The sequence below is a fragment of the Ammospiza nelsoni genome, chromosome 7, assembly GCF_027579445.1.
Source record: "Ammospiza nelsoni isolate bAmmNel1 chromosome 7, bAmmNel1.pri, whole genome shotgun sequence".
NCBI classification, from domain to species: Eukaryota; Metazoa; Chordata; class Aves; order Passeriformes; family Passerellidae; genus Ammospiza; species Ammospiza nelsoni.
This window is the reverse complement of record NC_080639.1, coordinates 31,692,492-31,764,580: the sequence shown is the minus strand read 5'-3', so window position 1 is coordinate 31,764,580 and position 72,089 is coordinate 31,692,492.

Sequence of the window (72,089 nt, the reverse complement as noted above, 5' to 3'; positions counted from 1 at the left end):
TAGAGTATCCCTATCCCCTTAGCAGTTAGGGGAAATTTTTGCAGTCCACCTTCTGTCTTTGACATAAGGAAACCTCATTTTTTGGGTTTTAACAACCCAAGAATTTTTCCATCTATCCATTTTGAAACTGAAATAACTGAGGCTGATCACAACTCTTCTGTTTCAGGCACCTCCTGAAGAGAAATTTGGTGTAAATGTTCAGATAATGACAGAGTGTGCCAGTGAAAAATCCCTTCCTGCAGCTCCAGTTCTGCCACTTCTCCAAAATGGGCACTTTTTAGAACATTCCAAGCAATACTTTGACTGCTAATGACAACTTTATCTCAGGCTCAATTCTTGCAGTGATGTGCTGAAAAGAAACTTCCCAGTATAGGAATATAAACACAGAGAGAGGAACTGAATTAACCAGGAAATATTGTTTAAAAGGACATCAAATGGTCTAGGCAGGGGAAAGCTTCCACTCCTGCTGTATTAGCAGAACAACATTAATTACATGAGCCCATAAGCTGTGAAAAGCAGAAGACAGTGTGAAGTTCTGTTACAATTAAATGCTGCTGCCAGCTCAGGTATCAGCAGCATGATTTTCACCTCTGGACTGCCCAGGGTTGGTACCTGGGCCCATTTTTCTAAAGAACAGGAACATTTCATGTGTGAGCAAGACAAATAAATATTGAATAAATGCAGCTTTAAAAATCAATATGCACTATGGATACAGGGAGTAGTGATTTTATCCTAATTACTTTACAAACACATACCTAAAAGTGTCTTAAATATGACTGGTGCCCCCTGCTATCATCTTCATCTCAACAGCTGTCTGAAGCTCATAAGTCCTGCCTGAAAATCCATTGCTCTCTGGTCCATATAATAAAATACTATCTCTTGTGCATTTGCAAAACCTGACCTCTTGCAAAATTCTATGTGCAAGTGCTCAAGGCTGCAGTTGTGACAATGGCCCTGGACAAAAGGTCTGCATGACAGAGCATTTGCATGGCATGGCTTCATCTGAGCACTGAGGTCTGTGCAAGCCCAGCTCAGGGCTTGACCTTTCTACATCAATAGTAGAGACTGTAAAACATCATGGCTAAGGGGAGGAAAGCCACCATCACCACAGAGCTGATTTCCTTAGGGATGCACAAGCAGTAGGAGTTTAATTACAAAACAATGCCCTCATTGCCCCAAGAATGTTCAGCTGCGCACCTGGACTGGGCTTTATTTATTATTTATTTTAACTTCCTGAGTTACAATGCTGCTCAATATTTTCTGCTGTGAAGATGGTTTATCATTCCTTCACTTGGTGGCTCTTCATTGACTTTAAACTCCTGTTTCTCTATCCACAGTGGGAAGTACATGCAGACTAATGCAAAGGATGGGGATCACAGGAACTGAATCCTATAAGCAAGGATGTGATGAAGAAATATGTTCAAACATGATTACTTGTTATACTGACACCCTAATTCAAGATCATTTGCAATGAACCATTTCCCAAATTAACAAAAATGACACCTCTAGAAAAGGGAATCTTTCTGAAGGATGCTTATTCAGTGGTGTTTTGTGAGTGCTTGAACAGAGGAGAAATAACACATTGTCAGGCTTTGCAGAGGTTGTACCATCCACAGAGGAACTCTCACTGAAATCTGGCCCACAACATTGTGTTTTCTCATTTCCTTTTTGTGTTTTATGGAATGCTTGTTGTGTTTGTCTAACACCATAGTGTTAATTGTTTAATGTTACAGTGTTAATTAGAGGTTCTCTACCAAGAGCTACTTCACCTTTCTCATATGCAGAGCTGATTAATTCCTAGGTATGCATTATACTAAAAGGTATATTAATTAACATTCTCACATTTCATAATTATATTATACATTAGCAATATTACATTTAATTGCAATAATCACTGTGACATTGCATGTGGGTGGCACTACAATTTAATACATTTTCATTTTTCAGTCATAAGAATCATGATCTAAATTCCAGTAACTCCTCTTCAATAGCTGATCTAATTTTTAAGCTTTTCTTTAAAGAGCACTGCTAGTTATTCTGCAGAAATTCTTTGATTCACAAATGGAGACTGCAAGTTAAAACTAAATTTCTTTTTCAGATGAGATTCCTACCACACACAGAGATGAGACAGAAGGTCACTGAGTACAAACTGTGCAAGCTAAAAGGAAAAAAACACTGCATAGCTAAAAGCATCTTTGCTTTTTTATTGTTAGTCTGCTGCATTTCTTTGATAGATCTTTCATGCAGTAAATGCTATTGATGTCTAGACATCTTATCTTGTTTCTGGTTTATTGCTAAAATGTCTAGTTTGCCTTTAACTTCACTACCACAACATCCTACTAAAGACACACTTGAATGTCTGGCTGACCTACATCAATACTTCTTTCTGCTCCTCCTCCTTCCTCCACAAGTTCTTCCTCTGGTGAATTATTTAGAAACTCACTGATTTTGTGGCCAGCCCCAATCCACCCTGTTCCACCTCTGAATGTGGAACGCCACCCGTGGTATCTCAGCAGCCACTGGGATGGTAAAGTTGGAGCCTTGGGAACATGTGGGATGCCATCAGTACCAAGCACAGCACAGAATTTTTTACAGTTAGTAAAAAGATACTAAAAGTTTCAGGAATCACTATCTTCCGCTAAAAGTTAGATTTGCACTCAAATTTCTCCTTCATGCAACAGGGAGGTGATATAGTGCTGTCCTTTCCTCCCAGTCTGGTACACAACTGGCCCCTAAAGGAGATGCCCTGAACACATAACACAAAACTGAGACAGATATCACATGGGTGAAGCCAGAACCCAAATCCTGCAAAAGCTTTATAATTGAGAAAGGAGACAACTGGAATTCTTTCCCAAGGACTTTTAGAGACTCCACTTTACGACATGCCTAGTCCTGTAGTCCTGCCACTGCTTCATGTCACTTTTTGCTCATTTTTTTCCTCCTTCTCATAAAATTTATGTGCTTCATCATATACAGATCATTAGTAGAATGGAAACAATTATTTCATTATTTTTATGAGGAGGAAAACATAGTTTCAGACTGAGGGAAGCAGCTGACATTGTCTAACATGTCTAAAACAGTTTCCTAAGAAAGTTCTTAAAAGCAAAGTTGATCTCTTTTCTCTTAGAATAGCTAATAGTGCCTGTGGCTATGTTTACATGCACAAATGTTTGTTCTTTATTCCACTGTTCTTTGCCTAAAGGTCACATGCCAACAAAACATGAAGATAATGGTGTGTTATTACTCCTTTCCACTTTCACACTGAAGCAGGGAGAAAGAAATAAGTAACCAGAATATTTTTTCATGGCTATATAAATCCTGGCTGCCTTGAGAAATTCTTGTGTGGGGTTATTTCAGGGACTTCTCAAGGCAAACACAGTTTAATAATGGGTACAGATACCCACACATCCACAGGGAGGGAGGATAAAACTTCTCAGACCTGAGAAACTGTTCAGGAGTGGGAGAAACCATCAATGGTGACGAAATACAGGATCACACAACAATTTTACCCTGTTCAGTAACAGCTAAAAGCACCATGGGTTGGTCCATTGCAGTGCAGATACCCTAAGAACAGCCAGACTGAAAATCAGGAGTGGGGCTATAACCCTTACCTGCACACCACAACCCCTGGGCCAGGGAGAAGACAGAGCCCCCTCTCCCAGGAGCCTGAAGGACTTAATAATATCTGTGATACCAGGATCCCAATGATGTATCTTGCCTTTTCAGGTTCATCACATTCTTATTTAAATTAACAACCCAGCTTTAGAAAAAAAGCAGAAGCTATTTTTCTTTATGCTTGTTCTTTAAAAATTTAAATTTTGTGACTAGCAATGAATATGAGATTAGGTTAAGTATCTGATCTGAGAAAAAAATTTTCCTGATACTTTCCTATTTAACATAAAAATGAATGTGTGGGTGGGTTTTTTTGAAATGAAAAATTACTCAGGTGCCTTAGATATCTACTTCTTTGGAAACATGTGAAATGTCTGTGTTAGTTTCAGAAATTCAATTTAGTTCTTCAAGTCACTTGGGTGCATTTGAAAATATTACCCTTGATCTAACTCTTGTTAGAAAAAAAATTGGTGTCTTCATTAAATAACCCTGCTGAAATCAAACTTCTGTAAAGTTCTCCATTTTGATGAAGTGGGGTTTTTAAAAAAAAAAAAAAGTAAAAAAGCCCCAAACCCCCAAAACCAACATTTTCACTTGCTTGATTAAACATACACTATGGATCATTGCTAAGACAAAAACAGCTTTAACTAAGCATCAGATCTCACTTTTCTCTCACTCTCTATACTATAACTTTAGAGAGTTATACTATAAAGTCTTTCCTATACATACTACTCTCATTTAGTCATAATAATTTTCTTCACCTGCTATGTTGAGTTTGAAGAAGACAGAATTTAAGCTGTTTAAATCTGAGCACAAACAGAATCCTAGAAAAATAATCTCTCTTCATATTAAGAGGTTATTAAGTAATTGGCCATCTCTGTTCAAGTCATTGAAATAATTGTTCCTTATAGTGCTTTCAGTTTACATAGTTTTTCCATTTAACACAAGTAGAAGATAACTCACCAAGTTGGCAAAGAGTGCTCTGATTAGCCAAAAACATTATGAGCTAAGGCAAACTCAATGCAATTATTAGTATAATCTTATTACCAAGATAAATCTTTAGACAAAGTTCAGGCAGGAGCCAGTAGCTTCCATATATAACACTAAATTTAATTATACCTAGTTAAACCATCAAATGAGACAGCCTGGGTTAGGCTGGGAGTTTGTGGGTGTTTAAGAAATGGCCCAAGAGAGCTGACAGGTTTTAATCCTGTCCTCTTCTTCTTCCTGCATAGATTTGGCAAGTGATTAAAAGGAGGTTTTGCAGGAGACAGAGGCATGAAAGGGATCTGTTCCTGCACTGTAATTACAGCTCCCAGCATGTCTAACTCCCTGTGTTTAGTGTGGCTGGGAGATGGGACCAGAGCTCCTCCCCAGGAGGGTGTCACCAGGACAATGATATCTGCTCACTCCTATGTAGAGCCCTGGACCCAAAGCCGCTCCAGGGCCAGCTCAGCTCTGTGGGACGTCACTCAGGACACTGAGCAGAGACTCAAATCAGATTCAAGATAACCCAAAACCAATCTGTAACCTCCTCCACTGAGCAGCTAAAATGCTAAAAACCGCCAGCCAAATGAACATGCATTTTACAGCACTATACTGCCAAGGTAAGCAGTGCTGTGAGAACCTCTGGCAGCCCTTCCTTTTGGCATTTTGCACTCCTAGGGATGCAAATCCAGAAGGACACAGCTCCAAGGTTTGCTCTGCTCTGCTGAAGCCAATGCAATGTGATCACACAGCCCCAGGCTACAGGTCCTGACACCACTGTCCCCATCTCAGACCTGTTCTCCCCACATATGCTGCTGCCTAAGCGAGCACCCACCCTAAAAAAAAAAACATCAGGTGATTCTCTGAGATGTTTATATGGTTATTTTACAAGGCCTTGTGACAAGTGGATTCAGTGGTGACCTACTCTTGGTTTGCAGTCATTGGGCATGGAGTGCAATAGCACTGGCTCACCTCAGTGGAGAATTAGAGAGGCTCTCTTTTTGCTGCTAATTTAGCCCTGCAGAGGAAAAATGAACCAAATCCTGCCAGGCAGCAGAGCTGACTGGGATTTACCACAATCACAGCAGGCAATCAACAAAAATAATGCAGAAGGGATATTGCACATGGAACTCAATTCACATCCCAAGTGGTTCTGTAGTACAGCAGATATGGATACCCACGTGCAAAATTACTGATGGAAGTCAAGGGAAATATTTGCAAGAGCACCTAAGGCTCATAAAAATACAAAAGCAAATCCAACCAACTTTTGAGTTTGCATCTGTGCAGTTCCAAGCTGTATCTATGACAGGTTAGCTATACTGGGAGACTCCAGGATATGCTGACCAAGAATTTCTTTTTGAGCATCTAATGAATTCAGTAGTATTATTCCTTTTCATTCTATTGCATTCTTGATAATGGATGGGTTTTATTTACTAAGACATTGATGGTTTCAAGATAAGTTTTATCCCAAATATTCTAGAATATTGTAACGTTGTGTAACATTCTAGATTTGTGCATAGAAATTGCTTTCCATTAGGGAAAGAGCCATTGGATGCAGCCAGCATTTGCAGAGTTATTGCCATTCTAACTGCTGCAGAGCAAATAAATTGCAATATCATGCTTCATGGAAAATCAGTCATTACTGTAATTAACCACCTTCCTTATCACCTTGCACTTTTGCCTTATCACATCATTGACTATCTGCTTGTAATGAGTAACACTCAGGGGTTATTGTTACATATACAATTTACTGTAATTATTAGGTTACTGACAATGAAATGACTTATAAAACTAATAGTGCATCTTTGTTTCTCCACAATCAATTTAAGGAACTGTGCCATTCTCACTTCATTTAAAAACATCAATAAAGCTGTTTCCACGTTGAAAATTCATTTTCCTTTGTACATAGACTATACATTTCATAGGACAGAAGCCCATTTCCATATTAGTCACAGCAGCAAATGATTTCTCATTCACCCTCAAGTTTATTAAAAACAAAGTGCTTTTAATATTGGGTGCAGCTGGATTAAAAGCATACATTAGCTTCTGACATTAAAATGGAGTAATTTTATTTCTTTGTTCCACCATCTTGGGCACCATTAGGAGCAGACTTTCAACAAAGATTTTGGAATTTCCCTTACTGCATTAAGAGCTAAATCTGGACTCCGAGAAATTAATGCATTAAGAGATGTATGTCAACTATAAAGGTGGATACACATAAGGGTTATAATTATAATTTCTTTTAAAAAATATTACTGCAAAATACTCAGAAGCAGCTTTCCAGACATTATTTATATAGTTTTCCATTTTACAGTCTGCAAGAGAAGAACACTAAAATCCCTGAAGTTAGTATGTGACAATAAGAATCAACGCATTTCATTTGGAAAAGTTGCTTAGCAGAGCTGCAAACCAATAAAAGTGTTCTTTCACTCACAATTCTCAAAACTCTCAACAGAAACACTTCTAGGTCCATTGCTTTTAGCTACTGGCACTCCCCTATAAATACATACAATAAATATACAACATAAAATAAAAAACAATATGTAATAATATATAATACTATAAAATAATACAATAATTAAATAACAATATTAAAATAAAATAAAATTTTTAAAATAAAAATTAAAAAATAAAATAAAAAATAAAAAATAAATTAAAAATAAAAAAATTAAAATTCAATTTCACATCAATATGACATATATATTTCTGACAGTTCCTTCTGCAGAGGTCCCCTGCTCCTCCTTGTTGCCACCTTCCTCCTCCTGTCTATTCCCTCTGCTACCAGCTCCTTCCCAGCTGGGCTGACATGTCCCACAGGAGATAAAGCTGCTTTATTTTTAAATCAATTATTACTTTCACCCTGACTGACTCTCCTCAAAGATAATTTTCATCCCTATGTTATTCATATTTTTGCACACAAAGAAGAATTTGTGAGATCAGGATCATTATTTCATGGTTATTAATTGTTTATACGCATTAAAACACAAGGCAAATCTACCTTTTAAATCATTATCATTGTAGTTAACCAATTGCATGCACCAAGTAAAGCAAAAGGAGCACTGTTTGGTTTTAAAAATGGCAAACAGTTTGCATGTTTCAGCATTGCTCTGGAAGGAGCCAAGATGTTTTTTTTTCTTCTTTTACCACAGCCAAATCACTTCTGAAGCATCAGTAAATCAAGTCAGCTGTTTGTGAGTGGCTTTATTTGTGGTGCATCAAGGACAATGGAAAATGGGGAATGTAATGCAACTGCCTGGAGTGCAAAGAAGAGAAGTGGGTTGGAAAGAAATGCTGATCTCTGGGTGACCTGGGATGCTGGAGCCAGAGCCCCACAGTGGAGCAGGGTGTATAGTGAGTCTTGCTGGACCTCAAGAAATTAGGGTAATAGAATGACCAGCCAGTGAAGGCTGAGGCAAGTTGGGCTCCCTAATAGGGGGCTGGGCAAAGCCAGAGAGGGTTTGGTGCTCTTGCCCTGTGGGACACTAAGGACTGCTGTCCTGGATGCAGCCAAAGTGAGCAGAGCCCAGAATCCTGCTTTTGACAAGGAGCAAACACAAACTGCTCAAGGAAAGAGTCCAAGGCCAGGCTTGAGGGGATCCTGAGCAACCTCAGCTCTAGCAGAAGGTGCCCTCAACCCACGACAGGGGGCTTGGAACAAAACGATCTGTAAGATTCCCTTCTAAACCAAACCATTCCATGAGTCTGTATTAAGCAGGAGAGCACAAATGATACCAGCACCCCCTCATCTCCTCTGCCAAGAACCAGTTAATTGATTTGCTGAATTAGAAATGTAAATAAGACTTGCGATTTTAAATAACCATTAATGGACTTATCCCTCATGCATTTATGCAGACCTCTTCTTAAACATAACTCATTTTGACTTTCAGAAGACTTTGTGGCAAAATAAACTTAACAGTTTAATTATCAGTTTTCCTAGGGAAAAAAAATACTTCCTATTGTTGGTCCTTCATCTGTAACTTAATAATTTCCTTTTGGGTCCTTCCAACTGCAAATCCATGCCTCAAAATTGTTTTCAGATCTGTGTATCTGGCACCTTCAGTTTTTCTGGATCTCTTGTTTGTTAAGGACCAGCAGCAGATACCCCTGAGCAATCTGACAGTGCCCCAGGACAGTAATGCTCCTCCAGCTCCCCAAGACTGCATCAGTTACATTGGTGTAAAATTTGAATTCCATTTCCTAAAAGGTGAATATGAAAGCTACCCTCAGGAATGAATTCGAGTCAAGTCCTAAGGGCACAAAAATTCAGATGGGTACACTGTAACTGCTAAGGCAGGACTTTTGTGAATGGAAAACCAGGGAGTTTTTTGTCATAAACTGACTGATGTCTAAAGAAAGGTAGAGCTTTCTTTCTTTGTAAAGGTTCAGTCACAAATGCAGCAGGAGAAAAAAGCTCTTTAGCAATGAGCCTCATGCCTGTAAAGTGAGCAAGAAGCACATGAACAGCAGCATAAGGTAAAGCTTAAAATTATTATCATCTCACAATGATACAAGGCTGCTCAAAATGCTCACATTCACTAGATCAAAAATCAGTTCTGATTTTATGGAAGAATACTCACCCTCATCACTGCTCATTTTTAAGCACCCAGGATGAAAACAAACAAAACCCAATTATTTTTTCGTTATGGTATCACATAAAATCCCCTACCAGGGCTCTAGTGAGCAAGGCATCCTTCAAACACAAGATGGAATCTCATGCTCATGAAGTTCTTACAAAATCAGTTGCCAAAGAAGCTGACATAAAGAAAGCAAGCAGTAAGTGAGACTGTAGACATGAATTCTTTAATTCCTTTCAGTGCTGGAAGCTGTTTAACTCATGACCATTTTTACATAGTCAGGAAAGTGACTTCTGCTGCTACCTCAAAAAGTAACTATCCAAAAAAAACAAGTAGTTTATTTTTTTTATTTTTTGCACACATATATACATATAAATATATTAGTCAGTTCATGCTTTTCCTCTGCTCTACAATCAATGTGCATGGTAGGTCCATGAAATTTGCACTTATTTAGTTAAGTCAAATTACACAGTCTTTTTAATCAAGTGATCAGAAAGCCCGAGAGGGACTATGAATGACACAAGTAAGTAAAAAGGTCATTCCTAGAGCAGTTCTCTGTCCAGGCAGGCCAAAGTGTGGCCACATCCATCCCTAAATTAAGATTACCATGGGTTTAGAAACAGCATTCCTGACATCACAATGCTTTTTTTAAAAAATAGTATTTTAACTTCTACTCTTTGTATCCAGAGTAAAATAGAACTCAAACACAAAGCAATGAAAAGTGAAGTATAAAACTCAGCCAAGATAGATTGCAGGGAATGTATTTGGTCACCATAAAGAAGGGCAACATCAGTTCCAAGAAGGTGCCATACAATTTCTGATGAAACTGTCCTTTATGAAAGACATTACTAATGTTTCTTCTGAGACAGGTCTTGCAAAGCTAAGTAAAATCACTCAACTAAACTGCAAAAGTACTTTAAAGAGTCAGGCTGATTGATAAAATCAAGGGCTGCCAAGTGACCTGAGCAGACATATAGAAAATACCATCGTAAGGTTTTATTCTGAATTTGGCATATTCAAGGTTGTGATTCCCCATAAATTGACTGTGCTATTAATAGTCACAGAAGCATTACTGACAAAACGGAACAGGAACCACAATTTCAGCAACAACCAAGTCAGCAGTGCAACATTGGAAGCAAGTGGCTGTCAGAGGCTGCTTTCAGAACCTTTTCCAGTCTTTCTGTTCCTTAGTGAAATAGGTGATGCCCCCTGGCAGCCAGAGCACTGTGATGTGCTTCTCATTCACTGTTTATGCTGATTTCACACAATTTACCACCTCCCTGGACATGTACAGAAGAAAATGTTTACATAGAAATAGAAAGTAGCATGGACAAATCCAAACAGAGTCTTTTGAGCTGTGCAGATTCACTACAGCCAACAGAACTGAGCCAAGCTCAGCCCTTATTTTAGGGGTCTTCAGTCAAGGAACTTGCACCAAGAGTAAATTTGTACCAATACTTTTAGGTATGTGAAACAATTCTGCTTCTGTTGAGTGGGATTTGACAGAAAGCACTGAATCAAAGATAATGGAAATTTTAAATGTTGTTATTCAAGAGGCTGAGGGAATGAGGAAACAGAATCTGCTTTATATAATGGCCTTGCATTGCTTCCAGCAAAAGGGATAGAACTGCTTTGTTTCCCATTTTACTACAAAAATTAATTGCTGAAAGTTTCACAAAAAATAAAAAAAAACCAAAAAGACCCCCCACACTGCAGCCAGTATTTTAGTTTCCTTTCTCATATTTTCAATACAATCAATGCAAAGCTGACTGTTTTGTACTGCCATCATGAATTAAATAAATTGAAAGCTATATTGATTCTCAGCTACATTTTCATTTGCATCTTCCTAAGCTACTTTAGGAATCATAAAATGAGGATCCTTTTTCCAAAATGCTCAAGACACACACACACTAATGCTGCTACTTGGTTTTGATGCAATCTGTGATTACAATCAAGACTGGTAGAGTTGAGCCTCTGTGAGAACACACAGTGAAGGCTTCTGTAAACAAAGATTTATTTTTACAACAAACAAGTGTGCTCAAACAAATTCATGGTCTGTACACTGACCTCAGACTCTCAGGTTAATATCAGCATCTTCTTAATGGACTACAGTAGAAAATAAGATTTCATGGACATTACCTGTGAGACATCCAATTTTTACTGGCATCATGAAACAATTACAGCATTATGGAAACTCAGCTGAGGTGAGGAGACACAGAAAAAAAGCACAATTTACTGTAATTAACATTATGTTAATAGTGTGCGTTTCACAGGCTCACTGAAGCAGGAACCATTGCTTTATTCCTGGAATACAATGCAATAACTGGGACATTGTGCACTCAGTGCACATGCAGGGAATAAAGGGCACATTTCCATGGTCAGGGGAGCAGCTCCTTCCTGCTCCTGTTGTACCCATCCCACTGCTCTTCCTGCTACCAGGGAAAAGCAAGAATTCTGTTCATGTTTCCATGGACTGATATTTCTCTCTGTCACTCCCAGACAGCTTCAGCTTTGAGAGAAAGAATTGTGAAGGGTAACACTAAAAAGATGTGGTTGCGACTAAATCATGTTTTTCTGCACATTATCCAGGTTTTGGAGAGAAAATTCTCTAACACAAGGATCTATTTTCTAGTTGGGACTAAGACAAACAGATAATTTCTACTTGCTTTATTTACATACATACCATCGAGTAATTTATTAATCAGTATAGATAAGTTAATTAAAAAGCTTGATAGCGACTGGTAAAGGTACCATTTTGTATTTAGAATTAACTCCCCTTCTCTGCTGTTTCAATAGTATCCTGCCTGTCTCCTTCATTCCTTTTTCCTCTTCCATCCTGTAGAGACACTTCTGGGACATTTAAAATCATGTGTGTTCCTGGCCCATTTCTCTTGAAAACAAGCTCTAATTTATTTTTTTTTCCTCAGCATATTCCAGTTTAAATAATAAACCCAGCTAAAAGTGCAATGCCTTTTTTTTTTCTTTTGATCCTTACAGATCATCAGCACTAAAGTACTAACCTAGAGCTTGTTGACAAGAAAAACTGCATCAAGAACTCTTGGTTGAAAGTCTCTTACAAAAACTAAAATGGAATATGAGTTAATGAGCTAAACAAGAGGGTTAATTATATTACATCTAGTACAGAACAAACTGCTTCCTGGGCAGCAGATCAACATCAGCAAAAAAAAATAAATCTACAGCCCCACATCTGCAACTCTTGCGTCCAAGAGCTGAACCTGACATTACAGGAGATATGTATATACAAGTAGACACACATAAGATAATAGTATTTATTTTTAAAGACACACTAGAAATCCTCCTTGTGTGTGATCAACTGTCTATGCACAAGTTCTCTCTTTAGGTAATTAATAAGGCTCACAGCTATAAATTGCTAAAGTTCATTTGCTACTTTGACTCAGGGCCAAAACTTATCAGACATTTAAATTTTTAAGGTGAATCAAATCACCTTCTAATCTGTTTGCTGATAAGTCAAAACCAGACAAGTTTTGATTTAAATGAGGAGGCTGATCAGAGGTGAAAATTACATTAAATGTTAATTACTGTAAAAAATGGATGCAACAGTTTAAGTCACGCCTAGGAGTGAATATTTGATTCCTTTTGTTCAAGGCTGGGAGACACCCATTAGGCAGCTTGGGAACACAGACTTCCAAATCATTATTATAACCAGCCAACGTAGTGTCTAATGGAAAAACATTATGCCTGAAGTAATTCTAATTACAGAATTATTGTATGCTCATACTTATGCCTTTTTACAGTACACTAACAAAATCCAGTGTGCCACAGACTCAGAGTTTGCCCTGCAAATAATTACACACTCCAGCAGCCTTCCTCTGAGGAAAGGTTCCACTTCAATGGCTTTAATGAGACAGGCCATGTGACCAAAATTCCTGTTACATGTATTAGAAATTTCTCTCCTTAGTATTTAACCTTTGGGATTTTTTTACATTAGCAATGTTGATTTAAATTTGGAGTGTCCCCCAGAAATATTTTTCTCCATTTGCTTATCTCTGCCTGTTTTCTGTAAATTGGCAGAGCAAATCTATTTCAAACAGACTCACCAAGACAAAAAAAATATTTCATTGCTGCTGCATTTTAAAACAATGTCCATTTCACAATAAACAAAAAATCCCAATTGTCTCAGACATCTTTTTCACTAAAAATCCTTTCTTTAGGATTTTCCCTTCTGGGAAGCTGAGATCCTAGAAAAAGAATGTAAACAATGGTTGTCTGGTGTTGTGGAATGCAACAGGTGGATTTTTGATTGGGCCATCTTGAATGTTTATAATTAATGGCCAATCAAGGACCGAGCTATCTTGGACAGAGTCTGAGAGAGCTGCCTTTGTTATCATTCTTTTCTATTCTATTCTTAGCTTAGGTAGCTTCTGAGGAAACCTTTTCCTTCCATTTCTTTTTAGTATAGTTATAATGTAATATATATATAAATCATAAAATAATAAATCAAGCCTTCTGAACATAGAATCAACATTCTCGTCTCTTGCCTCATCCAAAAACCCCTGTGAACACAATCACACCCAATTATTACTTTTGAGGGGGGAAATTTAAAATGGAAGCCTGAAAAAGAAAAATATGAATACTTTGTTTTTACAGCAGTAATAATAAAGATACTATAATTAGTAAAAAACTCAAATTTTAGTGACGAATCTTTTATTATCTTGTATTAGCTTTATGGCATCCACAAATCTGAAAAACACAGTGACTTAAGCACTCAAGACAAGCTGATGTGGTTTCCTTGTTGGCTTGACATGCAGCAGGGAACAAAGATCTGCTACTTTTCCCCGGTTTTACCCCCTTCAGCCTGTTTCCTTTGGCACAACAAGCACATGATGAAAAATCCAGCTGCTAATCTCAGTATACAGCAGTATAAATCTGGAGATTTCCCTGGAAGTGAGTAGACATCATCCTTGAGAGAGGGAAGATTTATCAGGCTATGACTGGGGGTTCCAGCCCTGCTCTGTCCTCCCAACACCTGATTTAAGAGACGTGGCACTCTCACCAGAGGTGGCTGCGAGCTGTGGCCACAGAGCTCAGCCAGAGACGTGTCAGACCTGCCCTGGTGTTTGAGCAAGGCTCATTCTCTATGAAAACTGCTGACTCAAACATTTTTTAAAAAAATAAATGAAATAAAATCTGAGGGCATGGCTCATTAAGCGCATTTTCAATCTGCACTGGAATACACATCTCTTTAATCAGGTCACTCAAAATTTACATGTAGCCACAGCCCATAAATTGTTCACCAGAACTTCCAGAAGGTCCATCCCTGGGTCTGAAATATTTCTGTGCCACTCCCACTGCACTCAGTCAGATTTGAACACTTATGTCTGCAGAGAGTATGACATTTATACTCTAAAGAAACTCAACATTTATAATGTCAGGCTATTTATTTACTGCAACCCATAACTTATATTGATGCTGGTTTTTTATCTTGTATTTCTGATACGCTCTCCATTATTGCTTATTTATGAAAATAACCTGTGCCATCAAGAGTTCTATTTTTCTTTAATAAAAGAGTCAGCAAGTAAAATTACAACTACAGAGATAGACCAGACTTGCAGACCTGTAACAGAGTGCAATCACAGGGAAAATAAATACTAGTTTTGAACCATCATGAGTATGTGCAATGCAGACTCATATTAATCATTACTTTTTACTCAGTCTTTATATTAATTTGTTTAAATGGACTTGAGCAGCATTTGGAGACAGTTCTCATAAATCTCTAAGATAAAACACCTGGGTTATCAATGCCACAGGACCTCAATATTGCACGAGGTGTACAACAGGGTCCACACTGGACATTGTGAAAAAACGTTATTTTCCTTTTTCTCTGTCTCCATTCATATGAAACTTTGAGTTTTCTGACACTAAAAGCTGGAATTTTTGACTGTGGAATATCAGCCCATTTTTCAGAAAAAGAAAAGGATTGATGGGCCTTTAAAAACCAGAAGAGGGGTTAATCTCTGCTGGGGAGTAACTGGAGAATCAAGGGCGATTTTGAACAGTACAAAGGCAAGCTAATAAAGGAAAAAATTAACAGAAAAGTCCAAGATTACATGAGAGTTCAGCTGAACTAGGAAAAAGTCAAGAAACACTTCTGTTATCACTGTATTAATGACAGGAATCTGCAAAAGAAAGGAAAAGAAAGGAAAATCACCAGTGGGGAGAAATTTCATACAATTAGCATTAGTGGAGCCAGATGGGACAGTTTGCAGCATCAATGAAATGCTAAAAATCCTTTTTTATAATCTGCTTCAGGGCAGAATGGGTGATAGAGGTGGAAGTGTATATTAAAGACATCATTTCTTGTTTTATGGTTACTGATTACTGTGGAGTGCCTGGGTTGAATATGCAGCAGTTTCCAGCAGCAGGTTCCCAAAAGAGGCACAGATGCAGCAAATGCAGCTGGGGAGCAGGGTGGGCATCTCCTGCAGCACCTACCTACACTACGCAGGAGAAAACTCCTAACACAGGGCTTTGGTTTTAGAACAACACAAAGGCTACCCATGCATGGTAGTGTAAAATTTGTGTGAGTCAATTCAAGTTACTCTTGAGAACAGACATTGAAATGACCTAACAGAATATTATTTAGGTCTATATACAGCCATCTCCTCAGCTAAAACATAGGTTTAATCCTGGAATCAAAGTCTGAGTTCATTTTGAGACAAGTGACCACAAAATACAATGTTTAATGCAAACAAAGGTAGAAGAAAATGGCAAAATCTTAATTTAGAGATCTGACATAGCCCAAATGAAAGGTATGAAAATGAACGGATTCTTTATTTCCTCTCAAGATGGGAAAGCTTGTTTTCTGAAACTGAAACTAACTCCTACAAGGTGTACAGTCTCTATCATTGAAGCACTTGAAGCAAAATGGAATCAGTCATTGAATCACAGAATATCCTGAGTTGGAAGGGAGCCACAAGGATCAAAACTCCAAAGTTCAGAGAGCTGTATAAAACAGTGATCAGGTCTGAGACCCAGATATCAGACACAACAGATGAAAATGGACACAGCACTTTCCAGGTAACCCCTACAGAAAACAAGCATGGTCTTCCTTGATGAATACTTTCACCACAGTGACTCCTCATCACCCAGAGAACACCTCAGGGACTGGTTTTAAAGGCAGAACTCAGACCCAAGAGTAGAGTTTAAAAAAATACTCCATCATCACCATGATATTGCATAGTCTAGCCTGACTGTTCATACCAGAAAGTTTCTGTTATCCTAAGTCAGAATTACACAGAATGCATCAACAGACAGCTGCAAGGTGTTCAGCCTTTGCAGTGTGTTTAATGACACATGTATTTGTGATTACAACTGGAAATCTTCATTTATCCAGTAACTTGTTTTAATAAAGGTATCTTCCTATGATTAGGCAGCCTACATAGAATTTATAAGCAGCAGGAGTAGCTGATGAGAAAAGCTATAAGCTCTTACATGCTGTCCTGAATTGTAAAACACACTAGATAACTCACCAAGGAGAAATTACTATGCACTGTGAATAAGCACCCAACACAGCACTTGCTCTTTGCATTTCAGATTTGATAATCATCACTGGAAGTCTCAGCTTCACCAGAAAAATGCATTCAGTTCTATAGTTCAAATGTCTATGAGGCCTGCTTGCTAAAACAAATACATTTTCAGTCCAGTTTTCCAATATAATCCCCACAGAGAAAACTGAAATGCAGCATTGCATAGAAATGTGTTTTGTGCCTATATCAGGTAAGTCCTGAAGCATATTATTATTGATTTCTTCTGTTCAATAGAAGGAACTGAGTTACAGACTGAGTCTTAACTGGAAACCCTGATGTTAAGGTCATTACTTTCAAAACACCAGATATTACAGCCAAACCCACACAACTCTTGAGCACATAGCAAAATGTCTATCTTCAAAGTTATTTTGGAATTCATTTAAAAGCAGCTGGAAACATCCTACTTCAATGTCAGAAAACATGATTGGGTGCTTTGAAGGCAAAAACTGCTCACAGCCATCAAATTCCATCATTTTTGCTCTTTTCAGTCCATCTGTTTGTTATCTCTGTAGTGCTAACAATGAGAAATCTGGGTTTTTTCTTTGGGGGCTTGACTGACAAGATAGGCTGTTCAATGAATCTTTCCTGCATATCTTTAACTTTTTGTATTATTTAAGTGAATAGGAAAAATTGTAACACAAAAACTGAAAACACCTAAATTGAGAAAAACACTTAATCTGCTTGACAGACTTTGTTTTACCCACATTTTCAAATGCCTTAGAAAATAAAGTCCTTGTCATTGGAACAGAGAACAAATATAAAAACAGGAACACATGTTCTTAAATTACAAAGAGATAATTTATACAATGAGGAAATAAAATGACACAAGATGAGAGAACATTCAGTGTTTCAGTAAGAAACTGTCATTTAAGGTTTCCCAGGTCCTGAGCTGGTGCCATATCTATATTCCATCTGTTGGAGCTTCCTGATAAATACAGAGTCAGAGAGTGGATTAAAGCACCTGAGGTTATACTTAATGAACCAATCTGCTGAAGCTTTACACTGCTACCACCTTAGATAAGGGAAATTAAGTAGAAATAGAAGCATATTCAGATTTCCAAAGGGTACTTGATGAGACTCTATGACTTAAGATTGCTTAGCAAATTGGGAACCACCAGGTTAATTAGGACAATTTTCTTGACAGGCAATGTCTCAAGAGCAGGAATTCATGCATTTGCAATTCAGAAGAATGGTGGTAAGTACAGGAATCACTTGAAAAGTCTAGAAATTAATAATAATAAAAAACTCTAACAGATCACACCACCTAAAGTGCCAAAGATTTGGCGTGAACTCATATGGATTCTGTGCATGAAGGGCTGAAGAGGAGAAAAACCAGAAAATTGATATATTAAAGTGATCAAAAATAAACTACACAAATCATCAAAAACTTCAAACACATGACTTCAGAGAAATATACCTCTACAAATAGTTGATGGGAAAGAGCTGCTTGCTCACAGTGTTTTGGAAAAGGACTAATCATGGTTGATAAACAGCACTGACATCAGGCCACTGTAAGATAAAGCATTGCAGGAGTGTGCTCTACATCTTCATTACAGATTACATGGAAGCAACAGCCACAGAAGGAAAACATTCAGGCTGGCTCTCAAGAAAATGGACAGTGTAACTGGGACATGAGAGTCAATAGTCTGAAATACACTCTCATCATCAGTGCAATGCATGGTTCTTCAGCCAGGATTTAGGAGGAAAAAATAAATTATAGAAAATATTTTTCCTACAAACCCACTTTCTCTGAGTCAGGCAGAGAACTCACACAACCTTCATAGGAAAGCTGCTCTTGCTCTTCCTCACACACATCCAATGGAGAGAAACAGGCTTCTGCACAGGGGATGGATAAGAACTTCTTTAAGTTTTTACTCTGAAACGCCAATTCCAAAAGGGCTCTGTCTCTTTTCTGACTAACAGAACTTGGGAACACAAACTCTCCAATCTAGGAAACCCTTGAATTTAAGCATGGTGCATACACTGCACTATTGCTCCACCTGGATCAACAGGATTTGTGTGAGTTCCACAGTAGTTAGTGCTAGGACCTTTGCTATTCCATAAATATGAAACCAAGTTTGACTGAAGCTACCAAGGAAAAATTAAAGTTGTCACAACAAGCAGAGGTAGGAAGGCAAAAACCTCAGTGCTGGAGAGCTCATCCCAAATCTGCACACACTACTGAACACCACAGACAAAATGCTGTGAGAAAAGAGATTGTATGGCCCAAATAAATGCTTCAACAGAACTAGTTCAGTTTAATTAGTTCAGTGCTAATTAATTTAGTAGCAAACAACCAATCTGCCCATACCCTACCCAAAAGGGTTTGGGAGATCATGTAACAACAGGCAGAGAAAGATCCTGTGGCAGTTTTGTAAGAGTTTCTGTGTTTTTAACAACGGGAGGGAAGCACATCTCTGATATTTGGCATCCTGGACACACACCACACTGTTCCTGGCTTGGCACCATCTGATAGCAAAACCTCACAGCCTCTGCAGAACATAAATGTGAAAGCTATTTAAAGGATCTAAATGATCCTTTAAAAGATGATTTCTTATTGAGGGAGGATGAAAATGCTGAGCCAGCCTAACATGAAAAATTTATTTAAACAGTAAAAAAAAAAAAAATAGAGGTTAAAAGAAACAAAGTCACATCATCAGATAGTGTCAGCTGGCAGAACTCCATTGGCTTTAAAAGTAACTGCACCAATTTCTGCTAGTTCAGAATTTTCTTGGCCTTTATCATGCTCCATTAAGAGTATCTATACTTTAAAAGAAAAAGGACAACCCGTTAGGACTGGTCACTATACCACATACAGAGAAAGAATAAAAATTTGGAATACAAACAAAGAAAGAAAAATTCAAGATGTAATTGACTGTTGACCAATACTGTTAGCTGCATTTTGATAACAAGACAAACAGGGGAAAGAGGAAAAAATGCAGCCAAAAATATAAAGAATATTTATAATAATGATGAAGTAGTGCTACAAACACTTCCAAACCTAATACAAACTAAAATTATTTAATATATTTAGTTTCAAGTCAGCATATATAAAACTTCTTACTGTCTATTAACTGGTATTTTCAAATATTCATAGTATCAGGTTTATCTTCCTTTTGCTAAATTTTACAGTAAAATTTTTAGATCCTCTAGTAGGAAGAGCTTATGATAAACATATCTGGTAGGTGTTCTCTTGGGAGATAAAACTGCTTCCCATGGATATTTCTCATTTTGTGTTTGCCATCCCTTTCTGGGGGCTCTGCTTTCTTCTGGGAAATGGGAACTGCAGGCCAAGATCTTCCCAAGTATCCATTGCAAACACAAACCCCATCACCTCAGCCTGCCTTGATGCAAGGGATGACCCACTCTGGTAGGCAAAAAAAAAAAATGTCATTTTCTTGATCATGCCTTTTGAAATAGAGCAGAATTCAAGATTGAAACACTGCAATGCAGCGACCCGTAAGTCACTTCCCATTTGACCTTCTCAGAGCTTTTTTTCCCATTTTTAAATAAATCTGGAAAAAAGCTCTCACCTCTAGAAGGCCTTTTTGCATAGAGAGATGCACTTGGATCTGCCCACCAGCAGCAAAGTACAACTAAATTACATTTCACGCCACAGGACTTTATAAGCTACACAAGACATTTGCTACCCTTTTCATCTAAGCTGAAGATGTTATTTGTCTTTTACAGTCAATTCTATTGAGAAAGATCTATTTCCACACAAAACAGAACCCCTGTGTATCTGGAAGAAATAGGAAATGGGAATATTCTTGTGCTTATGCAACCCCAGTGTCAACTCAGCATAAGAAAAGCATCTCTCCATGACAGGAAAGGTTCCTCTGTCTGATATTATTCTCTGTGCTCAGGACAATAATCATAACTATCTCTGTATGAGCTGACAGGCTGCAACAACCTTTACCTCAGTTGATTACTTAGCTCTGCCATGGATCCCATTACCAGAGTCCCTGGCTCTGTTTTCCTGCCTCTCTTTTGAGAGTTTGGGACGCATGCATTTGATTTCCTCTAAGACTCACACTCACCTTTAGGGGTTTGGTTCTGGGTTGTGGTGTTGAGTTGTGCTAATAAGTATGTCAGAGCCCCAGAGCAGACATGTCCAAAGCAGGCAGAGGGACAATTTGCTGTAACAGAGTTCCACAGACAAACTACCAACATGTGGCTGTGATGTGCTGAATATAACCACAGCTTAAAATCAAAAGGAGAATTATCTTGACAACAATCAAAACACCTGTCTGACATCAAGACAAACCACAGTTTATACAAACCAAATTATCACATGGCCTTGTACTCGTGATATTCTGCACCGAAGGACACATAGCCAGAGATGATGTTTTTGCTAACAATTGTTTCATATAGTTCATAGTCTGTTCTTCATAGAGATAGGGAAAGGGTATCCTGAATTTAAAAGCCATAACAAGCATTCTGTTTGGTCTTACCAGCGAGAATTTGCCCCAGATGAGACACTGATGTTGGCTGTGGGGGCTCTGTGTGCCCTCATTTCAGCTGCTCATCACCCCACCCTAAAACCTGGCACCATTTCTCTTTGCTGAACATTTGCATTGCTTCTTGCATGGATTTCAAAATACTTTTGTGTGTCCTGTGTAATTTTTCTACAGCAGGATTGAACAAATCATTTATAATGAAAATTGCACCAATGGGATTTCAGCCCCTTTTCTGTTTGCAAATTGCCTGTGAACAAATTACAGAAACCTCCAATGGATAACTCAAAAATATTGACAATTTTTCATAGAGTAATTAATTGGACTTACAAGCTGCCAGCAAATGTTTCACTTTGTAGTTGCACACTCCCTGATCTGCTGTTAGTGTTAAAATTTATGTTTTACCAACTCTACTCTTTTATTGGGTCTGTTCAGTATTGTACACCCGACATCCTCTAACTTGGAAACAATGCATTCAGCCATGAAAATAAACTCTGAATCACATACTTGAACATCAAAATTAAAATTCACAGCTCAGAATTCCATTTCAGAACATATTTCAGGTTTTGAGATCAATAGTGTATTTTTGCTAATCTTTTTCTTGCAGTGTTTCCACATTCTCATAGGCATTAACCTAGGAACTTAACCAAGACTAAGTCATCCTAAAGTTCAAATGCATATTTCTACTTCTATCCTGTGCTACCTCTCACCTTTGTTTTCAATGAACAAGTATGTGATTAATATGTAATTCATTTCATTAAACTGCTTTTCTTCCTCCTGGATGATTAATGACTGCATTAAACAGATACTCCATTTCCTTCTCCTGGAATTCTTAGAAAGATTTTTAATCCAGATTTCACAGTTCCCTCAGCCACGTCAATTTCTTTTGTCTCAGCTAACATTTTTTGCTAAAAGCAGGAAGATTTATTTCTCTCACGTACCTCAAAAAAAGTGATTTTCATAATTAAGCTATTTGCTCTTCATAAAAGCTGAGCTTTACATGAAATGCCTTCATAAGCTCAAGTTATGGTAACAGCTAAAATACTAAGAACCCAAATAGCTGCTCTAGCCAAACGGAAGAAATCTGAAGCACATCTGAAAATGAGATACAGCTGCTAGACCTTGTGGCAAAAGGTGACATTTTTTCCTCCTCCAACAGAAAACAGCTCCCACTCCTCACTGCCAGAGAGAGGCACAAGCTGCTTTGTCCTCTTCCAAACTGATCTTGTCTGTGTCCCTCAACAGACCCATAAAATCACCATGAAATCCCTGCCATTATGTTTCATACAAAGGTAGGGTATCTCAATTACACTCAAATATTGATGTTTCAATTGGACCGATAGTTCCTAAAAGGGGATATGAACATTAAAAAGTGCCCAGACTTCAGCAATCTGAAATTTGGGACAAAGTTCTATCACTGTTGGAAAGTGGCAACAATTTCATATGAAGCTAGCCAGAGAGAAATCCAGTGTTTCACTCACAAGGGGAGTGTGGGAAGGGCTTCCCCAAGAGGGCAAGTAAAGAATGAACAAGGTTTTCAGGCTAGAGAATCAAAACCATTTCACATTTCCCTTTGATGGCTTCTGAGTGCTGAAGTTCTGACATTTCCCTGATAAGCCAGGGTAACTCACTTGCAGGTACAGGTACTCTGTCAAGCACATCACAGGCTCTCCTGATTTCATATTAATCAGATCTAAAACCCCTACAAGTATATGATGGCCAATAGAAAGAAAACACATTTTTACAGAAAGCACACTATTAGCAGATAGCATACAATCCCTGGGAGAAAAAAAAAAGACATTTCCATTAATTCATATTTCTAGCACTCAGCCAGATATTTTCCTCATATGAAGAAAAATAACATTTGTCCACTTTCTGTGGTAAGTATATAGCAAAAAAAACATTTACTAAATGACATTTTTAAATAACTTAAGCCACCATTTTATTACTACCTGACAATTCAATATTAAGTTGCTTAGGGGATATTATTCCAATTTATTCTCAGTATGCTGAATAGGGCTTTTAGAAAGCTTTTATTTCCCTCTTGGTATTCATATTCTTTTGTGTTGATTTTCTTATGTGTTGATTTTTCTGTAATAGAAAATTAATAAAGGATTATTCCTTTTCAATTACAGACTATACAGTAATGTGAAAATTGTAGACTTGGCACGATGAAAAAGCCTTCAGAAAAAGAAGGCTAAGTATTACCATAGTGGGAGCAGATAATACACAATCTTTAGATGAAAAAGAAGCATCTTCATCAGTTTGGACTGGTTAATAATTACATATCTAATGCACTCTCAAGACAGAAACTCCCACTGAAGATCTGCACCAATATTAGGTTAGACAGCAGCATAATAAACATAAGGGGGGAAAATGAGCCTCTTACAAGGCTGGATAGCAATTTTGTAGATAATTTCTGATTGTGTGCATGACTGCAGGTTGCTCCTCTTTCACCAGAAGGAGATTGCCTTATTGGCTGGAAGTAAAATGAAATGAGTGCAGAGTCATATCGTCGTAAGGATCAAGTTTTTTGTGAGATACACAAAGATTACGTCAAGTAATAAAACACCCAAGAACAGCAAGCTGAACAACTAAACTAAGGTTTATAATGTCAGTTGCAAAAGTGTTCCACATTTCTTTCCATGTGAGATAAAAACACTCTTTAAAATATTCTTAAACATACAATTTTTCACAAGGGCAGTGAAGGCATGTCTGAAACTCCTGAAACCAAAAAGCAGGTACAGAAACGGAGCAGGTGAGAGGGGGTTTGTGGCTCTGCTCTAAGCTGCTGACAGAATTTGGATAACATCAGGATAACAGCTTCTCCCCTGCCCACACCAGCAAAGGAGGGTGAATTTCTATAGCACACAAGACAGAAATGAGCACTTGGACTGGAGTTCCATAGAGATGAGAGGTCATCCTTGTTCTAGGCACCACAGAAAAATCAGCAATCAATTAAAGTGCACATTTATATGAGTGCAAAGTCAGAAATTACTTCACTGCCCTTAGAAGGCATCGACTACTCATTTTTTTTCAAAAACACTGGCAATTTAAGATCTCCTCTCTAGACCCAAACAATAACAAACTTGTATTAAAATTTTATATTATAGATTTGTTTGCTAGTTCTCATTTCCACAGCCAGATGCTGTCAAGTGTACACATTATTTCCCTAGACAACAGAAGAAACAGATCTCAATCCTATTGATATCAAATCTGAGGCAAATCCCACTGAAATAAAGACAGTGGTTAAATTACATAGACCATTTATTTGCATGAACTGAATGAAATTAATGGCCAAATTATATTTTCTTTAAAATATTTTATTATTACAGCAAAATTGTTTTTTAACCTCACTTCATATATATGGGTCAGTATTTTATCTTCAAGACTTCCATCTTAATAACTGGCTATTACTGCATGCTACATAGATTTATTTTTTCTACTACAGCAGAATTACAGTAATTAACTTTGTACCAATTACCAGGGTAGATATTAATATTCATACATTTTTATAGAAAGAATGATCTTGAAATCTCACAGCAGGGATGGTTAAAATGATTCATTAATGTTCTGCACAGGTTTCTTTTCTAATTCATTAAGAAAATATTAGCATAATAATGTGAAATTAATTTCCTTTAAAAAGGTTGATATAAGTGAGGGATTAAGGGGAATGGTTCTAATATAAAAACATGGCTTGCACCATGCTCTTGGTCTCCAGAGGCTGACTATCCTATTTGAGGTATTACTTGCTACTCTACTCTGATAATGAAGAAGAAATCTGAGATAGATGGAGGTAGTTGAGCTAAGGATTTCATTTTCACATAGTCTCATGCATCCTCTTCTTATAGAGGCAGAGAAAAAACACATTACTCAACATGAAGAGGAGGCTGAAAGAAAATGAAATGAGAAGACCATAAGAGAATGGAATGCATGATAACAAAGGCTGAAGACAAAGTCCAGCAAAAGCATCCAAATAGAAGACTTGAGTGAAAATAAATGTCCATTAAAAAAAAAAAGTTTTTTAAGGGAAAGAAAAAGAAAACTCAACAAAAATTGGCAGTGAGCGTGTAAGAGACCTTGTTCATACACTGATGTAGAAAGGCATAGGGAAAAGAGCTTGTGCTATAACCCAAAGTGACTCATGATTAACTGCATACACCAGAGTTTAATTTAAGAAAAAAGAGTTGTGGAGGCTACACTGAGTGGGAGTAATTTCACTGAAACAAACCCAGGGAAGTCTGTGCTGTGAGCCACATCCAGGCTTTTTGTCAATACCACATTATACCTGGCATTGCTGCTCCATTTTCCTCCTGGTGACTACATTTTCCAGTCAGCTTATAGCTCCATAACAAAACCCAGTTCAATAACTCTTTAATGTCCTCCAGAGACAGAGGAAAATTGGTCTTCTTCTAGGAAAGTAAATGCTAAGGTTTTAATCTTCTTTGCAAGGATTGCATCAGAAGTGGTATTGGAGGAGCTCATTATAAAGATAGATTTGGGGGCCCATATTTTTATATTTGTTTGTGTTTATTTTCCTTATAAGATCCAACAGGTTTCATGACCCAAATGCTTGAACTCCCTGTCTATGAACCTGCTACCCAGCATGCAGCTGTGCCAACCTCCTTACTGCTTTTCACAAAAGCATCTTATTTAACACTCCAATTAGGGGAATTGAGTAGAAAAATATTTTTTTTATTTATGTCACAAAGCACCTAGATCTCTGTACCAAAAGTCTGTACCTAGATCTCTGTACCAAAAAAGAGCACATAGACTTAACCCTTTAGCTTCAACATCCCAAAAATTAGTATTTTGCCTCTGTGATATAATAGTTAAACCTTGGTACAATTTCCCAGTGCATTCCATTATTTACAACCTCTGCAATTATTATTCCATGGCACATAGAGTCAAACCTTTCACAAGTAAATTATACACCCATAATTCCCACTGATTTATGACAGACATCCATTAATTCTTATATGTGCTCATATTATTCCGTCTATTGATGTGAAAGGGCCATAGCTCACTTTAAGCAGCAAATCCATACATATGGACAGGAATGCAGTAGAGTGGGGACATTATAATGTGACAGGGGCAGAGGGAAGGGCACTCTGGGATGAGCTTGCACTCAAGAGAGAGACAAGTCAGTGATATCCACTGAATTTGCTGCATACCACAGACTTTTGCACAATTCTTCGGTGTTCACTGTGCTGTTGCTGCCCTAACATTTTTGATTTATCTCAGATCTCTAAAGTTTTAAAATGACTGTATTGAAGTGCTGGCATGAAAACAAGGGTAGTGAAACAATTCAATTAAATAATCCAGTCAGAGTTTTCTATAGCTCTTCTATCTACTCTGCTCGTTTTCCTAATTTATCAGCACAAACGCTTGAAAAATTGGGTTCTTTACCATTCATCAACACTTCTGTGACAACCTTTTAATCAATTCTCAGTTTGATCATCCTATTAAAACTGGCAAATCTGATTCCCATTTTTTATGTCAGCTAGAGCTATTCTCTTAAGAGCCTGAACCATCTGTCTTTTCTAACTTGCTATCTAGGGTCAATGCTTCTTGTTCTTTAAGTCCTTTATGAGATTGCAGTGCAGCAGGCCCTCACTGAGTCTGGAGATTTCTCTTTTGCTGCACTATTTTCTCCTAACTTCTGTTTATCATGAGGTTCCTGGTTCTGTTTTTTTTTTTACTTTGTTTTGTTTTCTTTTAACAACACATTTCATCCCACATCTCTTGTCTGAACCAAGCTGGTATCAGCTGCAGACACAGCCTTCTAAAGATAGCTGAAATATACATTGCAAAAAAAAAAAAAAAAGATAATGAAAATTATTCTGGGAAAAGCTGCACCTAAGCTATATAATATTTAATTAACCAGAATTTCATGGGCATGCAAAGCTCACCCTATTTCAGAATGAATTCAATCATTCCTTTCTAACATCAAATGTCATGTGCATCAACCACCATACTTCATTTGTTTGATGATCTTCAGCCATTACAAAAAGAAATAAACATAAAAGCACTGATATTTTGAAGTTAACCTCACCAAGACACAGGGCAGTAGGGATAGCCTGACAACAATAAATTTTTTAAAAAAAGCAAAATTCTATCAATGAATCAGATAGAGATTGATTCAGGAGAAAACAAGAAATACAAGTTTCTGCCTCTGTGGGACTCTTGCCTTAAAAACTGGAGATGTGAATTAAGCTTGCAGAAGAAATAAAAGACAAGTAAATTCAACTTTATTAAACTGAGGATGTGCACAGTAAGCTGACAAGGTTTTCTAAGAGCAGATCCAGGAGACTGGTGAAGTCTCACAGATATTCACTTCAAGTGGCTTACATCAAATTCATCAAATCCATAATAGAATCATGATCCAGGAAATTACGTTCTTAAATAAGTACTCTTTGAAATTATGCTAATGACAGAGATTTCTCAACACACAGAAGTGTAGTAAAGGAACAATTTGATCATATGTCATTGCAGACAATCCAATTAAAGCGTCTATTTGATGTTCAGTAACAGAGGAAAAGTAGAGTTGCAAAGTTCTATTAAAAATTAATAAAAATAGCCTAAAATATATATAACTTTTAGTTATATTCCAGGTGCACTGACACTGAAGTATCTGACTTTGGCTGTCCTATTGCTAGAAGCCTAGGACTGAAATTTCACCAAGTTAAAAATAAAACTAAAAAGCATTAGGAAAAAAAATGCAAGAACATTATTTGAACCTATTAGTTGCAGGGGTTTTAAAGCACAAATCCAGAAGTAGGTACATCTCATCTTACAGACATAATTGCTGCTTCCCTTAACACACCCACCCCATTCAGGCACTAATTTCTGCCTCTCCTTCCAATATTTATTCCCTCCCAGTTCAGGGTAACACATCTTCCCATTTCTACTGGACATGACTCCTACTGAAAGTTAACTATTATAAAGCACAAATGTCACTCAGCTTCCAGCCTGGAGACAGTTAGAAATATTCAGCATGAGGTCCTGGGAACCCCCACACACATCCCAAATATGTCATGAAGGCAAACAGGGGCTGCCTATTGCAGCACCAATGGGCACCCATTTCACCCCTCAGAAGTGGCCACTTCATGAGCACTCAGAACTCCTTTTTTAAAATGCAATAAAATATTCTGGAGCTGAATTCCTTCCCTCTTCAGAATATCTCAGTGGGTTTTCACCCTAAACCACTTTGCATCTCAAAAGCAATAAGTACCTAAGCTTCAGAGTGGATTCAGGAACTCCTGCCTGCAAATGTACCCAGCTGCAGTACTTCTGTTACCTCCTTCTCACTCAGCACTGTAAATGTTGCTCTAACATCAAGTTATGTGTTTGGTTGGGGTTATCTTCTGTGTAACTCATGTGGCAATCCAACCCACTAGAGACAAAAGTAAAGGGGAAGCTAATGTAATCTCATCCTATAAAGGGACTGAAACTAAAACGAGAAAAATTCTGATTCTAGAAACCAGCAGTTCATCATCAATGGCTACAATGAGATGTCTATGCCCAAATTTATAATTGTTTTATTTGCAGCCATCACCTTGAACAAACAAATGAAAACATGCAGAGGGGCAGGTGGTTGTGCAGCTGCAGATGTCACTGTGAAATAGATTTGATCAGGCTAAACTTAGTGATGACCCAGTAGGAAACAAATTAGAGATTATAAAGGGGACTGTGGGCATTTTCTACAACCTGAGCTGCATTTAAATTAGGCAAAACCCTTATGTAAATCTGAGCCACTTTGCAGCTCCAACAGAATAATTCCAAACCTATTTAAAGCAATCTGAGAACGTGACATTACCCCAGTGTTGGTTGCCTTGAAGTGCAGGATGGTTTTATGGTTTATAGCAAACCATTACAGATAACAGGGCTCAATTGTGCTGCACATTGTCATTACTGGACACTCTGGGTTTCACAGTGCAGTTACTCAGAATAATGTCTGTCAGCTCAGCAGAGACAGCAGGACAGCAGCCATTCCTTTCTGCTTTTTTCCCCTCTCTGTTTTCTCGCCTCACAATTTGTTATTGAGGCACTTTTCAGCTGTTTACTTCTGAGCAGCTCGTTCCTACAATATATGACACAGCAAATAATTCAAGTTCCCCTTGCATTATTACATCAGTGTGCAATAGGGGAGCAGCACATGGCTCACTGTAGGGTTACTAAATCACAGGGCTATCTCCACAGCTGCCACAGACATGCAAACAAACCTAACTTATTGTTCCCCTCCTGTTTTTTCATTTACACTCACACCTCCCCTTATTTTGCTACCGCACTATGCTCTGTGTTTTCTTTCCAAAATAAATATACAAATAAATAACTCTAGGAGTTGCATTCATCTAAAAGGAAATTAATGGCAAAACCCTTGCTGACTTCAGAGGTGCCAAGGCAATTCCATTTGTTGCACTAATGGTCTGAGTGAACACATCATCACTAGGATTTCCAGCCTTGTCCAACCTCTCAAAATGGGTTTGCATCCTTACAATTCCATCTAACTATTAGTTCCTCTCCTCAGAGTGCCACTTACTGTAAATCTGTGCAAATTGTTAAATGCAACTCCAGGCTGCAGCCCCCAGCTGGATAAAAATATGTTTCCCTAGGAAAAAAGGACAGAGACTATCAACTCATCCCAAACATCACTGTGCATTCTTGCAGGATATGTTGCAAAAAAAATAGGGATGCCCAAGATAGTGCCAATAATCAAGTTTGGGAACCAAAAGCATAGTAAATATTAGCCCTTCAACCTACAAATTAGCCTCTCTGAAAGTGAGGTATATGAATTTGAGCAGAGCACTGGGAACTGGATCAGTTGCAAAATTTCCATGTGGTTGTTGAAAGCTGTAGGTGGAAACACTTTGTTTTGACATGACATCTGCTCTTTTGTAAAAACACTTCAGTTTTCATTGGATTCCTATGGAGAAGGAGTCCCTGAGGCTCATTTCTACCTTTAACCAGTAAAAAAAAAAAACCCACAGAAAAGAGGTTATTAATACATGCCTAGAAAAGGGTTGTTAATACATGCCTAGATAATTACACAGCTCAAATTCAGGCAGACCAATATGGAGACAGACTGTGGAGGGACGTTTGTTGGGGTTTTATGGCTTGGCTTTGTTGGCTTTTTTCTTTGTCTCCAGCCCTTTAAAAGGTTTTGCTTCTTACACAAAACAGTGACCTGCAATTTTCAGATATCAGTCTAAAACATATCACAAAATGAAACCCTCTGAAGAAAAAGAGACTGAACAAATGCACTACAAATGCTGGGTCACAAAAACTTGACCAATTCTGACACAGACACAGAAATTTTTATTCCTCTCTTACTAATCCTTTCACCAGCAGGATCTTTTGGGCTAAAGGGATTAAATTCAGTACTTTTGTAAAGGTCAGAAAGGACCATTTCTAAAATCTGTTCAACTTTCTTCTTTGCTTCTTTTGAATGGTGCACCAGAGAGAGCAACTGTATGGGCTCAAGTTTCCATTTAACATATTTTTGACATTTTGCTCCTCTGGTGAGGGTGTGAAGGGCACTCAGTTAACTTTACCAGAGCTCACAAAGGAAGAGATGTCAACAGAGCTTATCCCATTTCTTTAGAGCTGACAAGTCTTCAGAACGCCTGGGAGGAAGCTACATGAAGTATTTTGTCATTAAATTTTTCTTATTATTTTATATTTTAAATCCTTCAGCGTTCCCTGGGATGGACCCAGGGTTCACAATGCTATATTTCAATTTGTTTGATAAAGCTAACTCTCTGTGCTACTACAGATTATTTTAAAAGCTCCCTTAAAATATTAAGTAGCATCTTGGGTCGGCACAAGGAAAAAAAATTAACATCTAATCACAGCACTACTGAGCAGCAAAAGTTAGGGATGGAAGAGAACATCCACTCTCTCCCCATGCCAGTGAAGGATTGCCCTCCAGAGTACTCTTTCTATTGCTTTTTCATGTCTAAATTTAAACTGTCTTAAGTGACGGGTCTTTCACCACTTCTTCCTCTCCTGCATTCTCAATTTAGTGTCGCAAAGCTTTATCATGGAATTGAGCCCATATTTTATTTTTCTTAATTCCAACCCATTATTCTCTGTTATATCCCTCAGTTCCTCTCCACAGTAATTTTTCACCACCATTAGTCTTTACTGAGCAAGTATTTCAACACAGTTATCATGTCCCCTGCTCTATTTGCATATCCAGTCTAAATGTATTGCACTCTTAATTTTACCTGATAAATCAGATTCCTCTAGTCACTTTATCTTTCTGGTTGCTCTTCTATAACTTGCCCTCCAATTTTGCACATCCCCAGGGTGGCAACAGGCAAAGGCATCAATTTATCTTTCAAGGCTTCACTCAGGTTAAACCACCAAGGCAAACCCTGGTGTCATCCTGCCCATCTCCAAGAAAAATGCAATTTTTGGTGGCCTTACTGCTCTCCAGGTCCTGTGTTTTAGCTGTGAGAGGAGAAGGTAGGATGGACAGCCTGCAAAACGTATAGGTAAATAAGCTTTTGAGTGAATTAATTATTAGCATTTTTAGCTAGAAAGAAGTTCATATCTGATAACACCTATACACTTGCTCTCAAGTATGGGTTTCCTTTTTTCGTTAAATAATTTTTATTATTCTCATCTGGAGTCACTGTTCTTCAGGGTGGAAAAAAGTCTGCTTTAATTGTCTTAGTACACATTCATATACATAGATTTTAATCTGAAAAAAAATTATGTTGGATGAAAATGATCACAGGACCTGCTTTTGGAAAGAAGAAGGTTGTACAGTCAGCAAGGCTACTGCAGAAAAATAATAGAAGAAATAACTGTAGAAAAAATATAATAAAAGAAAAAATAAGTATAATCAAAACAGAAAGATGAGAAGTTAACTCCATGTACCAAAGCAGAAAACTCCAATCTCAGGAAGTGTTATTGTCTGATGGTTTTACTTTAGATTGGCAAAATACAGTATTTCCACATAACTGTGAAGCTTGGAATCAGTCCCCAATGAGAGGAACAGTATTAAAGGGATTTTGTTTTTAAAAAATTACTAATCCTAAAAGCACTTGTTGGCCAGTTTCACCAGTCAGCCTGGAAATCTCCACCTGTGCCTCATCACATCTCAGCCCTCAGTAATATGGGTAGCAGTCTTCCATCCTCCCTTTTCAAAACAAAAATTACTACTTTTTGTTTCTCTTTTGGTAGAATCAATAGTTTCAGTACTAGATGTCATACTAAATCCTTGTTCCCAAGGACACACATGAGAGATTCCCAATTATCCCAGCTTCTGCTTCTTTCTCCCACCCTCACAACACATGCCAAGGTAAATCAGTGAAACTGGTTGATTTCCATGTCAATCCAGCTCTCTCTTCATGGAAAGGAAACAGAGTGGGGATTTCTTTTCTATTGCATATATATTTCCATTAAACATTATTCATATTTCATATATGCAAGTGTGAAGACTTCTTGTCTGACAAGATTATGTAGCAAAACTAGAGTGAATTTCAATATTGCCAGGTTTGATTTCTTATTTTTTAAACACAAACTCAGCCCAGATGACTCCCTCTATAAATATTGTTTAAATTAGTGTTTAAATTTGAAAACTACAAGAACCACCTCAGGGTATTCAACAGCCTTCTCCCTTATCTGTCCTGATAAAAACATTCTGTAAAAGTCCAGAAACATCTCTCAGCTATTTAATGCATCTCATCCCTAAACAATAATGATTGATTTTGTTTGGTCTGGAAAACACAAATTATCCCATAATCATTTTATCTTGCCAGCCGAGCCTCCCTTGACTTGCTTGCATTTTAAGAAGAAAATGCAGTGATTGTAATGAAAAATGGGAAAAGCTGGAGGCATACAAAATATTTCTCTGCTTCTGGAAACACATTTACTATAATTGTCTATGCAGACTAGACCTAGTTTTTCTGTGAAAACAAAATGGATTTAAAAATAAAAGGGCACATTCCCTTTCAACTTGCCTTGCAACTATCCAGAGCTTCATTTCCACATTTTCCCTGCTTTATAACAAAATAACATTCACAACAGTGATGTTTCTTTTATCTTTTCAAATAATTTTATACCTTAAAAAGAAAATCAAAGCTTCAGATGCATAAAAGAAGATCTGATTGAGAAAAAAAATTAAGTGTGGCAAACAGGAGGCAATAAAATGCTGGGTTTTACCTGTATGAGTCAATAGGGCAGCATTTGAAACTTATTTTTCTCTGCAGAATAACTGACCAGGGATACAGAGACCTCTGGGGAAGGAAGGCAGCCTGTCCCAAAACCAGGGATATGGTGTTCTCAAAGTCCTGAGCTGAACACGTTGACATGGAAACAAAGTAGATTCCTCTTCTTTTCCCTACCAAAATTATTCTCCAAGTTTCACACAGCCTCACAGGCAAACTACTTCTTGAGAAATATTTTTCAATAATAACTTTCAGAAAATTCCACCTGAACATGAATACAAACTTCTTTATTCTGCTCTGGAACAGGCTGCCCTGCACTGAAACTCAGAACACCAAAACTCACCAAATCTGGACAAGGCCACCACTTAGCACTCATTTAGATCAATGTCCAGGACAAAGTGGACAAATGCCTGCACAAAGTACAATAATTCACTCCTGGAGAAAAAGAAAAGAAAGATATTTGAGCACATGGCCAGGGAGCTGCAAGCTGTTGCCACAAGCAGGCTGAACATGAAGGTCAATGTGACATGCAAGGAGCTTTCTGCCTTGAACAACAACTTTATTACATTAATAGCAGCCTAAAAAAGGTGTTATAGTAATATTGCTTCTGATCTACACCTTCACTCCCAAAAGAATGATCCTCTATTAAGGAAAGGGGAATTTCCAACACTTAAGTCCTGCTATAATCTCACTAGATTTTGATACCTTTATGGTTCTTCAATTTCCTGTCAGCAAGATAACCCACACAGCACTTCTCTGAAACAACAGGAGGGATATGCCTGCACTTACTGCTAGCAATAGATCATATTTAAGAAGTTCAATCAAAAGCTGAAGTAGCCATTTACAAGGAATTATTGGATCTCAGCTCTCAAAGACCCCATAAACTGGAAGGAAGAACAACTTTAAGAGCAGTAAATCTATCTTTAATGTCAGTACAAAACTCACTGCTGTGGTCAACAGCATTTCAGAGGAGTTTTAGGATGTTCAGAAACAAAACACTGCCTGGAAGTTCCACCAAATAGCTGTGTCAAGTCAGCAGTTTTGAAATGCTCTATTTGGTAAAATAGCAAACAGCTACCACCTATTAAATTCTTCTATTGATTCAGCCCAACAGTGATCCAGCTCCAGCCAGAGTCCCCTGCACTGTCCTTGTCCCCCCAGCCAAGCACTCCATCCCAGAACAGTCTCAGTGGAAACACACAGTCCCCACACATCCCCCTTGAGGTGTTAGAAGTTTCAGCTCCTTAGAATATGCTGTCAGATATTGAGGAAGAACAAAGAACTTCTCAGAATGGCAGCTATATCATTATCCTCACTCCTCAATGTAACACGTCACCTACAAAAAAAAAAACCAAAACAAAACAACAACCCAAAAAAAACCCAAACAAAAAACCACCCACAAAACTAAAAAAAAACACTAGAACCAAACCAGGAAATAATCTTTTTTTATTGAGGTTATTTGGCTTTCACTCCAAATTTACTCCACACGTTACATAGAGCCATCTTACCATCCAACTTTTCTAATAGCAGAACTACACTATGGATGTGATTAAAGATCAAGAAGCAGGTAGTTTCAGTGTAATAAATCTTCTGAAGTATTGGGGATTCTTGGCTGCAGATCTCCTTTAGGTATGCACAAAGGCCTTTGAGGTTTCAACAAGGAGCAGAAATAGCTCCAGTGATGCTGCTTTAATGAGTCCTGTGCCCCTAGACCCCAGCCACATGTCAGAATCCAAACTGGAGTCCATGGGGTGGGAGGGACCTAAGTGCACTCAGACTCTCAAGAGGGTACAGTTAGTTTTCTTTTAAGGTTGGAATAAAAAGTTGCCAGCACAATTAAATCTTTCTTTCTCTACAATGGGAGCTCCAGAAGAAAATGCACCCAAACAAAAACATTTTGTTTTGTTTTTCTTTAAAGCCAAGGATCTTGCTGCTCTTTGAAATTAATTATTTGTGTTAGTCTACTGAAATGAAGCCAGCTGATCCAAAACTCATCTGTATTTTCATATAATACTTACTAAGTAGTTTCCCCAACAGGGTGGGATGATGAAACAAGAACACATTTCATTTCATCCACATCCTGTAAGTAACCCAAATTAAAGAAAAAAGAGGGGAGAAGGCCTTTTCATGAGTGGTTTTCATTCCTGCCAACAAAAAATAATATGCCCCTCCTGGTTTGCAAGCAGCATCCCTTTGACACCCAGCCTACAGCAAGCCTTTCAGATGTTCTCCCAGAATCAAGATCAAGCCCTGCCAGCAGAGCATGCAGCACCTGAGCTGTGTGTCACAAACCCAGGGACCTTCTGTCCTCCAAGCTCTCCTGCCACTCTACAATCAGCACTCTGCATTTGACCAGCCCAGCCCATGGAAGACACCAACTCTCTCATCAAGTGCAACAAAATTCCACCTCCTGATCCAAAGCAAAATCAGCAAAGGGAATTCCAGGATTTGCCACACTCTCTGGAGGGAGTTTATTTATTTGCCCAAGAACTCACCACTACTAATTTAAGATCCCCCCCTCCTCAGTGATGTCCAGCACAACAAACCACAGGTAGCTCTTCCCTCTCACTGCCTGGAGGGCCGAGGCTAATCTGAAATTAACTTTTTTCTTTCATTTCCTTGGCAGCCACAGCCCTTTCTCACAAGGGAAAGGCTGCAAATGCCAAGGCTGACTGGAAACCATCTTGATTTTGTGTCAGTGTAAGTTTTGTCTCTGCAGGGGACTTGCCCACAATTTAAACCAGTAAATGCCATCTGAGAGCCTGGCTTCAAACTGACAGCAGCCAGCTAAACTCTGTCAGGAGCAAACAGACAGCAAGAGTCGCTGCTTAATGAGAAGCTGTTAGCAGCTGGATAGCAGAGAAGTTTTAGATTTTCTGAATGGATGATTATTAGAGCTGCAATTCCTCTCCTGTAAGCAGCCAGAGTCCTTCCCCTTGCCCTGCACTTCTGTTGTGATGTCCCACAAGCTGCTCTGTTGAGGAACACCACAGACACTATCTGTGGGTACTGACCACTTCATTTAAGTTTATTAGGAACAAAATGGTTGAAGCATTTGATTGAAAACAGATTGAAGCCCATGGCAATCAAGCAGCAGCCACCTCCATTTCCTGAGCTTCTCAATCATCCCCGAGCAGCTCAGTCCAGCCAGGCAGAGCCCCCAGGCCCAACAACTGAATTATCCACAATTTGTCTTGGAAGGCTCTAAATACAACCCTTCTCAGCAATACCCTAAAGATGACAGGGGGTATTTATATTTATTCTTGTGTGCTGCAAAAGTGATCAGTGCCCAGCAGAGGCATTGGCAGGAATCCAAGGGAATACCCTGCACTCCTGGAGTGGGCACTGCATTTGCACAATGCTCCAAAAATCCCCATGGTTTCATGCACCCACTGTCTTCTATTTGTCCTTTAATGAAAAATTGTGCATCTATGATGTTCCAGGACTGTCCCTCAGGGCACTTTTATCACAGATACAGAAGATAATCAAAATAACCTGCAATTTCATAGCTACACAGCTGTAAAAATCTGCAGGAAAATAAAATAATTGTGAGGATATCAAGAACAGTATTGTACTTCTTGAAGAGACAGACAGATATATCTTTAAAACCAAATTATTTGCTAGTCTACTGCTGCAGTCTGCTATGTATGAGCTACTGCCTGTCTTGGGATCCAAGCAGAACAAACATTGCCCACTCTCAAGCCAAAGAGCAAAAATCCAGGGGGAAGGAGCTGACAGAGCCAAGGGCTGTGTCCCCAGCTGGGGACTTGCTGCTCTCACCTTTGTGAGACATGGTCCTGTCACCTGGTGACAGACAACCTGCTTTTATGCACAGCAAGAGAAAGGAGGGGGGCAAAATAAATCATCTGGCCACTGGCCCACAAATATGGGGCATAATGGATCTTCAATTCAACAAGGAAAACACCACATTAAAAACAGGCAAAAAACTTTCTACTGAGCAGCGTTTATTTATTGTTAATTCTGAAATAATTTAGGGCTTTCATTCCTATCTTCTAGCAAATCATCACATCTTTAGATATTAACTAAAGGACAGATAAAACACCCATATTTACCCACATTTATGCATCAAATGCAGCCATTGTAGCTCCTTTTTAATCTATGAAAGGGGTCAGGCTTGTAAGAGGAAGAAAATTGACAAATGCAACATAGGAAAATATACAGTCTCAAAAATAAAGAGGTCAGAGAAGCAACCTGCTGCAATTCACAACAGCTTTCACCATCCCCTGGTCCCAGGGGTTTTGCAGAAAAGAAAAAGAGGCAGAAATAACAAGCAGAAGCCATTCCTGAGTATTGGTGTAATACAGGGGAACACACAGTGCCAAGTCACACATTTAGCTGTGTTATCCTAACGAACCTACAATAAAATGCAGTGAAATGTAGTGCTGGGATTGAATCCCATCTGCAAATGTAAATGCATTTTAGACACATCAGCTGCTCAGTGTTCATATCACCACTCTGGCTCCCTCCTAAACAGGAGTGGGAAGCCCTGCATGGAAGAAAAGTCCATCAAGGGCTATTAAATGCAAAGATAGAATAGAATCTCCAGCTCTGGAAGTCCCTAAACTGCAGATTGCTGGAGCAGCACAGTCAGAGCTGCAGGTTTGATTTATCCCCACAATTTCCCCTAAAGCATCTGCTGCTCCAGCTGCTGAGGGAGACTGGGGGACAAGGCAGGGCTCCCCTCTGTCCCACTGGGACTGGCATCACTGCCCAGACTGGGTGAAGGTTCAGGATCTCAGTGGTACCCCCCCAGAACATCCATAGGGTGAGGAAAAGGATGATTTTACAAATGAAGCAAAGGGGGAGAACTCCTGTGACCTTAAAGAATGGCATAGATAAAAAAATGCTAGGCAGGAAAATGAGAGAGAGGATTTTTATAAATCCATGGGAGGAGATCTCAGCAAACTGTAATCCCTTTAAAGTCAGGGATATTGACATGAACATTCCTGCTGGGAGATACCAGACACATATCTGATACAGTTAATAGCCACATTAATATCACCTTTGGTTCCTCACAAGGCCAACAAAAACAAACCTGTTTGATGGGATCATTAGAGTAGAAAAAAATTCTTATGAAGCTCATATTGAGAATCCAAATGGGAACTGATTTATAGTGGTCTTGGACAGTTGCTGTGGTTTAGCAGGAGCACACACTGTTTTCAGAAGGATTTATGACATTTCAGCACATCTTTCTTAGCATAAAGAGTAATTTAGCCTCTACAGAGCAAATAGCTGGGAGAAACAACCTGCACATAAAGTTTATCATAGCAAGGGTGACAGTACAGGAGTACTCAAATCTCAGCTCCTACACTTCCATCAAGTGCTCTCAGCTGAGCTCAAGAAAAATCCTTCAGTCTCTCACCAGTCATTGGACAAAGTCTTAAGAAGGATAAGGAAAAAGAAAACTCTTCCATTCCCATCCCCAAGCATCTCTTCACAAGTGTGGAGATCACAGTGCTTCAGTGCTATAAGTGAGCAAGAGCTTCTCCAAACCTGCCATGGCCATGAGGAAGAGAAATCTAAAGACTCCCATTGAATTGTCTCTTATTCCCCACCCAAATGCGCATTTTCTACTTTAAGCTGCAGCTGGAGACACACATGCATCAGGGATGAAACATGTTTTTCCCCTTCCAATGATGTACAGACCTGGATTCAATTATAATGACCTCTCCCATGGGTATCAGGAAAAAAATATCCCTGAACAAGGTATGCTGCTTAGTAATACTCCATAAAACTGCATACACAAGACACCTGAATTATTAGGATTTCCATTACTCAGGCCAGTAAGCACCCATAATTAACTGCTGCCTTGAGAAATTGCTCACAAGAACCTCTGCTGCTGTGAGCAAAGTAGAATCCACACTAGAGAAGTAATACCACTGTTAACTTTAAGGTAAATAAAATTAGTGTTAAAAAAAATTAAAACAAGCAACAAAACAGGACCAAATACTCAACAGCAGTTCTCCTTTCCCCCCCCTCACAATAGGAAAAAAAATACTACTACATCCAATGTGAAAGCACATTCTTTCCTGTGGATGATCTATTTTCACTGCATTTTCTGAAAGAAATAAAGTTCCACCAGCCAAATCCCTTGGTATGTCTAGGACAGACCCAGTGTTAATAGACTTGCTCCCTCACAAAATAACTGGTACTGGAGATTGGGTTCTCTGCAATCACAAGCTGCTAGTTCAGATCAAACCTGCTGCTCGCAAGGTGTAGGAAACATTTTGTGTTTGAAAAAGTCCTTTCTGACTGTGGAATACCAAAGCAGCTCAGTAAGGCTCTGCACTCCTCCAGACTCAGCATGGTTTGGGTTATTGCCATAGACCACTATCCTCACTCAAGGACTCTTAATTACTGCTCACATTTCATGACTTCACTAATTCCCTGGAGAGGGCAGGAACAGCAGAAAAAAAAAAAAAAAAAAAAACACTTGAGCTATCCAGCACTGTGAAGGGCTAACAGCCACACAAATATGGAATTAAAAAAAAATAAATAAAAGGAAAATCCTGTCCAATATAACTACAGTACTATGAATCATAACTACTGAATGGGAGGGGAGGGAGAAACTACAGCAGAAAGAAAGGAGGTGATAATGGTGCCTTTGCCCAGGCCATCCTCAAAGCCTGCAGCAGAAGGCCAACACTGTTTCAGAAGCCAGATAAAAGAACATCATCTCACTAAGTGCTCTGAGGAGCAAAATCTTCTCTCCAAATCCAGTCAATTGATGCTGAACTCATTGATCAGAGCAGCTGTGAAATGATTCAAGTGCAGGCGTAGCACTGAGACATCCTGGGGATTCTCACTGTCAAAGAAATCCCCACAAAACCCGGTCAAAACCCATCCCCGTCCTGCAGACACTGCAGCAGGTCCTGGAGCAGCAGGGACACACAGCAGTGACAGCCCAGGGGAGCAGAGCAGATCCTTTGGGTCCCTGGATCAGAACCAGATTGGCAAAGCTGCACCAAAGCTCACAGAAACCCACTCAGCTACAGAAAAGGGGCTTCTCTTTGTCACAGCTTTTCTGTGCAGGAATAGAAGCATTTCCAGGAGCCTGTTGGCACAGCTCTGCTCTCCAGGTGAGGCACAGCACAGTCAGTTCAGGCTGCCCAGCCCACACCCACTTTCACTCTTATCCATCTACTTGCATTTTCTCCACAGTAAAATCAGCAGAACAATCCATACACCAGCTCTTAACCTAAAGCTGGGACGTTTCCAAGGCACAGAGTAGGGAACAGGAATTGAGAGGCATTTCTGGGTCACACACACTTCAGCTTGTATTTGTAACTGATCACCTATTTATGCACATACCTGCAAAATTCCAACCCAACACCATCCAAACTCAAGTCCAGCTTCTTGAGCAAGCACAGCTAATAACAGGAAACTGAGACTCAAAAACGGCAGGTTTCCATCCCAGGAGAGACTCAAGGCTTGTGGAAACACTAGAGCAAAGCAGATAACATGACTGAATCGACAAAAGAAATCCCCCTGAATATAAACAGGCAGAGTTTTATAGCCAAGTGAAAAATTCTAGGCCAGAAACTGACTTGACAAGAGCACCTTTTCAATATATCTTTCCAATATTCCGTCAAATTTCTAAATAATGAATGCTTTCTGAACAAGTCTAAGCACTCCTGAGACAAAATAAGCCAAGAGAATAATTGTATGGGTCACTGTCCATGACAAATCTCCATTTCACACATTCTATGTAAATGTTGTTGTTTACAGCTTGGAGAATTTCATGCATCTTGAAAGCTCAAAAAGGTTTTTACTGAATAATTATCTCAAAAATCACAGCTTGATCACTATAATCAAAAACTTAAAAATTCAATTATTGCTTAGTAAAGGCAATTGGCTCAATAAAACAGGATGAAATTTATACCTTTGTCATGTTTTCTTTAAAATCAAACTTCCTTTGACTTAAATAGAAAAGCTGGAAAAGAGAAACAATTCATGACCTGATTCAGATTCCAGTAGTTCCTCATCTCCAGATGGCTGAATGATCTTCTCTGGAGTCACTTAACTGATTTCCCCCATTTTCCAGTATTTCAAAGGTAACAACAAAAATTCCTCAAACAGAGCCAGCAGCTGAAGAGAGCTACTGTACCACAGGTAATGGGCCCCTGGGGATTCAAACAGGCAGCTGGGGAAAAGAAAAGGTGAAAAAGAAATGTTTGGGGTTTTTTGAACTGTAAATTCAAGAGAAATGCAAATAAATAGGTGGAGAGGGTGCAAGGAGAGCTATGGAGATTCTTCATAAGAGTGCTTTGAGCCAAAAGGAAAGTATTAGGTATTAATAAAATTTTAGTTTTTCCCTTATGTGGGTCCATCTCCTGAAAGTTGCTACTTTTTTTGTACTTTTGTGCAAAATTATACTAAATCTTATTTTATCTGCAGTGAACTTTGGGATTTAGCAGCAAGGCTCCACTGACATTTGAATCTTATTGTCCCTTCATGGGAACAACAAATAATGACCCAAGCCCACTTTCTAATTTCAAAAAAACTCACCATATTTTTTTGTTATGAAAATACTTTGGCCATTTGTGTTTAAAATTAAAGAGTACATGCCATACTCTAATCAGATTTACATTTCTACAGCTACTTCACAGCAATTTTGATTTATAGCTGAGGAGTTTAACAGACATAGGAGCACAAAGTGGTTTAAGGGCAGCCCCATGATTTGTGGGGCAACCAAAGAGGACAAACACTGGTGACACAATGAAGTACAGTGATGGTGCAAGAATCAGGTTGAAACAGATATGGAAAAGGTCTCATGCCATGAAACATAAATGTCTTCAGGGAATAAGAAATTACAGACAGAAATAACATTAAAAAATAGTTATGAAGAACATTTGTCTGCATTCACCGTAGAATGAGGACAGGCAACACACCACCAAAGGAAGCACAAGAATTAAATTGGAGATAGCTGTAGATTTGCTGTTGCACTATCTAAAGATATGAAACCCATACATTATCCCTCTGCTGCATTTACCTTACAATTTGAATGAGAAAGTTGAGCCTCTTGGTTTTCAGCTGTTTGTCTTATATGTAATTTTTATTTTCCATTGATTTCCTGTTGTAACCACATTTTGTGTGAAATAGCATACAATGCAAAATAATATCTATGCCCATTTTACTGTCCCAAATTGGATTTCTGTGCCATTTTTTCTGATAGACCAGTTTTATTTCATCCTATCATTATTTTGCCTTATGTGCTCTCAGTCTTCATTTCATTTTAAGGAGAAATTCATCCTCATGCAGGAAAGCCAGCATAAGAAACACCCAACATTACAAACTTGCTGAAGCTTTCTTTGGAGCACATAGCTCACAGCACACAGATGAATTTCACCCTCAATAAACACTGAGGATTTCTGGCCAAATGAGGGAGAATACAGGATGCCAGCTTTCAACATATTTTCCTCAAAACAGAGTCAGTGCTTCATTTCTGAAGTGATTTGTGGCCAAATTCTATTCATGGCTTTCAATATCCCCTCAGCATTTTCTCAAATGACAAAACAGCTGAGGTTATGATATTGTGTGTCAGCCAGCTCCTGCCTGAGTCAAAGGTATGGCCATGTAAATTTAACTCTTGATGACTATTGGACCCTTTTTTCAGGAAAAATAGATAACTCTATATCTCTAAATTTTCGTGTCATGTAAATCAGGATTGAATTTCACACCCAATTGTTTATTGTCGCAAAAAAAAATTGCTTACCTTTCACCCTGTGCCACACTTAACCCAGCCCAACAAAACAACTCCAAGTTTAAGTTCTTTAGAGGGATTCAAGTTTTTCTTCCTTGTAATTTTCAGTTAGACTTCTGTGGCTAGGGGAATATCTAAAATATCTACCTCCCTAAAAAATAATGCAAACAGGAGAGGAATGTGAAGAATATGTGTGCTCCTTGAGCCTAAAACAATTGGAGCAGAGCTGCAAACAAAGACATCACAGAACATCTCCTCTGGGGTCACAAGTGAAAGGAAAGGACTCCCAACAGAAATTCTATTTTCAAATTAAGTGTTTGTGTTGATTACTACCTCAGGAATGAGGATAGCCACATAGATTATCTTGGGGGGAAAACAGCATTGACTTTTAATGTTACCAGAGCTGAGTATCCCCCTGGCCTTGTTTAACTCCTGCATCTGTGGCTGTGCCACCTAAAGCCAGGAAGCAGCAGAGCTCTCAGGCCAGGAGTTCTCAGCCCCATGGAACACTCAAGGCTCCCCATTGCCCTGCACCACATCCCTAAGGCAGCTTGCCTGGAAAACACACTCTCCACTTGCCCTGTGATCTCCCAAAATCATCTGCAAAACACCCAGGCTTGCCTTGCTTGAGGATCCACCTTCTGTTAGAAGATATTTTTATTCTTATTTATAAATACCTTTAATAAAAATATATTTTTAATCATGTGGAAAGTTCAGCAGTATTTACCAGCCTTGCCAAGCTGTTTTCCATCTCTCCTTAACAAGAGGCAACACCTCTCAGTGTGTGTGATATATGAACTGCAAACACAGTCTACCACCACAAGCTTGTAATAAACTTGAGGCTCATTAAGTAACTCCTGCCTCTAAAGTCAGTTACATTCCACAGCAAATACATCTTTCTCATGGCTTTTTGGTTTCATTTACAGGTTGCTTCTTTTCCTTTTCCCACTTTCTCACTGTTTTGGTTTGACATCTTTTGTTATTCCCTTAGACCAACAGGGGCATCCACAGACTTGCACAAACTGAATTTTATTATGGGAAATGGTGCCATGGGATTCATCACAGGTTTGTACCAGTGACTAATTGACAGCAGACTAAAGGCATTACATGGTTCTGATCTCATGATTCCCACCACAGCTCTGCAACTATTTTATTTCTTTTTGTCTTGAAAAGCAGAAATAGTCTCAAAAGCAGTACTAAGTAGTCAAAAAGAAAAATAAAGAACTATGCATTTATAGGAACAAACCTATTGCAAACATCACAAACAGCACTTTCACGAAATGAAATAAATAAATAAATAAACTAGAAATTAGAAAAGAAGGGGTTATTTAGTATTAACAAATTAATTACACATTTATTGCATAGCTTAGATTGAAAAGTGTGTAAATGTATCCAGGCAAAACTTATGAGCCATATTCAAGCACTAATTTTAGTGGCAGGAAAGACACTGAGATTTAATCTCAGACATTTGAGTCTAGTAGTAAGTAGGAGATTAGGCACAGTCATAGGAGTTAATTTTTTAACAATGGCCCATTTTCTTATCTCTCATCTGTCTGGTTTGGAAATAACAATTTTCCATGAGTAAGTGCATTAGTTCCTCCTGACATCCTCCCTGTTTCCCATTCCACACACAGGCAGAACCATCTAATGTGCAGTGACAGCTGCCAAACTGCTCTTTCCTCCCCAAAAGATGGGCCCTATCTTCCATTTCAATCTCACAGCACTCCTAATTATCCCCACAGCACTCCTAATTATCCCCAGATTCTGGGTTGTCTCTTACATCCCCCAGACAGAGCAGTTCCTTGGAACCTCAGCCCTCCCTGGTGCCTCTCATCCATTGCTCCCAGGGACGGGCCAGGTCTGTCCCTTGGCTTCTGCTGGGGACACTGAGTACTTGCAACATGAGTGCTCCAAACTTGCTGACTTCTGTCCAGCCAACATTAACAACACTATCTTCTGGTGGTTTTGGGGCAGTGCCTGGGATGGGAGGCAAAAAGCAGGGTTTCTCAGTGGTATCCTTTAACCTTTCTCTAAAAAAAAGCAACAAAGAACCCAACAACAAAAAACCCCTCTTTCCTCATAGCAACAAAAATACTAGCATGCCAATTTCCTGCAGAGTTCAGGACATTCACAGCATCTCAAATTTTGAGGCAATTTAAACTCAGAAGAGTTCTATAGACATGATCTATGGATTAGAAGCCATAGTGAATACAAGTACATCATGCTATAATGTAAGGTTTTATTTTAAGCCAAGTCAACTGATAATTTGCCAACTCTCCAGTCTTGTCACTAAATTACACATAGTGACTGGTGTCTCAGAGTCCCTTCCTTTTCAAAAACACTTCAGATCATTAGAAGTGCTTGTTGTTACAATAATCTATTATAATCACAAACAATTCAAAACTACTAAAATACTAAAGTCCCATGCCAATTAACTTCACTTTTTTTTCCCTTGGTTTCCTGTTTGCTAACAATGCAAAAGATTTGCAATTATTTTATTTCACATCAGCACTATAAGCCAGGAAAGCTGATAAAGTACCAAAATGCAAGTTGGATAAAAATTTTCATAGAAGAATGTAGGAAATGCACAATACTACTTCCTTTACTGTTTACAGAAACAATGTGTTATATAGAGGAAGGACACCTTGTCCACAAAAGTGCACAGAATATCCACTTAGCAAGGTGAACCTAGCAAGGCTTGGGTTTTACAGAGCCCAGACCAATGTAACCATCATTGGGCTTCCAGAAGGACCTTGGCTTTCACTGCTAACACCTTCCCAAAAGGTCAGGAGAATATTTGCCAAGCCTGCAGCTGTGCTGTCCTGGCTTTGTTCTTACTCAAACATACATCTCAGCAGACCCAAAAAGCTTCTGACACTGTTTTTCTCTTAAAATGGTTCCCCAAATCACACCACCAAGGCTGTAATTTATAAGAGTAAACCAGGAACTTTCTCACACATCAAATAAGATGCGTGAGAAATCTGGTGGCATCTTCATGGAAGGGACTTGGTCACAGAGAGGGACGACACAGTGTTAAATCACCTCACAACAAATCATGGCCTTTCAGGGTGACATTTAAAATGAGAAGCATTTGCTGTTAAGACAGCAAAAGCAATGACTGTAACTACACATTGCACTGGTACTGTGTCATTGACTGTCAAGGGTAGAAAACAGAGAAAAAAAATGTACATGCAAGAACTGCATATAATATTTATAAAGCCAGGTGTCTTTAATCCAAAGCAACAAGTAGATTGTGAAGCACTGGAGAAACTTCAGTGTGAAGTCTCCTTAAGGGAATGAAAGTGGAGCACAAGAACCATGCTGATTATTCTTATCTGGTCTTGAGAAATAAAAAGTACATAGGACTGCAAGAAATTATGTAGGACTCTTTTTCTCTAACCATTTTTCTTTCTCTGCATCCATCATGAAGATGAATCACTGGGGAAGACAGCACAGAAATATCTGCTTTGAAATGTTATTGTTTCTCATGAAACATCAGCACCATTTCTGAGCCTATCCTGGATTGAAGGGACACAAGTGAGCATGAACAGTTTAATATATTTTATCCAGACAACAATTAAAAAAAAAACCCAAAAACTACAGACATTCCTTTCAGGGAGTGAAAGGCGTCACATGAAATTGGAATTTTAGGCTGTTTCCACTGTTGCAGAAACGAACGAGTGCTGCACCCAGGGAGCATTTCAGCAGTTGCAGAGCCAGGATGGGTAAAACCAATCCTATTCTGCAGAGCAACTGCAACCTTCAACCAGAGAGAGTAAACCCAAAAAGAGCAACAACCAGTGAGCACAGGAACACAGGAAGATGAAACCTTTTGTCCCTTAGGTAGAAGGGAACAAATCCTTTTAAAGCCAGCTCTCCCCTCCACTCAGATGAAGACAGCTGATAAAGGCTTCATGACACCACCAGGTATAGGAACACATCCAAGCACCCAAGAATTAATTTTCCCAATTATTCAAAAAGTGGCATTTACTCTCAAGCTCCATTTTAACAATTATTCAACAACACAAAAATATAATCAAGAACACCTGTGGTGTTTGCTGGCTCTTGAAGGAGGAAACAAAATAAATCGATTAAACATTAGCTGTAGGAAGTTGTCAATATTTTTTCCCCACTACAGAGATGCTTCTAAGCCTTACAAATTTCAGTGTAAATTTGATTTGCCATATTCTTGTCCAGAAAAGCAGGAATGCCAACCAGCACACTGGACAGAGAGCAGAAAGCATTAATAGCATTTAATCTCAGCGTTATCTTGAGCTGGCAAGGTTAATTTCAAGTGTCAGGTATCTCTCAGTATTAATAGACCACAGCAACCTTTTTTTTTAATACTTCACCTCTCAGACAGTATTGGCATAAAAAGCCAAATGAAAATTAATGTTTAGCCTTCTCTGTTGCAGCATGCATTTGATATACAGCCCTCAATCAGTATGACTCTTCTTGTTTGGATCAGATTGAGTACAGCACTCCTTTTTGCAATTTGTTTAATCCAAAATCTACCCCAAATACATCTTTTTGTCAAACAAGCAGTGACTGTGTGGGGAGATGCAACTGCAAATGTAGATGATGTGTATATATTGTAGGTTGATTAGATGAGGCTTTTTGTGTGCTCTCAACTTGAATAGCCTCTCTTCAGAGATCTCTGCTCAAGCTATCTATTAGTCATGGTTAAATGAGCAACAATTTCAGATATACAAAAACCAGACACACTTGAGTCATAGAAATTCAGTGTGTGCCATGCTCAACATTAAGCACAGCAGCAGAGGTTATCCAGAGCCAACAAAGTGTGTCTGCAGCTGTGCAAGGAGAAGGGGAGGATGCTCTCCTGCTCCAGACACAGAGCAGCAATCCCACCTCCTGCCTGAGGTGCTGGGGCATTACAGGAGTGAGCATCAGCTCCTGCAGACCATGCTTTGGAGGCAGATTTTGCACCACTGTGGTTTAATTGTAAGATTTAGCACACAGAATATATCTGCTGCAGGGATTTCTGGCCACAGAGCTTCATATTTACTCTTTGCTTCAGTGAATTCAGAATATAATCAAACTCCTGGTTGACAAAATTCAAGAATTGAGGTCCCAGAACATCTGTGCAACCTTTCTACTCTGTGTCCCCTTTATCAGGCTGATCTTCCAAGCATGATGCTGATGCCCCTCACCATGTGAAACACCACAGAGCATTGCTTGACAGCTACCAAACCCTCACTGTGCTCCTCAGAGTTTTCATGGTTCATAAAACAGAAAGGATGAGCAGGGGGTAATAAATGTGATATACCAGGATAGGAAAAAAAAAAAAAAAATCAAAAATCACATGTGGAAATGCAGCACTGAGAATCATAAAAAACTACAGCTTGTTTTTTAACAGGATCTCAATCTATTTTTTTATACTTGTACAGTTTTGGGGGGGAAAAAATAGAGTGATTTATATTCTATAGGAGTAAAAATAGTCCTACAGAGAAGCCTAAATGTCAAAGATGTCCCAACTAGACATTCCAGGGAATAAGAGGGGAATTTTTCCACGTATTCTTCACATGAAAGGGCACAAAACACAGGAAAGATCAGTGATAGTGCATAATGGTAACATATATCATTAATCCTAATAAGTAATGTATCATTACCATATTTGTTTTCCCATCTTGAAGTGCTGGGAAAAGAAGTTCCTGGGTGAAATCTACCAACCCCACCTCCAAGTGAAAACAGGAGCTTAAACTTCACAGCACAGACACTGAGCTCAAATTTAAGCCTTACTGGGGGACTCATCCTGAGAATCATCATCAAATTACAAACAGCACCTGGTGAGCCAGACTGAGGGACCAGACATCTCTCCTCCCTCAAGTGACCTTTATTACCAGACTTTTAATCATGACCATGTTATTCCAGCTATCCCCCTTCTCTCCAAGCCTGGGCTTCCTTACACACAAAGTTTACAGAATTTTGACCAAGACACTTCAGAACAAGGTCAGTCTCAGAGCTTAGAGACAGAAGTGGCCACAAGCAACCTGAGCCCTCCTTGCCCAGCCATCAGCCTTGACCCTGCTCAGAGTCAGCTGTGCCATTCAGCAAGACCTCTCACACACTTTCAGTTTACACAGTGGGTGTTTCTCCAGTGCTGAGAGAGAGACACAGAAGTACAAGAATGTCCTGATAGACAGAGGTTGTCTCAACTAGCTCTATCTTTACTGATTCTTTACTGATTTGAAAAAACTAGTTATGATTTCACAGTTAAAGCAAAACTAAGCATTGATTTCTATCATACTACATATAAAGATTAAAAAAAAAAATTACAGCCAGGATTGTGACATCAAGTGAAATAACCAAGAGAAGGCAACTAATATATTTCCCGATCCTGCTTTCTAGAGATAAATCACAAACCCAACCAGAGCAGCTTTGTCATTTGTCAGGATAAGCCAGTAAGGTGCTCAGAGCAACTGCTCATAAAAGCAGTGCTGGTGTGTGAAGGACTGTATGGTGGATAAATGCTCAGCCTTGGTGCCCCATGACCCTCAGCACAGCCATGGCTTGGGAGGAAGACAAGGGCAGTGGTGTTCACACACTGTGCAGCACCACAAGGCCCCAGAGCAGAGATTTAAGGAGTTACTTGAAAGGAGAGCAGAAGGTACAGTAATGAAACTGGAGCCTGAGAAACTCATGGGGTCCAGGCCTTTCAGAAGCACAGTGTGATGTATGTTTACAGAGGCCTCGAGTGCCCTTTTCCATAACTCTGTTTATAGCTCATCTGTGTGCACTAAGTCTTGACCAGAATTGGTCTTTGACACAGACTGTAAAATACAAACCTTAAAAGGGCCCAATGGAAAATAAAAGTCAGTATCATGACAAAATGGATGATTTCTGATGTAATCGCCTTCCACTTGTGCCTTCCATGTAAAGGAGACAAGGAAAATATGTTTCCTGCTATAGAAATTAAGAATTCTGCTTCAGTAAAAACACATCTGGCAGCTATGACATTGAAGTAAGAGCTTTTTAGTATTATTGCTGCAATTATTACAGCTGTTCCCGAACAGGCAGCCTCCTTCTTGAAGGAGGTCTTCCTCAGATGCCTGGTTTTTGTTTTTATAAGAAGAGATGGCAGTGTCCTCCCAGTAATATACCAAATTATTACCAGGAAAACAAACTGAATACAGCAAAGCTGCTTCTGAGCTATGTAGAGATAAAATATCCATTTATCTGTTCCAGATATTTTGACATTGACACAGCTCAGTGACAAAGTTTCTTCCACAGCTAACAACTTCTGTGACAAAGCTTGAACAGGGGAGGAAATATGAGTAATTTGTTTCCTGGGCTGTCAAGCCCTTTGTCTTGACCCAACAACAAACCCATTGATCTACTGCAAAACACAAAGGGAGCGGTAAGCATCGTGACAGTGTGACACAAACCAGATTTGAAAACAAAAAGTGAACAGTAAAAGCAGCTTGTTTAATACTCTGAGAGTTGTGTGCTCTGCTGGCATTACTCCTCCAGCACATTATGTGCAGTCACATCTGTCTCACGTGGCTGAGACTCAGGATCCCCTCTCCTGTGTCCCACAGGCCCCCTGGCCCCAGTTCCTCAAGGAACATGATGAGAGAACACAACAGGGCAGTCTGACATCTACCCAGGCCAGGGAATGGCTTTGCAGGAGGGTACCTGGCCTGAGGTGGCGATGGCACAAGCTGTGAGCTCAGGCCTGCGCCTCCCAGAACTACAACTCCTGCACACAAGCCAGTCCTTTCCTATGGGATCTCTCCCAGAAACAGGGGGTTTACCATGATCCCTGTAGTGCAGGGGGCAGCACAACCACCCAACTCCCATCCCTCAGGCAGGGATATCCACAACTTTCATTTGAATCCAGGTGTTTCTCTTTCTTCCCTGTGGTACAGAGCAGGGTGGCCAATGGCTCCACACCACCTGTCAGGATGGCAGCTGAAGCCTCCTGAGAACACCTCCAAGCCCATCTTCCTGAAAAGCACTGAAAAAAAAAAACCCTAATATTCAACTTGTTTTGGTACTTAAGAAAAGATCAGCTTGCTTGAAGAAATACCAAAAGGTTAAACTAGGATTTCATGTAGACTGCCTAGTATTTTTCCTTTAAGAATTTTATTGGAAAAAGAAAGTTAAGTAAAAGAGAATTCTTTCTGTGCAGTTGTTTTGATCAGACCAAGTTCAATATATCAGATACCCTGAAAAGTTTCTCCCTCATTGCAGTCTGACTTGATCCCCCCATTATTGCTTTAGTTGTAGAGCAAAAATATATTTCCCAGCTGTATTAATCAGATATTGAGGATATTCCATTATTACAGACAGCTACACAGAGCTCTCAGCTTTTCTCTTTTAACAGAAATGAAGTTAAATCAATATTAAACAAATTTCCCAGAAGCTGAATTACAATGAAGAGGAATGAAGAAGAATTATGCCAGCTAACATTGCAAAACATGAGGGCACCTGGGGCCAAAGGTCTGCCAGCAAGAGCTGCTCCTTTGAGGAGATGGACAACTGTACAACTCCTGCAACTCTCACTGGTAAGCAGAGCACCAAAAATAGATTTAAAAAGAGCCTTTTTCCCCCACCCCCACCAGTTTAACCTTTTCTTTCTTACATCAGTGGAAGGACCTGGACTGATGGACTGTATGTGTTGTGATGCTCACCATTAAGTACCAGAATGAGTCTGTTATATTGGCTGTATTTTTGAAAAGACACCAAAGGGTACCCAGACACAGCCCCAGTGACAATGTTGTATGTAGTGCTCATAAATGCTGGTCTTGCTTTTACAGGAATGCTTCCACAGAATATAATTTTTCACTAATCTTCAATTCATGCAGCACATAAAACACTCCTCCCTCCAGAAAGGCATGCAAGTACCTGCTAAAATTTAGCACTGGAGCAAACACATTGAAGCACAAAATAAACACATTTTAAAACTTTGTTGTTAAATTCCAATTTAGCTTAACTATGCTAAGACATGACTTACATTTTCTTTGAAATTTAAAAACTGTCAATAAAGAGGATTTAAACATAATCAGATGAGCAAGAGTCCCTGCACACCTACTAAGATAGATTCACTAAACAGATACAAACTCCATAGTAACATATGCAAATTACATTAAAAATTAGATAAGGGCTTCAGTATTCACTGTAGTGCAAAAGGCAGACTTTATAATGCTAAATATAGACAGTGACAGGAATAATAAACAAAACAGATAAACTATTTTGTAGGAAAATAGCAACCAATTTTCTTTCTGCAACCAATTCATGTTATGATGTTCATGTACTCACTTTTTGAAAAAAAAGTCCACAACTACAGCAGACACTGTTTAGTAAAAGAGGCAAAAAAACCTTGGATATAAATGCCATTTCTAGATGTACACAATTTTCAGACATGGCTGCTGGTGTGGTCAGCAGCCTATGAGTAAAATGAATTTATTCCTTCCCTTTGGACAGCAGCCACATCTCTCAGGTTGGTTTGCAGCTTGGAAAACATTTTTCCTTCATAGTTAAAACCTAATCTGTCAGCCACTACCTCCTCATGGACACTGAGGTCTAAAATCTTCTTCTGCTAGAATGGAGAATACTAGGCACCCTCTAGTATTACTTTTCAGAGAGCTATGCTGGCTGCTAGCCATGGTTGACCAAATCCTAAATGCAAAGCACAGAGAATTGACAGTGCAATCCCATGACAAAAATGTGCATCACAAACCAGAATGAATACAACCATAAATTAAATAATTACCAGATAGTAAATAAAATACCATTCACATCTATGTGGATTAGGCAAATGCAAGTACGTGGGGGGGTTCACTTCTATGTTCAAGTATTTCTCAAGAACAGACTGACAGGGAGCACAAGAGAAGCTCTAACCAACCTTTCCCTTTTATGCTTGGATGTGTCATGTAAGACAGGAAATATCCAAAACAGGGAAAATTGGAGGAGGATTGTGCTTAAAAGGATTAAATTATTCATTCAATGGTATTTCTGCAGCCCTCTGTATAATTGAGCAGCCTTTCTTCCACCTTTCTTCTGAAAGAAAACCTTAATTGTAACCACTGAAAGAAAATAGGTTTCTGACTATTTTTACAAAATATGCGTTATGTCTCAGCAAGCCGCTCCCATTTAACTCTGCAATACAGCTATAAAATGGTTTATTTGATTTAGTACCTCACTTCTGAAGTACCTCACACACCACACGAGGTAGTGAACCACTGAAGAGGTTCAGACTGCAGATGGAAATGCAAAATCTTGAATAAATCCTCTGTAATAAGAAACTTCTGAGGGACTTTGCTGCTATTATTTCAGGAAAGGGAGGGAAAGTCACTTAACAAGCCTGCAGAGAACTTCAGATCACATCAGCCCAAAGTGCCATCAGCCACACTTCAGCAAATCCTTCATGTATTACCTGGAAAGCAGGGTAAATTTTTTTCTACTTCTCAATCTGTCCCAAGAGATGGCACTTTCCAATTTCATTCCCAGGCTCTATGTCATGGATATTATTTCCTATCAGATTTCAGTCACTTGCCTACTGGTTTGCAGCCTTCAGGAGAGCTCATCCCTGGCTCACAGTGCCCTGTTATCTTCCTGCATCCTTGCAGAGGGTCCCCTTCAGCCACAGATCAACTAAACCCTGTTGGGAACTCATTCTCACATTATCTCATCATTGACTCAGTCCAGACAACCTCATGGCCCTGGTGCTCATTTACACTAAAGCAAATTAGCCCGAAATTTCATTTATTCTTAACCCACACTATCACCCTGGCAGCTCAGAGGGGCTCTAAAATGAGTCACCATGTCATTCATTCCTCCTTTATCATGCCAGAAGAGCATAAAGTGGCCTGAGTGCAGACAAGATCACAGCCAAATGACATCTGCCACTGATTCCATCAAAGGAGAATTTGACCCATTTTAGCATTTATTGAACTGAGTGTAAAACCCAGCCCAGTGGTGCTGGAGTCAGTGAAACTCCTGTTTGGCTCAGCTGGGATGCACACCAAGATATCCAAATGTGCTTGGTTTAAGAGTACCAACGAGGTGGGCTAGAAGAAAAGAGCCAGCTCAGACAGTGGATATGGGACAGGTTGCAATTCAAATCCTTCTATTAACTCAATAGGTGGACACTGAAAAACAGAGGGATTCACAAAGTCCAGCTGCTCCTGACCATAATTTCTAGGTCGCTTTTCAGCTACAAATATTTCACATGCAGCTTCATATCACATCACACTGATCTGCTGTATTTGAGTCTCTACTTTTCATTATCCCCCTCTTCCTTCCTTCATAGTGGCAGGGGCACCAAGAGGTCTTTGCAAAGACAGTCACAGGTCTTTTCCCCATGCACACCTAAACCAGATCTGGGATGTTCTAAGACACAAAGGGCTGTCACACAGGAAGAGGTGGAGAGACCAGAAAATACCATCAGTCCTATTCTTTTCCAAAAGCCTGCTGCTAAAAAGCAGCTTTTCCAAATTTCAGCTGCAACCACTTGTAGCTGTCAAAATCATCATTTGACTATTTTTTCCCTGTAATTTTTTGACCTTACTTAGCAGCCCCATGGATGAAATAAATGTGAACTAGTTCAACATTCTCTTAGTTTTGACTGTTGCAGAGCAAGGTTGGTAAGTGGAGGGATGAAGCTTTTTGGCAACTCAAGGCCATGAGCTCTGCCCAGTTCTAACCACAAAATTCTTCTTTGCTGAGCTTGCAGACCAATAATGCCCTGGTTGCTACTCTGTTCCTATAAATCCACATTCAGATTTACTGGGCACTTCTGGAGGCAAGATTAAAACCACAAAACTAAAACTGGATCTGAAGTTCTCAGCTCATTTCTGTTGCCTCAAAAAGGCCCCAACCACTGATTTTCTTCAGTTTTGCTTAGAACCATGCCTGTGATACTGATGTGATATTGTAAAGAGAACTTAGCTCTAAAGCTCTGGATAGAGAATTGCTTAGAAATGCAAAGTACATATCAGTGGGGTAAAGACATAATGTCACACATCACATCACTTGTCTCTCAGCTATTGTCAGTGGACAACAACTCTGAGTGCTGGAAAAAAAGCAAATGTTTTCATGCAACAAACAGTTTAATGGGAAAAGCAATGCTATCTTCATTTTCAGTGTGTATTTAAATCATTCCTCTTTCCTGTCCAAAAGCTGCAGCTGACATAACATAACTAATCACCACTATCTTTCTGCACAGAATAAGTGTGTGGCTTCTGACACTTTAACTAATTCCCTTCAGCTTGATGTTAGGCTTGAACTAATATCAAGCTCAATTTCACTACAGGATGTGACATGTATATCCTCTAAAAATAGTAACCTTCAGTCAAATGTGTACAATTTGCAAATTGAAATTAGTGCCTGAACTGCAGTTATTCAGAATGCAGTAAGTAATGAAAAATAGCTAGGATTATGTTTAATAAACATAAAAAGGTATTATTTAAGAAAAAGAAAATAAACCCCCTTGCTTAAAAATCCCCGAACCAAACTCAAAACAAATTTCCCTCCCAGTTAAAAAATTTCAGAAATTATTTGTTTTACCTCTTTTTCAAGGAAAAAGAACTGTTCATTCATTAGAAAATAAGCTTTCTACATTAACAAAAAAAAAAACAACAAAGCATAGCTGCACCTCCCAGCTGATAAAATTAGCTTAAATGATTAGAAGTAGGAGTGTAGAACTGAGACCTGTCATATCTGTTCAATCCCTGAAGTAATCATCAACCCCAACCATATAAGACATGTCAACTACGCTATTTTTTTCTTTGGCCTTTTTAAGCAGTTTCCTGATTACAGACTTTTGGAAACAACAAATTCTTTAGCCTCTTTTCACAGAGACATGCCCATTAACAAGCTCAATTAAACACAAGCTATATGCTACCTCACTTTGTTCTTGTTATTACAACTAGCACACATAACTCCTTTATAACCTCCAGTTTTCTCTCCCCATACTCCTACTTGAGTGTATTTCAATAAGCATTTTCCCAACCTCATCCTGAAACCTGCCCACACACATTCCCAGACTGCTTATAACTTTGTTCAGTGCCAACAGTACTCTTTAATTTAAGCACTCATGTTCATTTATGATGTTTTAATCACATTCTACAGGCAGAAGTGAAAATGTATAGTCAGGCACAAAAAAAACCCAAAAAACAAAAAAAGCTAGCCCAGTCCAGGAGCAATCTTGCAGCCTGCACACCAGACTTGGCAGTGGATGCCCAGAGTCACATCCTGCATTGTGTCCCTGCAGAGGCCTCACCAGGCACCAGAGCATCCCAAACCCTCACAGAATCACTGGGTTAGAAGAGACCTTCAAGACTGGGTCCAACCCAGCCCTAACACCTCAATAAACCATGGCACCCAGTGCCACATGCAGTCTTTTTATAAACACAACCAGGGATGGAGGCTCCACCACCTCCCTGCGCAGCCCATTTCCGTATTTCATCACTCTTGGCAAAAAACCTTTTCCTAATATCCATCCTATGGAAAAACCTCTCCTAACTCATCCTCCTGCTGCATTTGTCACCTTCACACTAGTGTCCACTGTGTTTCTGTTAGAGCTCCCAGCCTGGATCATCAGTAGGCTTGGCTTTGCCTTCTGGGCTGCTGAGCTGGATCCTGTTCTTGCTGTTCTCTACTCCAAGGCCATTAATTTCTTGTGTAGAGACCCTTTCTTGGTATTCAGTCACTCTTTTAAATATGATCTGCCAAGAAGTTTCATGAACCTAATTTTGGGGAGTTTTGGTGGTTGCCAAGTTTATTTCATTACCAAAGGAAAAGGAATATTGAAAAAGATCAACCATAGAATAGTTTGGGTTGGAAGGCATGTTAAAGACCAATAAATTCCAATCCCTCTCCCATGGGAAGGGACACCTTTCACTAGACCAGGTTGTTCAGAGCCCCATCCAACCTGGCCTAGAGCACTTTCAGGAATGGAGCATCCACAGCTTCTCTGTACAACCTGTGCCAGTGCCTCACCACTCTCAGTGGGAGAATTTCTCTCCAACATCTAACCTAAACCTCTTCTCTTGCAGTTTAAAGCCATTCCCCCTTGTCCCTGTGCAAACACACTTGGTTTTGGTGTTCATCACAGTTTTGTATAAGGATCTGCTGAGCCCTGGCTTGCTGAGATCATTTAGGCATTTATACAGACTGTCAAAATAATCCCTGTCAGTACAGATGCAGCCCTTAAGTCAAAATAAATTTTTTACATGTACATTTAATTTAAGCAAAGACAAAATCCTGTAGGGGCACCCCCACTACCTAAGAAACAAAATAATTAGTTGTCTCTCATTTTCAGAAACCCCTTCTACACAATATTAATAAAGGACAAATTACAAGGTGTATTTTACATGTGCCATTAAACCAGTAAGATTAAGTTTGCACAAAATGTAATTGCCTTTTGATGAGAGTAAAGCACAAAAAGCCCAATCAGACACAGCACAATCTAATTTATGACACAACTCTAGAATTTTTTGGTGATTGGTGCCACATCATCACAAGTCTGATGTATTACAGTGTTAAGAGGTACATAGCCTTGTCATAAATTATTTCAGTTTTCGTTCCCACACATCTGAGGTGACAGAATGAAGGTAAATTTCTTCCTGACCATTTAGACAGCTCATTATTTCCCCAGAACTCTCCTGTGCCATCACTAAGCTCTGCAATGTATCATCATTCATTTAAAATATCAATTTTCTGCAGCCCATGTTTAGCAGCACATATGGTTTCCTAACTTTTTAATATTTTTGAGGACAACTTCCCAACTGAATTCTGCAAAGACTGACAAATGGCAACTCCCAAAACCCTGATGGCAAGATACCTTTATGAACTGGTTTCTCAGTTGACACAAGCTGTATTTTCTCCATTGCATGTGTTGCATCAAGGCTTAGATTGGTTCTTACAGTAACCAAGGGACACAAGAGCCAACTTTTACTTGGTACAAGCTTAACAAACAATCAGTTTCTTGTTAGAAAAGGTGAAAGGTCTCTTCACCCAAAAGCATCTGCCTAATAAATGGTAATTCCTCCACTTACATTGTGAGCATCATACAAAGATGCAAATATCAACTTGTACTGCAATGGAAAAGAAAAGCCAGAGAAGAAAACAAAGCCTCAAAATAAACTATTTCTAGAAGATTTCTTCCATTTTATCATCTACAAGCTAATGAGTGTCAGGTGGGATCAGATTCCACCACAGATAACCTCAGAAGTAAGTTTGTGAAGCAAAGGATGCAACAGGCAGCTGCACCCAGTTGAGAAGATACATCATGGAAACAGGCATGGAAAAAAACTTCCCCACAAGCATAAATTAAGTTATTCTATAGGTTTGTTTGATTGCACTGACAATGCAAAGAATTAATTAGTTAACACAACCTGAGCAACTTGAAGAACCATTAATTAAAAGTGAGGAGACCATAAAAAGTCTTTTTTTACCTACACCGCTCTGGTCTGACTGAAAACTCCTCTCTGGTAGAAAACCTTCACTCTTAGATAACAATGTTCTGCTTGTGCTGAGATTTTTGTCCTGAGCAATTGCTTTAGTGGTCTACAATGTTCTCCTTGCCAGAGAGTACCTGTAGGTGCCATCATAAATATACAGACTCTTAGCCAATTCCAATTTAACAGGCTAAACACAGTTTTAAAAACCTGTTCTACATATCTGAATTTTTTCCATATTACCTTGATTCCATTTATATCCCTTACTCAGATCAGACTGCTCCAGCAGTGTTCCTGCAGTTACTTATGTTTCAGATTTATTAAGTCTGAATAAACTATCAAGTGTATTGACTTAACCTCCACACTTGAGGGCAAAAAAGTCATACCAAATATTCCTATTTTAATTTATTCGATAACTGCTATTTACAAATGCAAATCTTGACTATTTAAGGAATATCAGAATAGCAAACTGTTGTTAAAAGCTTTAAATGGGGAGATTTCTCACATTGATTATGAAGTGAAATATTCATTAATCAGCTGCACAGCGTAATACATGCTACATATTCCAGGCCAGAAATTACTGATGGACATTATCATAGCAAACTTGCTTTTAGGGAGAGTGAATTAGAATAAAGGGAAAGAACCACATCTGCTCTGCTTCCTTGCACTGAGGCAACAGAGAAAGGTAGGCTGCAACCAAGCAGAGCTGACTTTCAATAAAGAGTAAGTTTTAAGTTCAAAAAGAGCCTGGAAGAAGGTAAGCTTAGCTTACTGAGCAACAGGCAGAGTTTGCCAGCAGATATCAGCAAGCTCAGAGGAAGCAGCACAGCCTCGAGGGGTTTCCACAAGGAGCAGCTGAATCCCCACTGGCAGAGCTGGGGAACTGAGCACAGATAACTCACTTTAGCCATATCCCCAGCACTTTGTCAGTGAGTAAAGACCATTTAGTTCACAAAATCCTCTGTTTTCTTTCCATCAGTTGCTATACGTCCCCAAAGAACAAAAAATGAAGTGCAGCAACGGGAAGCTGAAGTTCTGCCAAGAGCGCGGCTGAGCACGAGGCAAGTCCCGGAGATCAATACTCCCCTGCAGGTGCCTTTTCCCAGCTGTCCTGCCAGGGAGAGCAAGCATCAATCTGTGCCCAGCAAACCTGCCCACAGAGATGTGCACAGAGATTGTAATTGGACCCATGACAGCTCAAAGGGGGAAAAAAAAATAACAAAGAAAAGAAAGCACGCGGCTCCAGAATTCAACTTCCAGCGCAGTTGTTCACAATCAGGTGCTCAGCTGGGGCTGAGCAGACAGGTTTTAAATAAGCTCCATAAAAGCAAACCTGAAAGACTTGAACCATATTTTGAGCTACTAAAATAGATGGATTTTTTTTTTCTTTAATAAGATACACAAATCTGCTGGACTGAGCTTTTAAATCCAAATTTGGCACCTAATGGAGAGCAGCTCCCCTGCTGTGTCAGAGACCAGCCCAGCAGCACAGACCCCCCTTCTGTGCCATCCCTCAGTGCCACATAGCAGGGAGGACCAAAGGGAAAAACACAGCACAGAGATGCAATTCTGCAAATGGAGCCCCACGATTTAAAAATAAATTTATGGCACTCCAGTGCATTCAAAGGATAGCTGCAAAACAGACCCTCAGGCAAAACAGCAATAGGAGGAGCTGATAGAGGATCCCCTAAGAAAATATCTTTACCTAAAGGCAGCTTTTCATCTACTAATAGAGACTGCATCTCCTGAGTAGGTTACTATATATGTCATATGCACAGCCTTCAACCAAGCACACTGACAAGAAACAGCAGCAAAAGAAATTAGAAAATAATGCTTCAACCAAACGGACATAAAAATTCCATAAAGATCAGAATGTGGTAACAGCATTCCTAGACAGGAGTATTAGGGAAAAAATAATGTTCAAGTCAGTGCTGAAGTTGCCAGAAAGTCACAGAAACCCAAGTTACTTGTTATTTCTTCAATAGCACCTTAGTATTTGGTACAACACAGCTCCTGTTCTTACAATTACCAGTAATAGCAGCTTCCAGCATTAGCAATTTCTATTGCAATAAATCTTGGAAGACTCAGTTATAAGAAAAGTCTTTAGTTAAAGTAAAGGTGAAATAGCTGTTGGGAGAAAAAATGAAAGCAGAAGTCTGGCCTCAATTATTTTATAGTTTGTACAAATAGAAGCATGAACTCCTGTGGGAGAACACAAAGTCATAGGTAATTTAAAAGGTGTAATATCTTTTCTTTTGTCCAAGAAAATAGTTTTATTAGTTTTACTATTGAGGTGAAAGGAACTGTAATAATTCTGAGAGAAAAAAATCAAGTTTAATAACAAGCTGTAATGTATGAACTGCTACATGAGAGGCCTTCAAGATGGTAGTTCTGTGCCAGCTTTTGACAAGATGTGGCTAGAAGATTATATGTGCATTTCACACTTATTTCTGCTAAATGATTACAGTAAAATTGTACTGTTCTCCATTGTCTCTCTGGCATGCCACTACATGCAGATGATTTTTTATTAAAGTTACCTAATTGTGCTAAAAAATACATTGTACCTGCTGAAACACCAGCTCCTCCAATACTTTTAATTACAGAAACAAAAACCCAAAAAAATGCAGATTAAGGCAAGGCAAAGCTAACAACTACTCACACAAGGAAGGTACTAGACTGAATACAATGAAACAGCTATTGTGCTACTGATACGCACAGGTCAGCAGAAGAGTTTAAGTGTTACTTCTATAGGTCAACTGATAAAAAAAAAGAAAATCACCTTTCTCCACTGATTTCCTTGCTCTGCCTTGGTCCCTTGATGCGTAAACTTCCACTTGGACTGCTGGTCAAGGCAACAGGGCAGAAACAAGCAGATGCCAGAAAAGAGAGGGGAGCCCATGCTGAGCTTCTGCCTCAAGCCATCAATTCAAAAGGCACAACAATTCACAAAGGAACTCCCCACACTCACTTGTTCAGGTGAGGTCCAAAGATAACGTTTACTAAATCCAGACCCCCATGGAACAGCCTGGAGGCCCCTCAGCCCCTGAGTCTCTTGTTTAAGTACCTTCCTTCACAACTTATTGATGAATTATGCAGTACTCAGCTGTTCTAGCACCCCTGCTAAATCCTTTAGTCCCAGCAAGTTAAGCTTTGTGTCACTTGTCCCTGCTTGAGGGCATTTGGCTCTCCTTAGATAGGCTCTGCATGCTCTTACAGCTCAATCACTAACACACAATCAATTTTATTCCAAATCTGAACCCCAGAAATAGAAATAAACACCAAAACAGACATTTTACAAATGAACAATGTAGCAGGAGACACATCACTTACCTTGCAGCAGGCAGCTCAACAAGCAGCATCCTTTACAGTCCTTATTAACATGGATTATCAGAAAATCACCCACAGTTCTCGGAGAGCACTGTAAAGCCACTTAAACCTCAAACACTGCTGGTCTAAACCCAACCCTTTATCCTGCACGCCTCTCTCCAAACCTCCCTTCCTGCAATGAGCCTTGGCCACCTGCTCCATCCCACCCTCCACGAGATGCAGGTGATACCAATTTTCCACGGCAATTTGCCCTGAGGGGCTCCAGCTGTCCCTGGGGCTGGACACCAGAGACTCCTCACATGCATTTAATCTTTAGGGTTATTATCTCTGCCTCATGGCTGTACACTCAGCAGCTCCGTGTCCTAAACAATATGAATCCTCATACCAATCACATGTGAGGACACAAAGATTTGTCAGTGTGCTTAAGAGAAGTTTAGCTTTTACAGCAGGTGAAGGGCAGAAGTTCTTTGTTCTCGGTGTGCTTGGAATTGATATCACTTAATTTCACGCATTTGGGGAAGAAAATAGGCAATTAGTAGTCTGTACACTTTGTATTTTGAGGTTTTAATATGCCTAGAGGAGAAGCTTTGGCTATTCTTGTTGAACAAGCACTACTCACTCAGTTATCCTGAGCAATGTGCCAGGGTTGCTAGCCCAAAGAAATTAGCAATCCTGAGTTGGAAGCTTCAGAACCATGAGATTTCAATTAAAAATTGCAATTTTTTTACTCTTCGCCTTCTGATTATTTTTTTTTCCCATTTTCAAGGTTCAGTCAATACCTACTTGCAAGTTTCTTCACAAACCCAAGAGCTTAACAGAAGCTGAAATTAATTGCCAAGAACTGGAAACCAATACCTTAAGCAGGACAGTAAATACTGTAACAAAGGCAGAAGTTGTGAAGTCTGAGCAATTCATTCTTCCAAAACAGGCTTATGACTAAACTTGTGGAAGTTCTTAATTATTGAAATTCAACATCAACACAGGAGACTCAAAGCTACTCCCAGGGTTATCAGACTTGCTGCAGATTTTGAGATCCTCACTGAACATAATTGGCAATTCATATTATGACTTCAGTGGAGCTGTGTTGAGATCACCAAAAGGTGATCTCAAACTTCACCAAAAAGAGATGTTATTTTCAGTAAAACTTCTGCTCAGAGTTAAAAATAACCTTGGAAGTCCCATTTTTACCTATAAAGCAATCTAAATATATCTGCACCTTGACCAGGCTTGTCTTGAAACATTTGAGCTTTCTTGGATAATATCAAGTTTCAATACTTCAGAAATACATTTATCAGTCCTTCTGGTTTTCTGCTCTGGTGACCAGCTTTTTACTTTGATCTCCATGTAAGAGTTTTCTCCTCCATGGTCTTTGCTCCCACATTTCTGGTCTACTTCCAACTACCATTTTTAGTTCTCCCATTAGCTTTTAACTTTTGTGGATTTTGCTTTATTGGAATTGGCAACATGGTGCTATTTAAACACAGCTCCATCTGTCAGAGTCAAGTCCTGCAGGTAGGGTGTCATGTTTGATTTCATGTTATCATTTGTTGTGTAGCCAGAGCTAAAGAAAAGAAATGTTTACTATAAAACTGTTACCTTCACAAATTCCTTTGAGAATTGAATTAGGTTCATAAGGACCTACTTGTGTCCTTGTGAACACAGCCAGAGAGAAAACAGAAGGGATATGCTCAACTTTATTTTGCTCTTTATTTTTCCTCCCCTCTCCTGCTTTCCATGTGTCCTAAGCATGTGTGTGAATTGGAATGGCAGCGTTACAGCTGATGGAAAACACTGTAGGCTTAAAAGAAAGCTGACATTTTGGAGATTGAGTTTTCAGATTTGAAAAGGAATCTACTTTGATTGCCCAGCTTCAGAGCTGCTGCCTGGTATGAGGTTACATCTGACACTGAAAGAAGAGAGATGGTTGATTTTTATCCCAGCAGGACAACAGTTGTACTTCACAGTCAGGGCTTCCCGGCCAGAAGGGGACTGGATGGGAAGCAAAAACTTCATTTCCTGGAGCCTTTCTGACATGCATATCAAGTAGGTCTGGTGAGCACCATTACTTCCTTTGCAGTCTCCTAGATTGCTTCCTCTGTTCCTTTTTTTTTCTCAAAAAGACATAACCTCAAAACCAGCAAAAATATGATACACCACAGCACATCTAGGAACCTTTGAAGCCCATTAGAGTGCTTGTCTTTTCACAAACAATATGTACATCTTGCCTTGCAGGTCTCAATGATCCCACATTAAACAAAAGCCTTCATTTTGCTTTATCCTGGACGCTACATCAACATTGGAGTTTTTTAAGCCAGACAGAAGTGGCTACTCAGGTATAAGAGCTTTCCTGAATTTCTTTCTTTTCCCTTAAAACTTTCACAGTTGTTTTTTTTTTCCTTCCAAACAGCAGCAGGAATGTTTCTAGCCTGGCATTTCTTCAGGTGGACCTGCAATACACACCATGTACGGCCTCACCAGAGCAGTGGTGCCCCAAGGCAGAGAGCATGGCCAGCATCTCTTGTGCTTTCCCCCTTGGGTAGACACCATGGTCAAGTGCTGACAGACAATCCATGTGCCAACCGTGAGAGTGAGATCCAGCACTTCCCAAAGGACTGGCATATGAGTTCTCAATATTTAGGAGGAGCCTGAGTGCTGTGAGGCTGTTCCCTTATGAGGGATCTGGCAGTAGGTGGCACTAAGAGGGGTGAAGAAGCAGAGCAGCTTTCCTGCCATGAGGACCCAGCCGAGCTGAGGGTCAGAGGGGCTGGAAGTGTAAACACAGAGAAGTGGGATGCAGGTGGAGGGCTGGGTGCAGCTCTCACAGATGGCCCTGCTGGCACAGGCACCTGCCTCAGCCACAGGAGCCTGGCCTGACTCTGCACTTGGAAAAACAAACAGCTGGGGAAAGGCCGTGCCTTAAACAATCAAAGCTCCTCTGCTGAGTAAATGTGAGCCATAAATCTCAGGGCTTACACTGACATCAGCACAGCTGACCCAGTGCCAGGCTGCTATCACAGGATCTGTGCTTTTAGTGCAAATAATACACCATGTCAGGGGCACGAATCAGCTAAGCCCTCTGCTATTAGCTCTGGTGCCATTGTAAGCACTTCTCCAGGAAGTGCTGCTGGAAGCAGCTATTTCAATTCACCCACAATTTGTTCCAAAGCAGATAGGAGCAGATTCTTCAGACTGATGGAATGCAAACCATCACAGTGCATGCAGAATGTCCAGAACTGAGGACACACACACAGACTCTCATCAGTGGTTGTGGTGAGCTGGGGATTTGAAGAGTGTTGGTGTGCTGGACATTGTGCAAACAGCACAAAAAAATCATGTGCATTATGTAAAGCTAGAAACAAATCTGCAAATGGATAACTCCTGACTTCACATGTGGCTTGTGCTCCAATTTAAACCAGAAAAGTGCAATCCAAGCCCTGAACTAAGGCATTAGAGTTACATTAACATTGCCTTTGCTGAGGAAGGCTGCTGGGATTCTTGGGACTCTGCTTTCTGGTACAGTAAGTTTATCCACAGCCATCTTCCCTCTTGGTTATTTAGTGGCTGTCCTGCACACATGGGAGAAACAGGGGACAGCTGAAAAGCTCTTACCCTGCAGCAAGCAGCTCCCAAAACCTCACTGCTCACAGCCTGCAAGGGCCCCAGAGCCTGAGCCTGAGCCTCTCCTTCTAAACAACAGAGACAAGAGCAAACTCTGGATCATGTACAGCTCGTGCAATGGGCCCTGAAGCTGATAGTACAACCCTGGAATTAAAGAGATCTTTCATCTTGTTTGCCTTGTGTTTACAGCTGCAAACATCAAAGGCTGGCTCACTGCACAGACCAAGAAGCCCTTTAAGTACCAGGCTTTGCAGAACAGCTGCTGCCTGACCAGGAGGAGCACCCTTCAGGGCCATTGTCATTAACAATTCTGTAATTTATACTGATGGCAGTGCAAGGTAACAAAACCAGCTGCTGCTCAGGCACTAGAAATCCTCTGCTGGACAGCCTGTCTCTCTCCAAGGGTTGTATACACCCTGCTCCAGTTTAGGGAAGGATGGAAAAGTGGAAGATGCTGCTGGTCACAGACATGTCCCAAATACCCGTCCCATCCTTGGGGCCAGCAGAGCAAAGGTGATCACCAAGGCAGACCTGGCTGCACCAGCACCAACCAGACTTGTTTTTTAGCAGAATTAGAAGTTTGAGCTTACCTTTTGCTTGCTTTTAAATAACATGGGGGACAAGCTGATTCAGGGTTTCTGTGCAGGGATGTGTGAGCTTCTTGTCCCCACAACAAGCTGACATGACTGCTGCCACTCAGGAAGGCTGTGACACATCTGGGATTTGACATCACCGAGATTCTGACAGCTACAGACCATGAGTTTCCACCAGGACACTAAATCTCCACAGGGATTGTACCAAAGCAAGAAGATTTCCCTTTATGGGTTGCTTTCTGATTGTCATCTGTACCTTGCTTTTATTTGTCTGTACATCACCTTTTCCCATATTGGTATTTATACTCTAATTCTCCTGACAATTCTGTTTCCAGGCAGTGATGAGCTCCTCCTCACAAGTCTATTTTGTTTCCTCTTTGTCTGCAGCCTTTAACACTGCGCTGCTTAACCAACATGGGATTAAAGTAACCAGAACTGAGGCAATGATGAAATGCTGGAAACAATTTTAAAAATAATGAGATCAATAAAGTTAAAGCCACATGCATTTGGAGCTATGGCAAGACTCTGTGATGTGAAGCCTGAATGTGAGTGAAGAATTCCCATTATTGCAATTGTTCACTCACATGTTCACTTCATTAACTGTGTTGCACACCCAGAAATTACACTGCCACAGGAGAAGTGGCAGTGACTTAAATACTGACTTAAATACTACACCCATCAATTTTACAAGTTAAAAATGAAATAACTTCTCTTTCTGCACCAGGGTTTGTGCTTGGAGCAGCACTGGTTGGCTGGTACCAGAAGGGACCTGGGGGGCAGCAGGGACCTGGCTGAGCAGAAGGAGGATGCTGAGATGGAAGGAGGACACTGAGATGGAAGTGTGGGTCAGGATCTGGCCCCAAGTCACTGTTCAGGGTCTGTCTAAGTCCCACAACCACTGGGGGAATCCAGAGGGACAAGGCAGATCCAAGGTCAGGAAGCTAAATCAAGACTGGAAGTTCTCAGGCTGTGCTACCACATTTACACCACACACTGCTCAACACTAAACTATTTTAAAACATTATCCATCTTTTTAGGGTTATATTAGTTTATATTCTGTTTGCTGTTTCAGAGGAGAATAAATTCTTAGCTAAATTTACACTGGAATTGCAAAAATAATTTTAAAAAAAGATAAAGGAGGAATCAGCACCATACTTTGAGAGCTGTGACTGTGCTTCCCAAGTGCACTAGACAAGAGCCACAGAGCTCTTCAATATTCATATGCATCACAGATATACTAAAATAGAAAAGAGAAATCCCAGACTCCTTGAGAATCCAGTGTGAGGACAATTGCCTGGGCTGTAAGAAGTCCAGGATTAACTCCCTGCTGAGCCATTCTCCCACTTCCCACAGGTAAATACCTTAGCTCAGAATGTCATGACTGCTCTAGGTGACATCAGTCAACTTCAGAAACCTTCTGCCCTGAACAAAATTACCCAAACTTTTAGTTTCAGGAAGAGCTTGCATTTCCAGATATTTTTACTTTTAACAAATCAGGGATGTTATAAGGGGCAGTAGGAGACAATTTTTAAGAAATCAAACACCTCAAAAGAAAAAGATTCTGATGCAGCTCTAATCCTTACACAGCCTAAATGGGCATGACCAATGGGAATAGTAGAAAGAATAATTATTCCTTGAGAGGAGGGAAACAGAGAGGCAAAGTTGTTTACCCAAAATAAATCTTCTGGGTAACCATTTGTTAGCACCTTACTCAAAAGGCTGTTTCAGATATTTAAAATGCATTCCTCTCGCTTTCTGTCCCATATAACAAACACCAGACAGATGCTTGTATTCTCATAAGTGTGAATCTTTAATTCTTCTTCTATCATCTGTTTTAAACAGCAGAGTCTGATCTTCCTGTGATAGAGTTGTGGAATCCCAATATATAAATCTGTTTGTGATTTGTAAATGCCAGTACATACGGTACTTGGGCATTTGATTACTGGCTGCCTCAAGCATACAAACTAGCATATTAAAGCCTTGGCATTCTTGTCAGAATTAACTCATCTTAATGCTTCTGAAAACAACTCTCACATGCAGAAGTAATTCCCTTCAAGGTTTTTCAAATATTCCTTCATTTAAGTTACTCTATTTGTCCTTGTAAATGGCAGAATTTGTTTCAAAAAGACCCAGTTGACAACAAACTCACAGGGTCACATGTGCAAAGTGTTTAATTCCTTTGATTTTAAGGGACAAATATGAAAGAAGCAGAAGTCTAAAAGTCTTCAAAGCAATCCCAGTCAAAGTCATACACCAGGACTGTATGCAGCTCCCATAGCTGGGACTATAAATAGGTATTCAAGCCAAAGCTGTGAAGGAAAAACAAGTAAAAAAAGGTCCCTAATTCCACCCGACAAAATTTAAAATATTCATAAAAATGTAACAAATACCATCATTTCTCTGCTGACAAAAGGACTGATCTCTCCTCACTTATCCATCTCTTGCTCCTCTTGTCATTTAATGGAGCCTCCTCAACTTTCTTTTTCGGATTCTTCTCAGTGGAATTTTGCCTTCTTGTTGCTATCACTGAACGGCTTCTCTAGCAAATTTCTTTTTTGGTCTAGTAGAGATGGAAAATAAAGATCACCTTCATCTTCACAAGCTTGTAAAATAGAGCAACCTCCATGTACCTTGTTTTCCTTTCTCTGCACTCAAAGAATGTCACTCCAGGAGCCCTGCACTGCCACAAAGAGGTGCAGCTCGAGTTTCAGTGCCAAAGACAGAGGGACAGATAAAGCTCCTTCCCTATAAAGCACCTGCTCTGCTCCACCTGTTCCAGCCTGTTCTGCCCTTACACTGCTCTAAGACACATTTGTAATGTTACACAGTGCAATATAACACACAGGTATGCAGTATAAGTTAAACAGAAGGCTTGATTTCTCTTGTCTGATCAAGACTACTTGTACATATTAGAGTGTAATCCTATTTTTCTTCAAGCTAATTCAGTAGCATGAAGATTAAGCACTAACTGATGAAGGTGAAAACATACTTAGAACTCAAATGTTGCACTATGTCTATTAAGAAAATCACTAGTGGATGATTGCAAAAGTATTATTCAAAATTTTGCATTAAAAAGCTGGAGAAAAAAGCCATATAACTTCCAGGAAATTACTCATTGTTTTATTTGGTGGTTTGGGTTTTCTCTAGTTCCTGAGCTTTAATTTTGAGCCACAGCAAAGCAACCCCATTTCCCATTTAATTTAGAAGTGCTGCATGACACACCTCCAGAGAATCCTGCCTACTGAAAGTTCTTGGATTTTATGTCAAGGGTTCATTTTTTTTTCCAAATGAAAGTGAGGGATAGTTAGCAGTAAAACAAAGTGTTAACCATTTGTCTAAAATTCTGCAATTTGTGGAAGTCCCACTGTGTCTCAGAAGACAATGGCAACAGTCCCTTCTATTCACTTTCAATTAAATGGAAAAGCCAGAGGAATCCTACAGTTCTGCCATGGGATAGTGAAAGGTTTCCATGGTCAGTGCAGTATGCAATTAGTGAAAACCATTACTTTGGGGTACATGCAGGGAGAATTAGATCTTACAGCTGACACTAGGCCTAATTTTTCACAAGGTGCATGGAAAGTTTCCTGCACTGAGGATTGAGACTGACCAACAAATGAGAGTGACTTCACTTGTGCATATTTTTATTCTGTTTTTCTGGTTAAATTAGAAGCAAGAATTGCAGTGAGATGCAATAATAATGGACACATCCATGCAGATGTTTAACTAGCTCACAGAAATGTGTTATTTCTTTGAAAAAAACCCACAGGAACATTAAAGCAATACCTAAGGACTCAAGAGGTGCAGACATACCTGTCTGTTCAGTCATGTACTGGGTTTTCCACAGGAGGCTAAGGAATTAAACATCTATTGCAGATGGGTTTGATCCCAGCCACTTTGTGTGCCTCAGTCTGCTTCCATAAATTGTGACATCCTCAGTCCATAAGGCCTGCTGAACATTGCATTTTCTTCCTAGGGAGAGACAAAACATTCATATCCATCAGAAACCTCAGCCACTGAGAACTCTGAACACTCCCACACCAAACTCCTGCAGTATCTCCCTTCCTTGGTTGTGAAAATAATGACACAGAAGCAAAAGATCTGTGTGCAGCAAAGACTGTGTGGATTTAAAATACTAAAATACTTTTTCTGTCTGGAGCATATGTGCTGACCCCAAAGGGTTTTGGAAACAATGGTAAGACTCTGCTCACGTTTAGATGTGGGAAGGCAAAGAAACCAGGTGCAGTCAGAAATGAAAGCAAATGGAGATGGTGAAGAGCCAAAAAGGAGATGAGGGTCCTGCTTGCCTTTGGCTTCTCCTACACATGGGACATCTCACTGGGATCAGACACTCTTGCACTCTTGCACACTACTCACACGGTCACTCATTCACCCTCTTGCACACTACTCACACTCACCCTCTTGCACACTACTCACACTCACCCTCTTGCACTCTACTCACACTCACACTCTTGCACACTACTCACACTCACACACTTGCACACTACTCACTCACACCACACTCTTGCCCACTACTCACACTCTTGCACTCTACTCACAGTCACACTCTTGCAAATACTCACACTCACACTTTTGCACACCACTCACACTCTTGCACACCCGCTCACACTCTTGTACACTAGTCACACTATTTACACTCACACTCTTGCACCCTACTCAGACTCACACACTTGCACACTACTCATACTACTCACACCCACACTCTTCCACACTACTCACACTCACTCACCCTCTTGCACGCTACTCACACTCACTGACACTCTTGCACACCCATACACACTCGTGCACCCCCGCTCACACTCTTGCACACCTGCTCACACCCATGCCCACCTCGTCACAGCAAAGGGCACCAGCGGAATTTGGACAAACCGATCAGAAGGAGGGCATGGGAAGCTGAGGTGTGTCAGAGGCGGCTGCTCTGAACCTGGCTCTGGAGCACTGCAAAGCCAGCCAGTGAAACCAGTGACCCTGCAGGCCCCTCGTGCGCACAGGGCACGGTAACACCAAACTTTGCTTGCCCCATGACATAAGGATCTGCTGCAAATACCCAAGCAAGAGATTTAAATTACAAAAAGTTTCAGAAATGAAGCAAAGTATCTCCAAATTCCTGCTTGCTCTCCCAAGGGATGCAGCACAGAGAGCCAGGTATGAAGCAGCTGCTGTGTGCTAAATCCCTGCAGAGAAGAGAGCATGATACTTGTAAGGACAAGTGTTAGATATCCAGAGAGACTTGGAGCAGCTCTAGTGATGAACAGGTTTTTTGCACTCAAAAGGAATATTGAATCCCTGTATAAGAAAAGGACAAGGGCTGAGTTTCTGTAACCTAGGTGCTTCTGGCAATGCAAAACTGACTGTCTGGGTCCAGCAGGCTGTCTTGTTCTATTTTCAAGGAAGTGCTGATTGTTTTGCTTCCCTCTTTTACTTGCTAGAGCTGGGACAGCCCTAGAGAAAACTACACTGGGATGAAATAACCACAGAAATTTTTTGAAATTCATAGGATTATTTAGAAACAAAAAGTCCTCAGGTAGCATGACACACCTGAGAACTGTGAGAACTATGTTTGTCTTAAAAGTAAATAAATCTGATTGAAAGCAAAGAAACACTTTTCCACTTAATTACTATTTGTTCAATGCCTACTTATGACACATTTGTCTTTAGGAAATTAAATTAATTGTTCAACCTCACCAATGAAAGTCTACACATGTTCATCCTGTGATTATAGCAATCTCAAATTAATGACCCACTGATTCCTGATTATTAAAGTTTAATTTTGTGATTAGCATTGCCAATTAAACAAAACAATTCATGAAGCTGGCTGAGGCAGCAGCACTCTTTGTTGTGCGCGTGCTCGATCTACAAGTGTGAGTTATCACTTGCAGCTCCTCAGGAGGAGTGACACAATCAGGAATTAGCCACACATTGATGAATTAAACCATGACTTTTCAGCAGGGACTTCTTAAATTGTCACAGACTGATAATACATGGATTCCTAGTGTTTACAGGTTGA